At 35.4% G+C, this 72,089-nt stretch overlaps 4 protein-coding genes across 4 annotated transcripts; 2 read left to right on the top strand and 2 right to left on the bottom strand.

Annotated features, from left to right (window-relative positions):
* Positions 1–12,441: 12,441 nt before the first annotated feature.
* Positions 12,442–17,154, top strand: LOC137817400 (uncharacterized). Its single transcript, XM_068620692.1, has 6 exons — positions 12,442–13,437; positions 13,889–14,045; positions 14,868–14,951; positions 15,159–15,902; positions 16,506–16,753; positions 17,140–17,154. Exons 1-6 carry the CDS (start codon positions 12,442–12,444, stop codon positions 17,152–17,154), a joined length of 2,244 nt encoding a protein of 747 aa, XP_068476793.1.
* A 4,753-nt stretch (positions 17,155–21,907) lies between these two features.
* LOC137817401 (uncharacterized) lies at positions 21,908–22,459 on the bottom strand. The gene has a single exon (XM_068620693.1). The coding sequence runs from the start codon at positions 22,457–22,459 to the stop codon at positions 21,908–21,910; it is 552 nt and encodes a 183-aa protein (XP_068476794.1).
* A 13,867-nt stretch (positions 22,460–36,326) lies between these two features.
* Positions 36,327–43,891, top strand: LOC137817405 (carboxyl-terminal-processing peptidase 2, chloroplastic). The gene is made up of 13 exons (XM_068620698.1): positions 36,327–36,499; positions 36,753–37,086; positions 37,219–37,368; positions 38,754–38,836; positions 38,981–39,189; positions 39,592–39,660; positions 39,945–40,063; positions 41,582–41,657; positions 41,730–41,771; positions 42,040–42,148; positions 43,131–43,228; positions 43,312–43,405; positions 43,472–43,891. Exons 1-13 carry the CDS (start codon positions 36,413–36,415, stop codon positions 43,595–43,597), a joined length of 1,596 nt encoding a protein of 531 aa, XP_068476799.1. The 5' UTR covers positions 36,327–36,412; the 3' UTR covers positions 43,598–43,891.
* A 1,406-nt stretch (positions 43,892–45,297) lies between these two features.
* LOC137817406 (polyadenylate-binding protein 1-like) lies at positions 45,298–54,595 on the bottom strand. The gene is made up of 6 exons (XM_068620699.1): positions 54,346–54,595; positions 54,154–54,256; positions 53,983–54,053; positions 46,904–47,095; positions 46,699–46,817; positions 45,298–45,785 (listed from the first exon to the last, which is right to left on the bottom strand). The coding sequence occupies exons 1-6, from the start codon at positions 54,457–54,459 to the stop codon at positions 45,740–45,742; spliced, it is 645 nt and encodes a 214-aa protein (XP_068476800.1). The 5' UTR covers positions 54,460–54,595; the 3' UTR covers positions 45,298–45,739.
* Between the last annotated feature and the right edge of the window lie 17,494 nt (positions 54,596–72,089).

Consider the following 72,089-nt stretch of genomic DNA (forward strand, 5'->3'; position numbering starts at 1 on the left):
TTTGGGCGAAGATTGGAAGGAAGAGAGATCGAAAGGAGCACATCGTAGACAACAAGAGAGGTGTATTGAAATCAATGTTGTACTTAGGCTCATTCAACACTTGTTAGAATATTTTAGCTCCCATTGTGAGGCCCGAGTGAGATTGTGATGAAACCTTAATGGTTGCTACAAGAGGGATGACGAGCATTAAGAGATCGCCAGTAGAAGGAACCAAAGACAATCATACGGATCACACCGTAGCAATGCTGATAGAACTCCGAGAGAAGCTAGAAACTCTGAAAAGAAAGAGAACCTAAGAGATTGACGCTTTAAAAGTAGAGAATGCTTGCGTGAAACAAAAGTTGATAACAAAAGACACAACCCCACTTGATTCAAAGTCCAAGTCAACAGGGTCAAGCCGACCCATCCCTTTGAAGACGCTGGAAATCGATAGTTCTGAAGCAACCAAAAAGCAACGACTGATGACTTCCAAGACCTTTTACGAAGCATGCTCGAGATAACATCCCTTAATTGAGGGAATAATGGAGACATCATGATGGAGGACCATCCAAGCCACCATACAAAGGAATAAAAGACAAATGAACTGTCTGTATAAATACTAGAATAAACCTGTACAGGAAATGTATTTTGGTTTCGCCTCCAATACTTTATAGATGAAACAAACACACACTCGAAACCCTAACTTGTCACACAAGTAAGGGCTTTTAAAGCATCTCAAAGGAGCACACACGACCTCCTTAGGCCATCATACTTACCTTAGTTAAGTCCACTTAACTAGAGTTATGGTAGCTTAAGGAGAAGACTACTTTCATCTATAAAAATCCTAAAACTCAATCATGTATTCAGATTTGCAAATACTAAATGAAGAGTACAAAACTTGAATACTCATTCTCTCCCAAATCTTTCTTGATAGTGATGCTAATTGGCCTAGTGAACCTAAGGAAAGTTGGTCAAACCTATTTCCCTTGCACCTTCTCTCCATTTTGGTGCACCTATTTCACTCTAATTTTGCTATCACTACATTTATTCCATCAGCCATAAGCTTGGATTGCATCAGGTGGATCAGAGCATACCAAAGATCATTCGACCAAGCTAAGTTCTTTTTAAAAAAAAAATATATTCTATCAAATGTTGTTCTTCACGGTTCATGCTTGTTCTTGGTTATTCTTCCCTAATTATTTGATTTCCATTGTTTACAATCATTTTTCATCAATTATAATATGTTTCTATCGTTTAAAAACAATTTTCTACCATTTAATCTCATTCAAACATTCATCAAACACTTCCCCTTGCCAATTGCTGCACAACCTCCATTTTTCTTCACTATGTTGAATGTTCTTGTTGTTTTCTTCCATTTGTTCATTTTTTTCATAATTCTTGCATGTCTCACCGTTTAATATGTTATGTTTTCCATGAAATTGGTTAATCTTGAGTTTTGTACGATTTAATTTCATTCAAAATCCATCAAACACCTTTCGCATCCAAACCTATCAAAATGGTGATTGTTCTAGTTGTTTTCTTTCAATTTCATGTTTCTTGTTGTGTTTGATTCCATTTATGTGTGCATTTAATTGTTAATTCATGTTTCTAATCCTTGCTTGTCAATTTTCACGTTCCAATATTGATTACTTTTGTTAAAATCATTCAAGTGTTGTTGTTGCTATATGCAATGTGTTTGATAAAATGTTCTAGTGCACACAAAGTGTTTGGTCAAAGTTCTCTTGTATGTTTTTTAGTATATGCTTTGGTGCCTTTTCATTTTTACCTATTCTTGTGTCTCTTAACTTTATATTAGTTCATTAGTGAGTTTCTACATACATTTCCAATAGTTATCTTGAAGTTTTGTTCCATTGTTCTTTGATTTCTTTAGGTTTCTGTTCAATTTCCAAAATTGTATTAGTTACACTTAGTTTTGAAAACTTATCTTTACCTCATTTCGTATCCAAATCTTGTGATTTTTTAAAGATCTTAACATGTTGACAAAACTCAATAAAAAAAAAGGTATGTCCTAATCTTAACTACAAAAAAAGTTATAAATTCCAAAATTCATGACATTTTTTTGTTTGAAAAATTATTTCAGTCTCAGTTTTGATCTCGATTTTTAATTTGTTGCATATGTTTTACTTGGTTATTTAGCCTGAAAAGTTTACCATATATTGTTTCATAGTTATCTATATTCAGTTAAAATTTCAAATTAAAATTTGATGTAGAGAAAATACCATAAATCTTACATTTTACTCGGCCAGTGCTAAATCTAGCCTGCCTATTTGCCTTTAATTGCTTGTAGTTTTTGCAAACTTGTTTCATTTAAGATTTCATAAAAATTTAAGATTCAAAAGCTTTGTGAAAAAAATACATATAAATTTTGGAACAATCTCTACTAGTCCCCTTCAGAATTTTTTTTGTTTTTTAATCTTTTCTAGAGCTTTTCTTAGGTCCTTTTAGTTGTGCTTCCTTTTTTGTTTGCTTTATTTTTTATTGTCTTTTCTTGACTTTCCTTTCTTGTTTGTCACACATTATTCTTATAGAGTTTAGCTTTTCAAATTTTTAGCTTTAATTGCTTTGTTCTTTGGCTTTATTTGTTCCACAACTTTGGTGAGTTGGTGGTGCTTGAAGTGGTGCATCGAGAAATGATTTGGATCAATAATATTTGGGTTTTACTTTGGTCTTTAAGAATTTCTATCAAAAGGAAAAAAAAGGGATCAAAGAAAAGCATTTTCAAACTACTTCACTTCAAAGAGAAAATCAAACACTCCTATCAGTGCTTTCACCAAACAACTCATGCTCCTACTTTGTAATTTTTTTTAGTATCATAGAATTTTGTATACTTTACATCTTTCTAAAGTAGATGCTTTTAATTTTAAGTTGTTTGGGAAAATGCTCCAACGACAATCCCAATAGTTTTACGTGCATTAGAGTGATAGTGTGTTAGTGAGCTCTTAGTGTTGATTCCACTATCATAATAAGACTCCTTTAGCATTACATTTGCATTTATTCTTTTGTTGTGTTTCTATATTGTTCTTCCTTTCTTATTTTCCTTGCTTATACGTCTCTTTGATACTTTAGGGTTTTTCATTTTCTTACAATTAGATAACCTTTCTTTGGTTTTTAGATCATTCACATCCATACATATATTTTCCTGTTTTCCAAATTTGTTTTGAAGTTTTCTTTTGGAACCTTTTTTGAGATCTCCTTTAAGTAAGCTTTGGTACTTAATGTTAGAATGGATGGCTTTAAACAAGAGGGGGGTGAATGGTTTAAAGAGGGATTTCGAAAACTTTTAAGCCAAGAATAAAATTATCTCAAGAAACAATTGATAAGGAATCCAGTTTGCCAAAACAATAAGCAAAAACAACAGCACCAGAAAAACAATTGGTTGTTTCGTAGAAACAATCGGTTGTTTATACCAGTTTACAAAAAACAAAACTGAATTTAAAGAGTTGAGGACAGAGAGAATGCACACAGATGTTTATACTGGTTTACTCTAAACCCAGAGCTACATCCAGTCTTCTCATAAACCACTGAGGAATTCCACTAAGCAATCAAACCTAGATCACTTACAACACAACCAAGAAAGTGACCTTGATCCCCTCAAGACACACACTTCTCTTGGCCAACACACCAACACTAAGAATACTGATCTTGATCCCCTCAAGAACACACAACACTTCTCAGCAAACACACAGAAGAAACTTGTTCAACAGATACAAGGATTACACTTGTTACAGAAGTAAATCTGAAATCAATACAAGCAGAAATCCTATCTCACACTCCTTGATCAATCTCAATCTCTAAGCAATCTCAACTTCTTTGAAAATCAGAATCTTGTTGTTCTAAAAAGATTGTTATTTCTCAAATCTGTTTTTCTGAATTTATTCAAAGATGTTTGTTATCAAATCTTAACAAACTTATTTATTGCATTTAAAGATTGGTCAAAGCATTAAAGACTGGAGCGTAAACAGTTAGAACCATTTAAAGCTCAGTCAAAACAAAAACCATTTTTCTGTTATGGTACCAAAACAAACAATCGGTTGTTTCCTCGAATCAATCAGTTGTTTTGGTTTTAACAACTCAACCATTTGAAATAAAGTTTTCAATCTTTTCTAAAAACATCTAAGTATAAAACAATCAGTTGTTTCGACAAAACAATTGGTTGTTTTTCACTTTGTTTGAAAAACACTTTTCTTTTGAAAGATTGAGAATGCCTATGCTTTGGATTCAATCAAGAGTGGATTACAAAACTCAAACTACCCCAGATCCTAACTAAGGCAGCTCAGCAGCAACAAGCACAACCAAGCCTTCGAAATCCTTCAAAGGGTTTGGATTCTTCAAAGCTTGAACAGCACTTCGTTCAACAATCTCCCCCTATTTAATGAAGACAAATCCTTGATGCTTGTGTTGTACCTGATTGAATCTGAAGCAGTTCCTGCAAAGCACAGTTTTAAGCAAAGCATAGAACTTATGATATTTGGTTAGCACAGAAACAAATATAGAAATTCAGAGCATTAAATCAGAGTAATCAACAAACAAATATAGGAGCAAAAACCTATAAGGTTTCACTCATCCAAACTGTTTTGCAGGAAAAAAAACTGAAATCAAACACAACATATATCTCCCCCTATTTGTCTTCATAAATAGACAAAGAGAAGAGATAACACAAGATAATTGTTTTGAATACATCAGAATTAAACAACAAAAGCAGCAAAAAAAAGAAAAACTGATACATCCACCAAAAAAAACAATCGATTTTTTCGATACATCAACCGGTTGTTTTTCTTCATTCATCATCATCAGCATATTGAAGATCAAAGATTTGATTTTGTACAGCCTCGATCTGTTCATCTAGAGTCATGAAGCGTGCATCCATGCTGTCAAACCTATTATCAATCCTCTGGAAATTGCTGACACAGAGACCATGGAGATTCCTTTGGTTCTCCTCAAAGCTATCAAGCCTATTCATCATGAGTCTCTCAAAAGGAGACATGGTTTGCATCCTTTCTTCTTGATTCCCAGCACCAGCACTAGGTCCAGCATCTTGATGTGCTTCAGGTAGATCTTCATGTTGAAAATCCATATCAGCAGGTTCATCTTGTTCATGATCAACAACAACACTAGATGAGGCACCACAATCACCATCTTTGCTAATCCATTTGCCACCTACTTTGGTAAAACCCATTTTGCTGAGTGATCAATTGTTCAACTCTTGAGTTGACTTGACCAACTCAGATGTTTCATCCTCTAGGTTCACTTCAAAATAGAGTATAAATTTAGATACCAAAACAGCATATGGATAGTGATAGTCACTTAACCTCATTGCCTTTTGCATGTGCTCTTTGATGATGTGGATCCAATTGATTTTGATCTTCTTCATGATGTAGAAGATGTACACCAGATCCTCCTCAGTAAGAACAGAATGATTGCTCCCCTTTGGTGTTAGAATCCAAGTCACAATGAGGGCTAGCAACCTTTCATCAAGCTTTAGGCCTCCAACCGAGCAAGTCCTAACTTGAGCATGTTGGTTCTTCAAGCAACTCTTGTAGTATTGGATTTTGTTGAAATCCTCCACTACTCTAAGGTTTCCCTTGTTAATCCTGAGGCCTGAGTACTTTAGACCAGCTACAACAGCCCATACCTTATGGGTTATCTCCATATCTACACCTTTTACATGAGAAACTAGGTTGTTTCCCTCAAACTTGAGATTTGTGTAGAACACCCTTATTAAATCTGGATAGATGTTTCCCTTCATCTCCAGGAACTTTCTGAGAGATTGATCTTTGAGCAGCCTCCTTACATTGTCCAGCTTTTGGCTTTTCAGCCAATCAAAGCACACAACCTTGGGGTTGTTTATCACTTTGGTGCTTGTTTCAAACCTATATCTCTCAATTAGATCATTGTCTCCAGAAAACCATCCTTCTAGCCTTCCTCCAGACCTTACAGCTCTGGTTTTGACTCTCTTTGAGGTGGGAGGAGTTGAGTCCATGATGGCAGAGAAGAAAACAGAGAAAAGCTCACTCACAGATTTTGCAAGAGATGTTGCAAGAGATGTTGCAATTGGTTGTTCTTGTGGAAGAGATTAGCTGCAACAGATTTTATAGCAGTAATAGAATTAAAAAGCATTCAATGACATGAATGGGTACCAAATTTTCAGAGAGAGAGGACTTGACCCTGCCCTGCACAGAAAACGTCAGAAAAAGCTGAAAATCACATGGTCTTCACATGTGGTCTTTGACTAGTCATTAAGGCTCTTGAATTTCCAAGATTTTGGAATATATTCCTTTATGACTGTTGTAACTTCTCTCTGAACGTGATCAGCTTTCAACATAGGTTCATTGACCAAATATTCTCTCTTTAAATTGATCTGCAACGGATAGAAATTCAAAATAGAAATTAAATTGATTTCTTTACAATGCTATCAGGCTCAAAACAATCAGTTGTTTCGAAGAAACAATCGGTTGTTTTTCTGCAGCAGTTAAAACTGATTTTGAATTTTAACCATGAGCAGAAAGTGTTCAAAGCAGATGAAGTTAAGCATTTTAAAGAAGATATTTAAACATGAGAAAGAACTTTAGAAATTAAGAACAGAGAAAGGAAGGTCTTATCCTTTATATTTTTCTTTCAATGAGTCATGTGCTTTCTGATCAAGAAGCCTCTTTTAATTGTTGAGGGCCTTTGGACAGATGCAGAGCATTGATTCAGCTTCAATGTTGGTCTTTTTCTTCCAAAAACTTGATCAGATGACTCAGTCCTTCACACTTCTTTAGAATTCCTGCACAAGCATGAGTTCAAACAACAAGATTTTGTCCCTTCACAAATGTGGGTCCAATTGATTTCTTTTTCTCATTTGGAACCTCACATCCTTTAGGAATCCATTTCATGTAGCCTCTGGGAACAGAGAATTTTCTTATTTTGTAGAATCTAACCGAATGGCCCTTCTTCATTCAATAAAAGCATGTAACAACCGGTTGTTTCGATTTAACAATCGGTTGTTTTACTAGCTTTCTTAAATTTTTTTTTGAAAACTTATCTTGTTGGTTCTGTGGATTGAAACCTAGGCCAGCCTTTCCAAAAACACAGCTTTGAGATGCCAAGACATTCTCAAAGTTAGATTTCCCGTTTGAAAGCTTGTCCACAGTGTCAACAAAATAATGAACCTTTTTCTCAAGATTTTCACAATTTTCGCAAATGAGAGTATCACACTTGCAAGAAGAATTTTTGAAATGATTTTCCAGATTTTTGAAATAATTTTTAGATTTTTCAATCTCATCTTCAAGTGATTTCACTCTCTTTTCCAGCCAGCTGTTAAGTTCTTTCTATCGGTTGTTTGAAAGAACCAATCGATTAGCTTCATCATGAGTTTCTTGAAAAGCTTCAAGTAATTCACTATAATTTTGTTCATTTAAAGAAGCACATGAACTTACCTCACTTGAGCTACATGATTCATCATCTTCTTCATCTATCAAGTATATGTTAGCTTTCTCATCTTCAATTGATGAAGAACTTGATGATGATACCTCATTTTCATCCCAAGCTATGTAGGCTCTCTTTGTCTGGCCTTTCTTTTACTTGTAGCTAGCTTTTTCTCCTTGCTCTTGTTTGGACAATCTGCCTTTATATGACCTTGTTCATCACAGCCAAAACAAGTATAGTTATTGGAATTAAAATCATTTGATTTCTTGTTTCCATACCTATCTTTGTTGTTGTCCTTGTTGTGGTTCCTTTTCAAGAATTTGCTGAACTTTCTTGACAGCAAGCTAAGGTTTTCCTCATCACTATCATCACTGGATTCTTGTTTTCCTTTGTGCTTGGAAAATTTTAAGGCTATGCTCCTTACGTGCTTGTCTTCGCTTTCTTGAACATTGAGTTGATTCATCTCTAACTCATGTTCCCTAAGCTTACCAAACAAAGAAGACATACTCAAGGATGTTAGATCTTTAGATTCGGAAATAGCAGTTACCTTGAGTTGCCATCCTCTATCAAGACATTTCAAGATCTTGATGTTTAGCTCTTCCTTCTCAAAGGTCTTGTCAAGGCTCATGAGATGATTGATGATGTGCCAAGGTGTCCCACATTTCTTTTGATGATTTGCATTGAGATACCCTGAAAAACTCATCAGAATTTAAAGCAGAGGTTATTATATTTTTGGCAATGCAATTGAATTTGGCCTTCTTACTTTCTGAATCAGTCCATTGAGACCAAGGCTTTTCAATGATAGATCCATCTTTTTCAAACTTTGGGACAAAAGGACCATTTTCAATTGCATCCCAAATTCCTTTGTCAAGTGCTTCCATAAAGATTTTCATTCTCACTTTCCAAAATTGGTAGTTCAAACCACAAAACAGAGGTGGTATGTTGATTGAAGCACCTTCCCCAAAAGGTAGTCTATCAGCCATTTAAAAACAGTTTTAGGATCAACTTGAATAACTTTCAAGAACCAAGCTCTTGATGCCAATTGTTAAAATGGATGGCTTTAAACTAGAAGGGGGGGGGGGATGGTTTAAAGAGGGATTTCGAAAACTTTTAAGCCAAGAATGAAATTATCTCAAGAAACAATTGATAAGGAATCCAATTTGCCAAAACAATAAGCAAAAACAACAGCACCAGAAAAACAATCGGTTGTTTCGCAGAAACAATCGGTTGTTTATACCAGTTTATAAAAAACAAAACTGAATTTATACTGGTTCACTTTAAACCCAGAGCTACATCCAGACTTCTCATAAACAACTGAGGAATTCCACTAAGCAATCAAACCTAGATCACTTACAACACAACCAAGAAAGTGACCTTGATCCCCTCAAGACACACACTTCTCTTGGCCAACACACCAACACTAAGAATGCTGATCTTGATCCCCTCAAGAACACACAACATTTCTCAGTAAACACACAGAAGAAACTTGTTCAACAGATACAAGGATTACACTTGTTACAGAAGTAAATCTGAAATCAATACAAGCAGAAATCATATCTCACACTCTTTGATCAATCTCAATCTCTAAGCAATCTCAACTTCTTTGAAAATCAGAATCTTGTTGTTATAAAAATATTGTTATTTCTCAAATCTTTTTTCTGAATTTATTCAAAGATGTTTGTTATCAAATCTTAACAAACTTATTTATTGCATTTAAAGATTGGTCAAAGCATTAAAGACTGGAGCGTAAATAGTTAGAACCATTTAAAGCTCAGTCAAAACAAAAACCTTTTTTCTGTTATGGTACCAAAACAAACAATCGGTTGTTTCCTCGAATCAATCGGTTGTTTTGGTTTTAACAACTCAACCATTTGAAATAAAGTTTTCAATCTTTTCTAAAAACATCTAAGTATAAAACAATCGGTTGTTTCGACAAAACAATCGGTTGTTTTTCACTTAGTTTGAAAAGCACTTTTCTTTTAAAAGATTGAGAATGCCTATGCTTTGGATTCAATCAAGAGTGGATTACAAAACTCAAACTACCCCAGATCCTAACTAAGACAGCTCAGCAACAACAAGCACAGCCAAGCCTTCAACATCCTTCAAAGGGTTTGGATTCTTCAAAGCTTGAACACCACTTGGTCAACACTTAAGAAGTCTTTGTGACTCACCTTGCTTTCCTGGGAGTGAATTTGAACATTTCTCACTCTAGATTCTTTTAATTAACTTCACCAACAAAATATTAAATTCTTTTGATTTGAAAATTGCTGGGACTTACTATAATTGATTTCTTTCAAACAATTGTTAAAATTTTATTTACAATCAACCATGAGTGGACCATTTCATCAATCTAGTGTTCATGGCAATATAGATGATCAAACTCTATGAATTTTCGTGCACGACTAGACCAACATGACATACATTTTTCTGAGATAAAAGAAATGCTTCTAAAATATACCCACTCTCAGGAAAGTAAAACACATAAGTCTTGATGTTAACATAAAGAAAACTTACATAGGCCTAGAACTAGACAAGGTGATGCAAACTTGATTAACAAAGGACCTACTAAGCCAACCCAACCTCCTAGGAGGATTACTAGGAACATGACACAAGACTCAAACCTTGGCCAGGCACATTCCATTATTCCTCAGAGGATCCTCAGGAGAATAGCACCTGAGCATGGATCGGAATATTAATTGTTCTTTCTTTTAGTCTTTTTATAAGACATGATTAAAAGTAATAAATTAGGCTCACATTTGCCCAAGAAAAGTAGCCTTAGGCTTCTAGAAACCCTAGCTAGAGGAACACATGTGGTGACACTTTCCACATTAAGCACATGCTTAAGTGTGAAAAGCATGACCCTCCTAGATCCACTTTTAGTGGCATGGAATTAGGAGCCTAAACATATTTAATTTGAATTTTTAATTTTCCTCCACACACTAAGATCATGGCACCTCATGCTATAAATAAATGACATTGTCTCTTGTAAATCACAACATATTTTGAGTAATGAAGCTCTGCGTGAGTGATTTTTTAAGTGTCTAAAATTCTCTGAGTCTTATCTTGCCAAGATGCTTCAAGTGGCAAATCTCTTTATCACTTATTTTGGAATCCTCCTCCAAGTGGCGTGAGCTCCTCCATTTCTCCACCTTCATGGAAGTCTTCGACCATTTAAGTTTTCCATTCTTCTCTAATTCCATGTTTTCCATTTTCACCAATTCTACTTTCTTTTAAGTTCTTATTCTTCCAAATTCATATTGTCTTTGTGTGAGTCTTTTTCTTTTGTTCTTTGCGGAGAACCTTCACACTTACTTAACCACTTGGTTATGTTCGTGTTTAGTGGCAATCCTCACTCAGTCATCACCATATTTATTAATCCAATTCTTAATCCAAGTGGGATGATGAATGTTCCAAGATAAGTGCAGATTTGCCGCCACTGAATGCTCCCAATGCATCACAAGATAAGACAAGGAAAAGGAGAACTAGTCTCACAATCACTCACAAATGGAGCATAGTAACTTTACTCTATTTTCCAATCTGAATTGTGAAGGACCAAAGCCCTCCTTTTATAGGAGCAAGGGCTGGCCATTTACATAGCTTATTCCCTAAGCTACCCAAAAAGCTCCTAAGATCACACCCCCCTTACTAAGCTCACTCCCCAAGCTTCTAGAATTTTCTAAACTAAAGCCTAAAGATGCTTTTACAAAAGAGGTGTCTAATGTTTCCCTCTAATCACCTTTCTAAACACTATTCTATATTATTTACAATTTAAAAGAAACTATAAAGAGAGATATTTAATTGAAGCCCATTCTTGAAAGCTTGTAGACTTCTTTGGCGTTAGGCTTGATCCTCTCTTTATGTCTTCTTTTAATTTTGAGAAGACTAGAAGGAAGAACTTCAAATGTGAAGGTGAATGACCTCTTCCTTCATTAATAAAAGCCTCCTTTATTTGATTCTCATCACTTACTCATTCTTGTAATAGATATAAGTGTTAGTCACTCTTGATAGGGTTTCTAGGAGTGCAAGGTGTGCTGGAATAGTGTTTTTCAGCATTGTTTGTTGAAGTTCTTGAAGGGTTCAAGAGCTGTTGTGTATGCTGTAATTGATTGTATCTGTGTTAGTGGATTCCACCTTGGAGTAAGGTGAACTGGACGTAGCTCTTGATGAGTGAACCAGTATAAAAACTCTCTTGTCTTTCTCTTCTCATCCCTGCACTTGTTTCTGGTTTTGGCTTAATTCTATCAAGAACGAAATTTGTTCATTTGAAATCAAATCTGTTAATTCTGGATTTAATAAAAACTGTTCTTCTTAATCTGGAAAAATTCTCTAATCATAAACAAAGCTTCTGAATGTAAGTTTGTAATTGAATTAAGAACCAACAGGTTTCTTCATAAAAATCATGTAAAAGATTCATTGTCTATAAAGCCTTGTGTTGAATAAATTGGATTGTTTCTTTTGGCATAGTGTGTGTTCTTCAATACTGTTAAAAGTGAACCAATCTGATTTAGCTATTTTTCACTATCTGATCTTAATCCCAATCTGGTGCAGTTCTGTTTGTGTTAGACTGTTTTGTAAAAATCAATCTGTTCATTCTAAAATCAATCTGTTCTTTTACCCCTGATATACTGAAAATAGTTTGTGGTTGCGAAAATTTTATATGTTCAATTCACCCCTCCCCTCTTGAACTTAGACATTAATAGACCCAACAATTGGTATAAAGAGCTAGGGCTTGTATTTTGCACAAGTGTATGCATGATGTCTGAGTTTAAAATGCCTTTTGCTGAAGGTGTGTCTATTAATATACCTCCTATGTTTGGTGGTGTTAACTTTGCTTTCTGGAAAATTAGGATGAAAATTTTTATGGAATCTATTGATATGGGTATTTGGGATGCAGTGGTCAGTGGACCTTTTATACCTATGCAGGTTGTCGAAGAAGAAACTGTGGAGAAGCCTTGGTCTGAATGGAGTGAAACCGAGAGGAAGAAGGCTCAATATGACTCCTTAGCCAAGAACATCATCACCTCTGCACTGAATATGGATGAATTATTTAGAGTGTCCCAATGCAGCTCAGCTAAAGAGATGTGGGAAGTACTAGAGGTAACCCATGAGGGCACAGATGATGTGAAACGTTCGAGGAAGAATTCACTCATTCAAGAATATGAGTTGTTTAGGATGCAATCAGAAGAAAGCATTGCAGATGTGCAGAAATGGTTTACACATATTGTGAATCATCTCACTGGTATTGGTAAGGTCTTTAACAAGGAAGAGCTCAACATAAAGGTGTTGAAATGCCTTGATAGGAGCTGGCAGCCTAAGGTAACAGCAATCTCTGAATCCAGAGATTTATCCAAGATGTCTACTGCGGCACTCTTTGGAAAATTGATTGAACATGAGTTCGAACTCAAAAGATTGAAAGAACAAGAAACAGTGGAGAAAAGAGCCAAAGGAATTGCTTTAAAGACTACCATGGAACATGATACAAGTGAGGAAGAGAAGAATTCTGAACATGATGAGACCTTGAGTCTGCTCACCAGAAAATTCAGTAGGTTTCTGAAAAGAAAGAACCGAGACAGAACTCAACAAAGAAAAAGGTATTCTAAATCCAATGACTCAAATTCTTCTAGTTATACTTGCTTTGGTTGTGGCAAACCAGGTCATATAAAGGTTGATTGCCCAAACAATCAAAACAAAGAAAAATCAGCAAGCAAGAAGAGTGAAAGAGGCAAAGGAAAGAGAGCTTATATCTCTTGGGAAGAGAATGATGTATCCTCAACAAGTGACTCTTCAACTGGAAGTGAAGAAGCAAATTTGTGCTTCATGGTGAATGATGAAGGATCAGCATCTGATTCAGTAAGTGACTATTCAACTGATTCTGAAAATTATGATCAACTATTAATTGCCTTTAAGGAAACACATGATGAAGCAAATAGATTGGCTGTCATATGTAACAAACTGAATAAAGTAAATAGGGTATTGGAACCTCAGGTTAAGTTTCTTGAAGAAGAATTACACAAAGCTAAAACTGAATTGGTTAGCCTTGAATTAACATGTTTGCATGCATCAATAAAAACCTGTGATAATTATAAGAAGCTGGAAAAACAGGTTGAATATTTGTTAAAAACACTCTCAAATTTCACCAAAGGAAGAGAAAATCTTGAAACTTTATTAGGTTCATAGAATACTGTTTTTAATAAAAATGGTCTAGGATATAATCCTGGAATGAAAAGCAATGTGAAAAAGCTGTCCAATTTTTTTGTTCCTTCCAAAACAGGTTTTTCCTCTTTTAGTTGTTCAAATACAATGCATTCTGCAAATTGTTTTTATTGTATGAAGTCTGGACATATATCTAGAACATCTAAAGCTAGAAGGTACCTTGTTCCTAAAGGGTTGGCCAAATGGCTTCCTAAGGAAAGGTATTAATCATGTTGGACCCTAAACTTAAAAGGGGTACCATATCTGTTAAATCTGTTTTGTTTTGCAGAAAAACAGCAGGAAAAACCAATGGTACTTGGATAGCGGGTGCTCAAAGCACATGACTGGTGATGTTACCCAATTCACAAATCTGAAACTTAAAGTTGAAGGACACGTCACATATGGAGATAATAATAGAGGAAGAATTCTTGGAAGAGGAGATGTTGGTACTGCAGACTCAACCACTATTGAAAATGTATTGTATGTTGAAGGGCTAAAGCATAGTCTTCTAAGCATTAGACAGCTGTGTGACAAGGGATACAAGGTTAATTTCGAAGCCAACAATTGTACAATTTCAAATGAAATTTCTGGTAAGGTGCTTTTCACAGGAAAAAGGGTAAACAACATCTATCTCTTAGATATTATGAATAGCTGTTCTGAATATGAGTGTTTGTTATCTAAAAGTGATGAGTCATGGCTGTGGCATAGGAGGCTAGCTCATATCCATACAAATCATTTGAATAAGCTGAAGTCTAAGGAACTTGTTTCTGGTTTACCAAACATAAAATTTCAAAATAACAGATTGTGTGATGCTTGTGTAAAGGGCAAACAGATAAGAACTTCATTCAAATCTAAAGATGTGGTTTCTACAAATAAAGCCTTGGATGTTTTACATATGGACTTGTTTGAACCATCTAGGACTGCTAGCTTAGCTAGAAATTACTATGCTTTGGTGATTGTTGATGACTTTTCAAGATATACATGGACTTTGTTTCTTGCTTCTAAAAATGATGCATATAAAGCCTTTAAGAAACTAGCTAAGGTTCTGCATAATGAAAATAGAATAAAACAGATTCGTAGTGATCATGGGGGAGAGTTTCAAAATGAAAAATTTGATAGATATTGTGAAAAACATGGGATCACACATAGCTATTCTACTCCTAGGACACCCCAACAAAATGGTGTAGTTGAAAGGAAGAATAGGTCATTAGAGGAGTTAGCTAGGACCATGTTAAATGAATCTGGTTTACCTAAATATTTTTGGGCAGATGCAGTATACACTGCTTCTTATGTGCTTAACAGAACCTTGATTAGACCAATTCTTAATAAAACTCCTTATGAATTGTATAAAGGTAGGAAGCCTAGCATTAGTCATCTTAGGGTTTTTGGCTGCAAATGCTTTGTTCTAAATAATGGTAAAGACAATCTGGGTAAATTTGATCCTAAATCAGATGAAGGAATACATATTGGTTATGCTATAAATGGACATGCTTATAGAGTGTATAACAAAAGATTGCTTGCAGTAGAATAATCTATACATGTTGTATTTGATGAAACAGATTGTTTTGTGCCTAAATCTATTCTGGATGAACCTGGTATGGATGATTTAAGAACCATTCTGCAAAAGAATCAATCTAGTGATATTGATACAACTAATTCAAATGTTGTCAAAGAATCTATTGTGAATGCAGGATTGCCTAAAGAATGGAAGACACCCAGGGATCTCACACTAGACAATGTAATTGGTAAAATTGAGAAAGGAGTCTCAACAAGGAATTCACTTAATAATTTCTTCAGAACAGTGGCCTTTGTTTCACAGATTGAGCCTAAAAGTCTGGAAGAAGCACTACAAGACATCAATTGGATAACAGCAATGCAGGAAGAACTGAACCAGTTTGAATACAATGAAGTGTGGACTTTGGTTCCAAGAAGGCATGAGATGAATATCATAGGAACCAAGTGGGTGTACAGGAACAAGATGGATGAACATGAGGCTATCACTAAAGCAAGGCTGGTTGCTAAAGGCTATAACCAAGAAGAGGGAATTGATTTTGGTGAAACCTATGCACCAGTAGCACGTCTTGAAGCTGTCAGATTACTCCTAGCATTTTCCATCATACAAGGTTTCAAGCTATTTCAAATGGATGTCAAGAGTGCATTCTTAAATGGTTACATTAATGAAGAGGTGTTTGTATCTCAGCCTCCAGGGTTCGAAGATCATAAATATCCAGAGCATGTGTACATGCTCAAGAAGGCTTTATATGGATTGAAGCAGGCACCTAGGAAATGGTATGAGAGACTAAGTGAGTTTATGCTCTCTCAAGGATATAACCGTGGCAATTCTGATAAAACTCTGTTCATAAAGAAGAAAAGAGAAGACATTATACTTGTGCAAGTCTATGTGGATGATATTATCTTTGGATCCACAAATGAAGAGATGTGTGAAGACTTTGTGAAAACAATGAAGAGTGAGTTTGAGATGTCAATGTTAGGGGAAATGAATTTCTTTCTTGGACTACAAGTGAAACAACTCAAGGATGGAATTTTCGTAAGTCAAGAAAAGTACTGCAAGGAGTTTCTTAAGAGGTATGATATGGATCAATGCAAAGCAATCAGCACTCCTATTTCAACAAGCTGCCAGCTGGAACAAGATTGTGCAGGAAAATCAGTGGATCAATCTAAGTACAGGGGTTTAATTGGTTCTTTATTATACTTAACTGCTAGCAGGCCTGACATTATGTTTTTTGTGTGCTTATGTGCTAGATATCAATCTGATCCAAAGGAATCACACTACAATGCAACAAAGAGAATTCTGAAATACTTGCAAGGGTCTAAGGATGTTGGATTATGGTATCCTAACAATGTGTCTTTAAACTTAACTGGTTTTTCAGATTCTGACTTTGCAGGTTGCAAGGTTTATAGGAAAAGCACGAGTGGGACTTATCACATGCTTGGATCAAGTCTAATCTCTTGGCATTGCAAGAAACAGGCTTGTGTTGCTCTCTCTACAGCAGAGGCAGAATACATAGCTGCTGGAAGTTGTTATGCTCAAACCTTATGGCTAAGGCAGCAGCTAAGTGACTTTGGGATTCTATTAAACAAGATACCTATAAATTGTGATAACACTAGTGCTATAAATCTGTCTAAGAATCCTGTCATGCATTCAAGAACTAAACATATTGAAATTAGACATCACTTTCTAAGAGAACATATAGCTAATGGAACTTGTGATATCAAATTCATTGGCACTGAATTTCAATTGGCTGATCTTTTTACTAAACCTCTTGCTAAAGATAGGTTTTATTTTCTTCTAAATGCATTGGGTATCATTAGCTTAAATTGTCCTCTGCAGTAAAAATTTCAATCTGTTATTTTATATTTTAACGTGTTTTCTCTTTGTTTCAGAATCACAGTTGTGACTAGGAAAGAAAAATATTTACTTTTCTCTCTCTCCCTGATCTTTGACTACTTTTACGGTTATTAACCAGCAGGTCTATGACAGTCATATGTGCATATTCTAACTTATTGGATATCTTGTAGGTGAAACAGATTTGATTTGCTAAACAGAAATCTGGTTCCAATATATTCTTGCGTCAATCAACACATGCACTTGTTGTATCACACAAGAATAAAATCTGTAGAAGATCTTATTGAACTTATTTCTTTTAAAACTTGTGATTTTTTAAATCTGATTTAAAGCTCTATATAAATCTGGCACTAATCAATTGTTTTTCACACCTTCTCATTTCTACTACGAGCTGTCCAGGTTCAAACAAATTACTGTGTTTAATTTCTATCTTTAAATGATCATGTGAACTGTTACTAATCCTCCTTCTAGCTGGAAATTTTTTTGGTGAATAGGTGCAGGTAACAACAGATCAAGCATGGCATCCTCATCACACAGAAAGAAGAAACTCAAAGAGCAATTTAACCGCAGCCAAGGCATTCTGGAAAATTGGTTTGCTGGAGATTCTGAAGCTATGACAAGGTTCATACATGAGACAAGCAGAAAGCAAGTCAATGTGCCCAAGGTGCTGGAATTCTCATGGTTGCGGGAAGAAAATCTGACTGAAGCAAAAACTCTGCTCAAGCATCAAAAACTGAAAAGCTTCTTGGAAATGATTGGAAATGTCTATCCAGACCTAGTGAAGGTGTTCTACAGCAACCTCATTCAAGATGGAAAGAACCTTGTTTCCCATGTGAAAGGAGTGAAGCTGAAAATTACAAGGGAAATATGGAGCAATGTGGGAGGAATCAAGTATTTAGGAATGAAGGTTAGCAAAGGGAATACTAATGGAATTAAAGGATTCAACAAGATGCAGTTTTATAGGAGTTGTGTTAGAAATCCTACTGAACCAGTAGCTAGATTTCATGCTGGTAATCTGACCTTAATTCCAAGACTCCTAGCCTACATAATTGCTTGGCAACTTACTCCTAGAGGAAGCAATCATGCTACTCTTCATGAAGAGGATTTGATTCTGCTATACTGTATAATGAATCAACTCAAGGTAAATTGGGTGAGTACAATGGTAGAGCATATGCTCAAATCCACAAGGCTTCCCGATTATCGTTTTCCATATGCAATTTTTGTATCAAAACTAATTGACTATTTTGAAGTTGATACTACAAATGAGATAAATGACACCATTAAGGCAACAAGTGAAATAGACAACTCCACTCTCTTGAAAATGGGATTCCAAAAGGAGGAAGACAGCTGGATTTTTAGAAGGAATTCTACTTTGGTCCTAGCTAATTCCTCAAGTGATCTATTCTTCCTTTCAACTACACCATTTTGCTGGGGTGTCCTAGGAGCAGAATAGCTATGTATGATCCCAAGTTTTTCACAAAACCTATCAAACTTTACATTTTGAAACTCTCCCCCATGATCACTTTGAATCTATTTTATGCTATTATCATTTTCATTCTACAAAACCTTAGCCAGTTTCTTAAAAGCTTTATATGCATAATTTTTAGAAGCAAGAAAGAGAGTCCATGTATATCTTGAGAAATCATCAACAATTACCAAGGCATAGAAATTTCTAGCTAAACTAGCAGTCCTAGAAGGTCCAAACAAATCTATATGCAAAACATCTAAAACCTTATTTGTAGAAATCACATCCTTTGTTTTAAAAGAAGTTCTTGATTGTTTACCCTTCACACATGCATCACACAATCTGTTATCTTGAAACTTTATATTTGGTAAACCAGAAACAAGATCCTTAGAATTCAATTTATTCAAGTGATTTGTATGTGTTGGAGATGGATGAAGCTCATCTCTACCTTGCATTGGTGTGTTTGATGTAGTCTTTAGCTAGTTTGCTTTGAAGGTTGCAATGTGTCTTAGATGATCTTGTATTTTAGGTTTGTGTGTATTCAAGGTTGCCTTTTGCTGCATGACCCATCCTAGATGCCAAATCAAGGTAGTAAGCTCAAGCTCATGATGTGGTTAAATGGTTTTGGAAAAGCTTTTTAAATTTTTCTTAAAAGGTTTGATTCAGTACAAAAATAAATCTGTTTTATTGAGAAACAATCGGTTTATTTCTGCTCTATTAAAGGCTTTTCGAAATTTTGTTAGGGCACCAAAGGTAAAGCTCAGTCTGTTATTTCAGTTAAGATGAGCTGGTAGTTTTGTTAACTTTTAATCTATTGTTTTTAGAATCAATCTGTTGTTTTTAAAACTGCTCTGAAACTGTTTTTTGAAAAGTGGTTAGAAACTATTATCTATAAAATAAAATGCCCTTCTCACGTGAAGGGATGCTGAGCAATCACAGTTTCAACAGAAATAAAACATTCCGTGTGTGAGGAAGTGGATTAAAAAGGTTTGGCAAAGGTTTTTCAAAAGAAATATACATGTGGGCTTGTTCTTGAAGAACCTTGTGCTGGATGAAGGTGTTGGTACTGTCTTGGAGCAAATAGAACAACTGGTTTATGTTCTTGCAACACAATTTCAGGTGTAATCTTTCCCTTACTCATTCTTGTAATAGGTATAAGTGTTAGTCACTCTTGATAGGGTTTCTTGGAGTGTAAGGTGTGCTGGAATAGTGTTTTTCAGCATTGTTTGTTGAAGTTCTTGAAGGGTTCAAGAGTTGATGTGTATGCTGTAATTGATTGTATCTGTGTTAGTGGATTCCACCTTGGAGTAAGGTGAACTGGACGTAGCTCTTGATGAATGAAGCAGTATAAAAACTCTCTTGTCTTTCTCTTCTCATCCCTGCACTTGTTTCTGGTTTTGGCTTAATTCTGTCAAGAACGAAATCTGTTCATTTGAAATCAAATCTGTTAATTCTGGATTTAATAAAAACTGTTCTTCTTAATCTAGAAAAATTCTCTAATCATAAACAAAGCTTCTGAATGTAAGTTTGTAATTGAATTAAGAACCAACAGGTTTCTTCATAAAAATCATGTAAAAGATTCATTGTCTATAAAGCCTTGTGTTGAATAAATTGGATTGTTCTTTTGGCATAGTGTGTGTTCTTCAATACTGTTAAAAGTGAACCAATCTGATTTAGCTATTTTTCACTATCCGATCTTAATCCCAATCTGGTGCAGTTCTGTTTGTGTTAGACTGTTTTGTAAAAATCAATCTGTTCATTCTAAAACCAATTTGTTCTTTTACCCCTGATATACTGAAAACAGTTTGTGGTTGCGAAAATTTGATTTGTTCCATTCAGCCCTCCCCTCTTGAACTTAGACATTAATAGACCCAACAGTATGGATATGAGCTAACCTCTTGTACCACAGCCAAGACTCATCACTCTTTGATAAGAGGCATTCATTTTCAGAGCAATTATTCATGATATCTAAGAGATAGATGTTATTTACCTTTTTACCTGTGAACAACACCTTACCAGAAGTTTCATCTAAAATTGTACAGGTGTTGGCTTCAAAATTAACCTGGTAGCCCTTGTCACATAGTTGGTTAATACTTAGAAGACTATGCTTTAGTCCTTCCACATATAAGACACTCTCAATTGTGGTTGAATTTCTAGTTCCAACATTCTCTCTTCAAAGAATCCTTCCTCTGTTATTATCTTCATATGTGACATGCCATTTAGCTTTATGTTTCAGACTTGTGAACTGAGCCAAATCACCAGTCATATGCTTTGAGCATCCACTATCCAAGTACCACTGGTTTTTCCTGCTATTTTTCTGCAAAACAGAATTGACACATATGGTACCCCTTTTTAGTCTAGGGTCCAGCAGGATTAATACCTTTCCTTAGGAAGTCATTTGGCCAATCCTTTAGGAATAAGGTACTTTCTAGATTTACATGTTCTAGAGATATGTCCAGATTTCATACAGTAAAAGCAAGATACATAATGCATTATTTTTTAACTGCTAAAAGAAGAATAACCTATTTTAGAAGGAACAAAAAAACTGGACAGCTTTTTAACGTTGTTCTTTCTTCCAGGATTATATCCTAGCCTATTTTTATTAAAAACATCATTTTTTGATCCCAACAGTGTTTCAAGATTTTCTCTTTCTTTGGTGAAATTTGATAAGGTTTTCAGCAAATATTCAACTTGTTTTTCCAACTTCTTACAGTTTTCACAGGTTTTTGCAAACATGTCAATTCAAGACTAACAAGATCAGTTTTGCCTTTGTGTAATTCTTCCTCAAGTGACTTAACCTTAGGTTCAAGAACTTTGTTTGCTTTGTTCATTTTGTTACATATGAGAGCCAATATGTTTGCTTCATCATGTGTTTCCTTAAAAATAATTAACACTTGATCATAACTTTCAGAATCAATGAAAAAATCACTCACCGAATCAGAGATTGATCCTTCATCATTCACCATGAAGCACAGATTTGCTTATTCACTTCCAGTTAAGGAGTCACTTGTTAAGGAGACTTCATTTTCTTCCCAAGAGATATATGATTTTTTTCCTCTACCTCTTTCACTCTTCTTGTTGGCTGGTTTTTCTTTATTTTGATTGTTTGGACAATCAATCTTTATGTGACCTGGTTTACCACAGCCAAAGCAGGTATAACTAGAAGAATTTGAATCATTGGATTTAGAGTACCTTTTTCTTTGTTGAGTTCTGTCTCGGTTCTTCCTTTTTAGAAATCTACTGAATTTTTTAGTGAGCAGACTCAAGGTCTCATCATGTTCAAGATTCTCCACTTCCTCACTTGTATCATATTCTATGGTAGTCTTCAAAGCAATTCCTTTGGCTCTTTTCTCCACTGTTTCTTGTTCTTTCAACCTTTTGATTTCTAGCTCATGCTCCATCAATTTTCCAAACAATGCAACAGTGGACATCTTGGATAAATCTCTGGATTCAGAGATTGATGTTACCTTAGGTTGTCAGCTTCTGTCAAGGCATTTCAGGACCTTTATATTGAGCTCTTCCTTGTCAAAGACCTTACCAAGTCTAGTGAGATGATTTACAATATGTGTAAACCGTTTATGCACATCTGCAATGTTTTCTTCTGATTGCCTCCTGAAAAGTTCATATTCTTGAATGAGTGAGTGCTTCCTTGCTCGTTTCACATCATTCGTGCCCTCATGGGTTACTTCTAGTACCTCCCACATCTTCTTAGCAGATTTGCATTGAGATACTCTAAAGAATTCATTCATATTCAATGCAGAGGTGATGATGTTCTTAGCTAGGGAGTCATATTGAACCTTCTTCCTTTCACTTTCACTCCAATCAGACCAAGGCTTATTCACTGTTTCTTCTTTGACAACCTGCATAAGTACAAAAGGTCCATTGACCACTGCATCCCGAATTCTCATGTCAATAGATTCCATTAAGATTTTCATTCTAATTTTCCATAATGCATAATTCACACCACTAAACATAGGAGGTCTATTAATAGACCCACCTTCATCAAAAGGCATTTTAAACTCAGACATAATGCATAAACTTGAGTAAAATACAAGTCTTTAGCTCTTGATACCAATTGTTGGGTGTATTAGTGTCTAAGTTCAAGAGGGGAGGGGTGAATTGAAGTTATAAAATTTTCGCAAACACAAATTGATTTATAGTATTTCAGAAGAAAAAAAAACATATTGATTTTGAAAAGAACAGATTTATTTTTCAATACACTTTAACAAAACCAGAACTTGTTTATATTAGTATTGAGATCAAACAGAGAAATCTCCAGAACATATGAGTTATTTTCACAGCAGCTACAAGAACAAGATTTACACCAATAGATCAAGCACAAGTTCTTTTGATACAATTCTTTTAAAGAAAGTTGATATTTAAAAAAGATATTGTAAAGAAACTGTTTGTCCTTAAACCAGTCAACACTCAGATTCAAAAAGCTTTATTTGTGATTAAAAGATTTTTCCAGAACAAAGAAGAAAACTATGAGCAAGCCCAAAAATAACAGATTCAATTTTAAATGAACAGATTTATTTCCTGACAGATTATCCAATTAATCAGAAAAGAGTGTAGGGATGAGAAGAATGATGCAAGCACAATCTATACCGGTTCACTCATAACGAGCTACATCCAGTTTCACCTCACTCCAAGGAGCAATTCACTAAAAACAGTTCCAATCAAATACAATACCTTGCAGTTCTTGAAACTTACAAGAACAAGGCAACCAAAGCTGAAAAACCCTATTTCAGCACTACTTGCACTTCAAGAAACCCTATCAAGAAGTGACAAACTCAAACACCTTTATACAAGAAGAATTAACGAAGGATAACACCTGAAAGAAGATGCAAGACCTAAAAACCAGTAGCCCAAATTGCAGCACAACAGCACCAACACATTCACCAAGATCAAGGCACACTAAGAACAAGCACTCTTGAAGATCTTTTTGAAAAACCTTTCAAACACTCATTCAAATCCTTCTTCTCACACAGAAAACGTTAGATCCATGTTTAAACCGTGATTGCACAACACCCTTTCATGTGAGAAAAGCCTTTCTTTATATAGAAATCAGTTTCTAACAACTTTTCCAAAATATAGTTAAAAGGCTGTTATAAAAAGAACAAGTTAAATCCAAAACAAACAGATTGTTTTTTTTTAAGGATTGCCACCTCATCTTAACTGAAATAACTGCTGAAACAAACTTTGGTGCGCTAACAAAATTTTTAAAAACATTTCAGCAGTTCAAAAATAAATTTATTGTTTTACAGATAAACAGATTTATTTTTGTGTAGTAACCTGATTTTTTTAGAAAACTTTAAGGAGATTTTTGGAAAACATTGAATCACTTCTTGTGCTTGATCTTACCACCTTGATTAGGCATATAGGATAGGTCATGAAGCAAAAGGCAACCTTAAACTTACTCTAACCTATATACAAGATCACATAATTACATATTACAACCTTCAAAGCAAACTATCTATTTTCTACATCAAACACACACTAAGACTTAGCAGAGAAGAAGCTTTATCCATCTTCAACAACAAGTACAAGAGTAGTGGAAAAGATTGGCTTACCCACTATCTCTCATACAAAGCCCTATAAACTACAATGGATTAGTACCGAAGGAGAAATCATGGTTAATAAACAAGTCCTCATAACTTTTGCTATAGGAAAGTATAAAGATAAGGTTTTATGTGATGTTGTGCCAATGGAAGCAACACATATTCTTTTGGGAAGGCCATGGCAATATGATAGAAAAGTTCTACATGATGGCCTAACCAACAAAATGACTTTTATCTTCCAAGGGCACAAGGTTATCTTAAAACCTCTCTCTCCCACAGAGGTTCATGAGGACCAACTAAAAATGAAAACAAAAAGAGAAAGAAAGAAAAGATAAAGTCAGTTACAACATATCCACCACTAAATCAATCATGTTGACTCGAGCCATGCTACAAATTACACCTCCAATGTGTCCTTCTTCCTTATCTTTTTCATTACCAAAGGTTTCTACCTACACACCATCTTTGTTAAAGAATGTTAGGAATGATTTTCAAACACCTCCTAAAGGTTTCCACCTTCTAAGAGGATTTTCTTCCAAATGATTTGTCATACCCAAACATTCTTTCCAACCATGGTCTGTCCATAGAGGACTTTCTTTTGAACTCCCCAAGCTCAAAGAACATAAGTTTGTTTCACATCCCACACCTTGCACTATCTTATATGTAAACAAACTAACTATGTTATCTGCAGGAGTTCTAAATTCGAGGTCGAGTTCTCTCAAACCTGGGAGGCATGATGCAAACCAAGCCAACAAGGAGGTGACCAAGGATGCTAATAACCATTTACACTCTAAGAAGTCATCTCAACATACAACTGGAGACCTCACCAGAGGGAGAATTGGACAAAGACCAGAGCATCTCAAGCTCTGCTTGTTGGTCTTTTTAAGAATAAAACAAGTTGAAATTAATAGAAGAAGAGTTACTCTGCACAAATTGTGTGAGGTGTTAGTGAGGTTTGAATTCCTCTTAGCATTTAGGTCATATCTTGTGAGTATTGAGAGTTCTCAAGTGGCGGCTATCTTCACTTATCTTGGAGGCCAATCACACTCCAAGTGGCGTGTTCTACTTCTCAAATCCATCACATAAGTTTTCTCCTTCCTTCATCTATTCTTCTATTGTCATTCCAGTTTTACTCTATGTATCGTGTTCTTGTTTGATTTTCCTTGTTTCCATTCAGCAATTCTATTTTGGTTTCTTTTCCTTGTTCTTTAATTTTGCATCTTCTAACATCATTTTCTCCTTATAATTGTCTTTTTCTTTTGCCTTTGTGAAATGAACCTACACATCTACTTAACCACTTGGTTTAGTTAATGTCCAGTGGGGATTTTCCTAAGGTCTTCACTCTTAAATTCCTAAAATCTCAGTCTAATTAAAGTGTCACACCATAAAATGAACAATCCTAAAATCAACTCACATCATGAGGTGATGACCCTATCATCTATATACGCTTGTACGTTCCGCCCAATCATTGGGGTGAGGACCCTATCCATCAGTCTTTGATAGGTGGCACCAGCATTCTTCAGGCCAAAAGGCATGACCTTGTAGCAATAGCTGGAGAGTTCGGTCATGAAGGCGGTCTTGCTCTCATCTCGGGGGTGCATGCGGATCTTATTATACCCCGAGAATGCGTCTAGGAAACTCAGCAATCGACAACCTGAGGCATTATCCACCAAGGAGTCTATGTTGGGCAGCGGATAAGAGTCCTTGGGACAGGCCATATTCAGGTCTGTAAAGTCGACGCACATCCTCCACTTCCCATTGGCCTTTTGTACCAATACCACGTTTGCTTGCTAACCATTCAGGGTATTGAATCTCCCTTATGTGGCCAGACTTCAAGAGCTTCTACATTTCCTCCCTGATGATCAGGCGTCTCTCCTCATTAAACTTCCTTCTTTTTTGCACTACAGGTCTAACCTTCTTGTCCATAGTGAGCCTATGGTACAGGAAGTTTGGGTCTATCCCGGGCATGTTCAAAGATGACCGGGCAAAAGCATTCATATGCCTGGATATTACTCCAACTATCTTGTCTTGTAACTTTCGACCTAGTGACGCACCAAGTTTGAACTTCTTACCTTCAATTTCTTTCTCCTGAACCTCACCAACAGGTCCAGGTCGCCTCTCGCTGGTGCCTTCAGTTTGCATGATCACCTCTGGCTCTCGCGCCTAAATAGTGACCGAACACACTCCCTTCCTACTCTTCAGGCTATTCTCATAGCACTTCCTTGTCGCCTTCTGGTCAGACTTGATGACGATCACCCCTTCCTCAAGGGAGGGCAACTTCATCTTCATTTCATGTTCCTCGTCGAGGTCACTGTGCCTAACCTGTTCAATGAGGGCCTTCCCAAAAGCAGATTATAGGCCGAGACATCATTATTACTATATACCTGATATTGATTGTGCGAGATGAGGCACCATCTGAGAAAGTCATCCTCAGCTCCACATGCCTTCGCACCTCCACGTGATCTCCGGCAAAACCAAGCAAACAATCATCATATGGCCTTAGCTGGTCAGGCGAATATCGTACATTATTAAATGTTACCCAGAACATCACATCAGTTGAGCTCCCCTGATCAATGAGAACTTGGTGTACTCTTCTTCCCATGGTGACAACTGATATGACTACTGGATCATCCTCATGTGGGCCACGTCTCCCAAGTTAGCACTTGTAAAGTAGAGGTCGGGCTCTGCCGGTTGGTCAGACCTCCTTGCCTCTACTACCATCACGTCTCTCGTGTACTTCTTACACTTGGAGGCAGAGCATCCCCCTCTCGATATGGTGTTCAGCTCGCCATGGACTGGTACCTCATGCCCTTGATCTGCTGAAGCAATCTCTTCCTTCGACCCCTCTTGGTTCCCTTCCAGATATTCCTTCAAGAATTCATCCTTCATTAGGCCTGCTAACTGATAGCCCAGTGTTATACAATGCTCTACGTCATGACCAAACCCCTTATGGAACTCGCACCAGGTCTCCTTTCGTGGTCCTAAGTTCCTGTCAGACTTTTGGGGGAATTTCAGTTTATCCACCACTCTCGCATGCTCAACAGTTCCTTGTAAGTTATCCGGAACCTTAGTTGTAAATGGCAGGTCTTCCTTTGCCTTCATCCTAGGCTGGTTCTTTCTAGCTGTGTATGGTGCTCGCCTTGTGTCTGACGTCTTCTCAGCCACGGCTTCGTGGATCCTCAAAGGTCGGGCTCGTCTACTTTCTTTAGGTTTGGCTTGCCCTGGGTATGTGTTGTCGTATTTCATAGATACTGCTTCTTCTGCACCGATGTGAAGGGACAACTCGACGTTGTATCTCCCCAAATGTTCTTGCTGGATTTCTTATTAGTGAGTCGTTGAACAGTCCTACCATGATCCCTTACCCAAAGGTGTGGACCATCAAGGCCTCATTTTGGGTCTGGAACTTCACTGTAAACGTTCCAAACCTGTTCAAAAAATTCTTCAGAGACTCACCTTGCCTATGCTTCACGCCAAAAAGATCGAAGGAGATTGGTGGTGGGGCCTGGTTAACAATTAATTGTTCCCTGAACAACTCAAAAATCTGGTCAAAGGAGATGATGTGGCCATTAGGAAGGCCACTAAACCACTGCATAGTTGTGCCTGTGAACGTACCCATGAAACATCTTGCAATGGATAGCGTATATTCCTTCTGAAATTATCATTTGGGAGTTGAACGTCGTGAGACGGCTCTCAGGGTCTTCTACACCCGTAAAAATAATCTTGGGAGTTATGTAGTTAGTTGGTATGATAGCGTCCATAATCGCTTGCGAGAGTGGCTTGGGTCGGGCTCTTAACTGAGCAATCGGGCCTCACTTCCCTGTAGAGCATTCATCAAGTTGTTATAAGTTCTTGCGTAGTACCTCAATGGCCTTGCGCAACTCCTTACTGCTTGCTCGTGAAACGTCTATCTCCGCCATCAGCTGATCTTTCCTGAGCAGTTACTCAGCTCAAGCCTCTACTATGAGCTTTTCCTGCTCAACTTTAGTTGTTGTCATCGCTTATGCGACTACATCTGCCGTCAGCTTTTCCTGCTCGGTTATGGCCTCTCGTTGGATTCGCTCCTGCTCTCGCTTGTACTGCTCATTGGCTTCTTGGAGAGCCCTCACAGTTTCCATAAGCTGCTATATAGTGGGGGTGTCATTCTGAAGAGATCAAGTAAGAAAGGATTTTACTAATGAAGGAAGAGGCCATCCACCCAAACATTTGAAGTTCTTCCTTCTAGTCTTCTCAAAAATTAAAGAAGAATTAAATAAAGAGAGGACCAAGCCTAAAGCCAAAAGAAGACTACAAGCATTCAAAAATGGGCTCTAATTAATATCTCTCTTTATAGTTTCTTTTGTATAAATTTGTAAATAATATAGAATAGCTTTAGGATGTGCTAAAGAGGGAAACCTTAAACACACCTCTTTTGTATAGCACCTATAGGCGTTAGTTTTAGGAAAAATCTAGAAGGTGCCTTTTCATTCTCCATTTAGGCACTAGAATTGGAAGAGTTAGAAGGCTACCTTGCAAAACTTCTCTTGTAAGCTTCCTTTGTAATAAGTTATCGGTCCTCCTCCCTATATAAGGAAGGCTTGGGTCTTTGAAATAATAGAATTGATTTTGTGAGTAAAGAACCTCTCCCAAATTGGTGAGTGAAATTGAGAGAAACTTGTGTCTTCTTCTCTTCTAGTCTTATCTTGAGTGCATATGCCATAATATGGGTTTCTATGAGTTTGACTTGGTTACTTGTGTTTTGGTGAGTTCTTGAATGATAAGAACATTGATCCAATTCTTAAAAAGTGCCTAATCATATTCCAACTCTTGTTGAATCCATAACATGTTCATATAATATCTCCGTCATGTTATTGTAATCACATCATGTGGTATCATGAGTCTTAGGTTTTTTCTTGTGTGTGTTTGAGTTGTTTTTGCACTTTTAATTCAAGAACTTTACATTCTTGTTGTTACCTTTCTATTTTAGGTTTATTTTTTAGTATTTCTTGTTGTTTTCTTGTTCTTATTACATTGTGTTTGTGTCATTTTGATTTTTGAATCCTTATAAGGTTTGTCAAAGTCATGTTTCTCCAAAAAATGTTATCAATTCTATGGAGTCCTTTTGTTGATAATTTTGGTTTCTTGATTTTGTTTTGAGTACAGTTTTATGTGTTTGTTTTCTTGATCCTTTGGTGTTTTTTCCTTTTAGTTTTGAATTCATACTTGTGTAATAGACCTATACAAGTTCTTAAACATCACTTTTATTATGTCTTTTGAAGTTCTTAATTCTGTTTTTCATTCCAGTTAGGTTTCCTCTGTTTTTCTTGAAAACGTGCTGACTGTTTCGATTTATTGCAATTTATTTGCTTACTGAAATTCTGGATTTGAGTTCTTGAAGGTGTTATAAAAAAAAGTAGAAAAAAGAAGTACATCAAAATTCCAAGTACAAAAAAAATGATAAATGAAATACGTCCAGTGTGTAATTTTGGCACAGAAAATACGGTAATCTGGCAGTGATTTTGCAAAATTTATCACAATTAATTGGCTTACTGTTTTTGTGTAATTCCAGTGCCATGGTTGAGATAAGATCTTGAAATTTCTGTGGTTTAAATTTCATAATCCATTTTGCATTATACAGTTCCAGATAAATCTGTAAAGTCACGCACAGTTTATAAAAAAAAAAAATCCAGTAGTTCTGTTTTTGTTTTCTTCATCTATTCTAGTGTTTTTCTTTAGGTTTCTTTTGTGTGTCATCCTTTTAATTGAGTACCTTAATTTTCTTGATTTTCTTTTCTTCACTATTCTTTGATTTTGTCATATATCTTGTATTCCTTTTGATGTAGCCTTTCTTGTTTACACCTTTTCTTGCTTGTCTTTTATTGTTCTTTAAGTTTTGTGGTGTATTAGCTTTGAGAAAGAGTGTTTTTTTGCTTTGACATATTTCATTTGAGAGTTACCAAGACCTCAAGAGCAGATTGGTTGACAGAAGTATTCTTTCTTGGAGTGACTTGAGTGACTTTTAATTTTCAGTACATCACTATAATTGTTCCATTTGCTAACCTTGGTTTTCTTAATATTGTTTGTTATTGTGTTTGCTGTTTTCTTTGTGCAATGGATACACATTCAAGTGCTGAATTTTCCAAACCACATTCTACTCATAAAGCTTATGTTCTTAATGAGTTAAAAGAGGCAAAATGAGCCCTTGCTCTAAAAGATGAAGTTATGCAAAAGTTGGAAGAAAGATTAGCAATCAAAGATGAAACTATGCAAAAGTTGGAAGAACAATTAGCAAAAGTTGAATTGAAGCAAGAAAGATCCTCACATTCCATCCATGGAAGACATCATTCTCCTAGACATTCTTCCAAAGGTTCTTCCAATGCTCACGGCCATGGAGAAGAACATAGAAGAAGGAGGCATCACCATCATTCTCATGGAGAGAGCTATCACCGTGAACAAAGACATCACCAAGAAGCAAAGCCTCAACTTTCTTTTGTAAAAGTACCTAGCTTTAGTGGTGATAGTGATCCCAACGTGTATTTAGATTGGGAGGCTAAATGTGAACAAATTTTTAAAGCCTGTGAGGTCCATGAAGACCAAAAGGTGAAAATAGCCTCTTTAGAATTCATAGATTATGCCATGAAATGGTGACATAGCATTGTAATGGACATTGGATATAACAAGAGACCTCCCGTGGTTTCTTGGAACGATTTGAAAGAGTGTATGCACCTTAGATTCGTGCCACCACACTTTAGGAAAGACCTATTGTTGAAGCTCCAACGGTTTCAACAAGGCATGCTAAGTGTGGATGCTTACTTTAAGGAGTTAGAAACACTTTTACTCAAAGTAGACATGGATGAAAGTAAGGAAGCTAAGATAGCTAGGTTTGTGAGTGGTCTAAGAAGGGATATTCAAGATGTTGTTGAACTTCAAGAGTATTCATCTTTGGGATCTTTGGTTCACCTTGCAATGAAGGTTGAATCCCAACTTGCAAAGAAATATGCTTTCAAAAACTCTCCCAATGATGGCTACTACAACAACTCTTGGAAAAATAAAAAAGCTTTTTCAAACCTTCCTTCTAAAGATTCTTCTTTCAACCCTAAGGAGTCTAAGCCTTCTACTTCTACTCATATATCACCAATCAAATTGTCTAGTAAAAAATGTTTTAAATGCTTAGGATATGGTCACATAGCTTCTAATTGCCCTTCTAAACGTAATATGTTTATACATGGTGGGGTAGTAGTTAGTGAGCATGATTCTGAAAACTCTAGACATTCCTCACCTTCTAAATTCCCAAGTGAGATTGAGAGTGAAAGTCCTTGTGAAGGTGACTTATTGATGATAAGGCGAATGTTGGGAACAATTCCAAAATCTTTGGATGATGCCCAAAGAGAAAATATTTTTCACACCCGTTGTCTTATCACCAACAAGTTATGTTCCTTGATTATTGATGGGGTAGTTGCACTAATGTGGTTAGTACAAGTGTTGTGGAAAAGTTAGCCTTACCAACTATCTCTCATACCAAGCCTTATAAATTGCAATGGCTTAGTACCGAAGGTGAAATCATGGTTAACAAACAAGTCCTCATTAACTTTGCAATAGAAAAGTATAAAGATGAGGTTTTATGTGATGTTGTGCCCATGGAAGCAACTCATCTTCTTTTAGGAAGGCCTTGGCAATATGATAGACATGTTTTACATGATGGCCTATCCAATACAATATCTTTTTCCTTCCAAGGGCGCAAGGTTATCTTAAAACCCCTTTCTCCCAAAGAGGTTCATGAGGACCAAATAAAAATGAAAACTAAAAGAGAAAATGAGAAAGCAAAAGAAGTAAGTACTAAAACGAGTCACACCACTTTATCCACTAAATCAATCATGTTGACTCGTGCTATGCCTCAAGTTGAACCTCAAAGGTATTCTTCTTCTTTATCTTTTTCATTACCCAAGGTTCCTATTTCAACACCAACTTGGTTAAAGAATGTTAGGGATGATTTTTTCATACCTCCTAATGGTTTTCAGAATTTTTTCCAAAAAAAAAATCATCATTCCCAAACAATTTTTTCCAACTTGGTATGTCTATAGGACCTCCTTTTCTGAACTCCCACTACTTACACATTCTAAGTCATGTTTGCCTTTCTCTTATTCCACTGTTAATCTTGATAGTAAATTGACTTTGTTATATGCAGGGATTCAAAATTCGTGGACAAATTCTCTCCAACTCAGGGAGCATGATAGAGATCAAGTAAGAGAGGATTTTACTAATGGAGTAAGAGGCCATCCATCCAAACATTTGAAGTTCTTCCTTCTAGTCTTCTCAAAAGTTAAAGAAGAATTAAATAAAGAGAGGACCAAGCCTAAAGCCAAAAGAAGACTACAAGCATTCAAAAATGGACTCCAATTAATATCTCTCTTTATAGTTTCTTTTGTATAAATTTGTAAATAATATAGAATGGCTTTAGGATGTGCTAAAGAGGGAAACCTTAAAGACACCTCTTTTGTATAGCACCTATAGGCGTTGGTTTTAGGAAAAATCTAGAAGGTGCCTCTTCATTCTCAATTTAGGCGCTGGAATTGGAAGAGTTAGAAGGCTATCTTGCAAAGCTTCTCTTGTAAGCTTCCTTTGTAATAAGTGATTGGTCCTCCTCCCTGTATAAGGAAGGCTTGGGTCTTTGCAATAATAGAATTGATTTTGTGAGTAAAGAACCTCTCCCAAATTGGTGAGTGAAATTGAGAGAAACTTGTGTCTTCTTCTCTTCTAGTCTTATCTTGAGTGCATTCTTGGACTCTCAAGTGGCGACAACTACACTCATCTTGAAGCCTTTCATCCTTCAAGTGGCGTGCACATCTCCAAGAGCTCCAACCACATAAGTTTCCTAGTTCTTTTCATCTTCTTTATCCATTTCCATTCCAAAACAAACTCTAAAACATGTCTTTGATGTTTCTTGTCTTTTCAATCGGTAGAACTAGTTTGTTTTGTGTTTTTATTCGGTAGTTTCTTCTAGTTTGTTGTTCTTGCGGTTTTGGTTGGGTTTCCTTGTGTTTTAATCGGTTCATTTGTGTTCTTTCTTGTTTTAATCGGTTCATATGCCATAATATGGGTTTCTATATGAGTTTGGCTTGGTTACTTGTGTTTTGGTGAGTTCTTGAATGATAAGAACATTGATCCAATTCTTAAAAAGTGCCTAATCATATTTCAACTCTTGTTGAATCCATAACATGTTCATATAATATCTCCATCATGTTATTGGAATCACATCACGTTCCCATCAGATCCCAACGGACCTTGCCTTGTGTTCCTCATCGTGTCTGAAAACTCAAGCACAACTATGGATGTGATGTGAGTTGAATCAAGCATAGACACTTTTCAGCATATGAGCACAACAATATATGTGAAGAAAGACAACAGTTAAGAGTTGAAAACAAGGACAAACAATTAGGAACAAGTGGAGGAACTTAAGGAATCATCATTGAAGTACAAAGCCTTCTACTAGATGAACCAAAGTCAAGATTGAGTGTCGTTCCACAATGAACAAAAACAACACAAGGAATTGGAGATACAAATACAAAATCAAATTAAGCTACAAGTGCATAATTGAAAGTAGAAACAAGATGAACAAGAATAATCGGTGGAAATTAAAGAACAACACCTAAAAAGACAAATTACTGATTGGAATTGCTAAAAACATGGAAATGGAGATGGAAGGAAGAAGGAACTTAATTGGATGAAGACTTGAAGGAGATTGACACGCCACTTGAAGATGATGATCCAAGATGAGTGCTAGTTGCCGCCACTTGAAGCCCTCCAAAGCTCAGAAGATAAGACTTAGTGAAGGAGATCAAATCTCTCACAATTCTATCTCAATTTGAGTAGAGTTTCCTTTCTTCAATTTCTAAATTCTAATTTTTACAAGAGCATAGCACCTCTTTTTATAGTAGAAGAGGGATGAAAATGAAAAGGCAAAAATTCAAACTAAACTATTCAAATTCGGCGCCAATCTACAAGTCACATGAGAAGTGTGACTTGCTTTCCTATTTTGGCACATCATAAAGCTATATCTACACCTACTCTTTATATCACATGGAAGGTGTGACTTTGTTTTGTACCTTAGCACCCTTTATTTAATATCTACACCTCCCTTTTTAAAGTTCTACTAAAACTACACAAAAGTAATTACAAAAAGAGTCATCAAATGATGTTTATCTCCCAAAGCTTTAGCCTTGCTCCTAGTAATCTTTTGAGGCATGAAGGATGTTGAGCTCATAGGTTGGGCTTGAGACCCCACTTGGGCTTGAGCTTCTTGGGCTTGGGCCTCAGACGCCTCCTTTACTTGGTTTTCATCGTGATGGGATCAGGTTTTACGAGGCCCCACGGTGGGCGCCAAATGTTCTTGTCGATTGGCTTGCTCGTCGGTTACTTCTAGTGACAAGCTCTAGCTCCGTCTGTCCCTTTTCGAATCTGCCCTACGCTCTGCTGCACTGATCGTGGCTTCATTGAGACAGAGGGAGTTCTACCTGTTGATTGCACTCTGACGATCAAGTCAGTAAAGGGCTTACTAAAAATTAAAGGACTATTCAGTTTCGGTCTTAGAAACAACGTCGTCTTTCCCTTGGGTCTCAAGCCCTACTTTATAACTATCATTGTAACAACTTTCGTTCACAAGAATATAATCTCAACTGAAAGCATACTCAACAGGAAAATATTTTGTTTACGGGTACCATCTATCAAGGTGCTACAACAGAAAAGAATCGTATCTCTAAGGAGTGCATAAAATAATAACAGAACAACCACCTATCAGCAGGGCACCAACTTATGCGTCAACATTAGGGGAATATTCTGCTTACGCGGGCACCCTACTCATGGTGCAACGTTATCGATGTGGGTACCCTACTCATGGTGCAACATTATATTTTATCATGCATGCAACTTAGCCCCTATGTGCCCTAGAGCACTCGTAATTAAGCTAAATAAACATTTACTTAACCTAGACACCATATGTGTTATGCGTACCCCTAGGTTCAAAAATACCATTTACTAGTGGCCATGTAAAAGGTTAACTTATGTCACACTGGGTTTACTAAACAAATTGGGCCCAATCACATGCCCCACTACCCTGGCCCAACAGCCGAGCTGACCTGCCTGTGCCATGCACCGAGATCCGACCATCGAGCACTAAGTCCTGAGCACTCTGCCCAGTACATTTATTTTTATTATTAATAATAATAATATTAAATATTTTATAGAAATAAACTTAAGGATAACTTTGAATTTTTAATAATTATAAAATATATATTTAATAATTATTAAAAAAAAATTAATATATATTTAGCTTTAGTTTCCTCACAAATCTTTGCATATTTGCAAAGAAGAATGAAGCCTTTTTACCTTGATTTCTTAATATTAATACTATTTTATTTCTCGATTTTCTCATTTTTTATGTCTTTCTTTCCTTACAAATTTCATGCCCATAAACAAACAAGCCATAAATGATGAAAAAAATGGATTTTTCTAGCAAAATTCTCAAGCACTACAGTCCTTCAAGCATTAGAGCTTGGGGGCCTAGTGTATGCTCTGACATCTTAGATAGTCAGAACCGGTTCAGTTTGATTAAGGGACTAGCCCTTCGGGTTATCAGCCAGATGAACTGGATGAACATCATTAAACTCGTCATCTCGACTTCAAACCATATTAATCACCTATGAGTGAGATAATCAACACATGAACATAATTAAGAGTTTTAATCAAAGATTAACCCATTAAGTAAGTCAAAATCATAGGTTAACAAGGAAAATATATCTGAATAAGATCCCCAGTAGAAATGACCTTCCATGAAACAGTATAAATAAGCAACATAGGGACAAGTAAAGAGAAAGTCCAATAGCATTTATAACTCATTAAATACATCCTACTTACTTTGTTGCAAGAATGTATTTGCAAGTACCTTCCCTTTCATATTTGGTGAAAAAGGATGAGAAATTGAAAAATCAAGAGAAACATATAAGAGAGAACGAAGAACGTGTAAGAATTAATGTTGTAATTGAACTATTTAATTAACTTAAATAAATAGGTTACACTAAGTAATTTTTCAAAATTATTATTTATTTATTTATTAATTTTTTAAAGTAAACATATTCAATAAACACACAAAAAGTTAAAATTTACTTATTTTTATAAGAAAAATAAGTAAAAAACACTGAATTGAAACTCATGCATAAAAGATGTTTCTACATAAATCGCTAGTATGTGTTAGTGATTTTATTATTATTATTATCACCATCTCCATAAATAAAATTTGTAAGATTTTATTAAAAAAAGAGATAATTGTTTTTTTGTTAAAAGGAATAGTTTATTTTTAATATTCTTTAATTTTTTTAAATTTCAAAATGAACGATAATATACGGAAGAAAAAGTGAAGGGCTGAGCCAGAGGTGTGGCACCCTTCTCTCTTCCATGGAGTTCGTTGCAAGCTCTGTGAATGCTTCTTCTTCTCTTCGTTGCTGTCACAATAACCCTTTCCCTGCAATCTCCATTCCCAAGGTTCTCTTTCCATTTCTTACTTCTTTCCTTTATCTTCTCATCACTTTCACCACTTTTTCTAACTCATTTCCCCGTTTCATTCCCACATTCTGTTTAATTTCTGAGAACAAAAAATGGTTTTTTTAACGCTACCCTTTATTTATCTGTCTCTGTAATGAGCCAATTTATAGATATATGATCAATGAGAAGGACATGATTATTTTGATTTGAGTAATATAAGTATTCACTGAACTGTAATTTGCACTATCTGCAGGTGTCACAGTGGAAGTGTTTTTCATCAAGGGTAATACAATCTCGGTTTCCATTTGAACAGAGAAGGAATAAATGTGTTGGTTATAGAAATAGGGATTCTAGAAGAGAATTTTCAGTTGGAGTTGTGTCACGGATAAGCAGCATCTGTTATCCTCAGTGTAGCTATTTTCCATCAAGTTGGGGCTTCTTTTCCAAAAGGACCAATTGCAACAGTCTTCTAAGACTGAAGGATTGTTCAGAAAACATAAGACAGCATGCTTCTATTCTATTTGTGCGGCTGGTTACTGGAGTGATGTTGGCCATGTCTGTTTCTCTGGCTTCCAGTGAACCATCATGTGAGTCACTTTGATTTTGAGCTATGGTTCAAGTTCAAAGCATAACTGGACAGTGAATTTTTTATAGAATTTTTTTAATCTTGTTTTAATTTTGTCTTACCTTGTCTTTTCCTTCTTGGTTCTTTCTTCTAGGGGGGCTGTCTGAAGAGAATCTTCTCTTTCTGGAGGCATGGAGAACAATTGACCGAGCGTATATTGATAAAAGTTTTAATGGACAGAGCTGGTTTAGGTATAGAGAAGATGCACTCCGCAATGAACCAATGAACAATCGAGAAGAAACATGTATAGCTTTCATTCTCAACCTTTTCTTTTTTTTTCTTTTCAACTTGCTGCACAATGACAACATTCTATGATGGTAAATTTTCTGTTTCCAACATAGAAAATCAGCTATGCTAGCCTTTTAGTTTTTGAGGAATGGAATCACATTATTATTTCTTCATCGAATAACTTTGTGTCTACTTTATAAGTAATACGAACTTGGGCTAAATTTTATCTGAGACAGTGAAAATTTGATTGAAAATGTTTACAAGTTAAACAAATTATACTTATCTATAAATATCATGTTTTGGAATGCACTTGATATCTGATGATTTAACCTCCATGTTTTGGAATGCACTTGATATCTGATGATTTAACCTCCTAGTAAACTGCTCTGATTAGTTTTGCACTGGTAGCATCATGAACACAATCACTTTCTTGATTCTTGGTTGTGAAGATAAGTATACTTATTCATGAAAGAAAATAAAAAATATTTAATAAATCAAACTAGTCTATTACAACAGCAATTACAATAAAGTTTTATCTCATTAGGTTAAGGTCAACTACATGGTTCACATGATATCGTTCCTTATAATTAAAGACCAAAGCTTCAAGGATAGTATATACCACGAAATCTCTCTTGTTGACTTCCTCCAATGTCTCCCTTTTTTTTTCTTTCATAGAACTTAATGAGATGTTTATTTGAACTAAACCTAGAATAAAGTAATTGAAGTTTTGTATAACATGGATATTGAGTACATTCATCTGGGATTTTATTCAAGTTCCTTCTTTTCTCTCCTCTGGTAGGTATATTTGTGTGTGTCTACAATGTGTGTCTATGTTTTCTCCCTCAAGTTTTGATTCCTACATTACTAAATTCTGTATGTATTAATTGGTTCCTGCAAAATAGGTTTGTAACTCTAATTTATACACACATATCCAACAAACTAATAGAAAGAGTGGTAGAGTGTTTGACTATTGATTCCAGTAAATGTTTATCTGGACACAGTGATGAGAAGCAATATCACTAAAATTTTCTTGAATGCTGAGAACTAACCGAGGACAAGCCACTTATATATGAATTATGATAAACCACTTCTATTTCGTCCATGTTGTGCTGGAAAACAATATTAGAATAACCCTGATGGACTTAATTTTATTGTAAAATGATGCAATTGGTAACTTATTGGCTTGCCTACACTGTCCAGATGGATCAAGATAACTGGAAATTTTTCTTAACCATCCATCCAATGTTGATTGCTATCTTCAATAATAAGAAGGTTCCACAGTTTCATAATAAGTTGCATGCATGGTTATGAGATATCTGAAATCTAGTAGGATTGCACCATTCCTTGTAGTAGAAAGTACACCAGTTTACCTCAAATTGATGTCATTGCATTTGCACACAGATAAGGCAATAAGAAAGATGCTTGCCACATTGGATGATCCATTCACCAGATTTTTGGAGCCTGAAAAGCTTAGAAGTTTGAGGGTAGAATTCTCTCATTTTAATTTTTCCTTTTACTTATTTGACTTGTTGTCCTGGCTGCATATTGCATGATACGTTTGTCCAATCTAGCAGAATATATGCTTCCCTACACATTAATTCCTAGGACTAATGTTTTATTGAAGGCAGTCTGGAACTCAAGGCGCTTTAACTGGAGTGGGGATATCAATAGGCTACCCTACCAAAGCTGATGTTCAAACTGGTGGACTTGTTGTCATTTCAGCTTCTCCAGGAGGTCCTGCATATAGAGCTGGTGTTTCATCTGGAGATGTTATTCTGGCAATTGATGATACAACCACAGAAAACATGGGGTTGTATGACGCAGCTGAACGCCTACAGTGGGTTTTTCCTACATTTCACTTGTGCCTTCAAATAAATAGTTTTCTCCACAAATGGGAGTGGTGGGGGATAAAAAAGATAAAAATTATTGTCAGTATTGTGCAGAAAGACCAAGAAATAGGACTGCATTTAGTTTTTAAAACTTTTCCAACAAGTTAAAATTGTAGCACTTGATATAACTATAAATATTGTAGTAGTATTCTGTTTCTTTATCTGCTGAGTTCCATGTACCTAGTTTTACAAGATTGTCCTTTATTTATTGCCTGTCATTTTAGTTTTACTATAATATGAGAGTCAGTTGTAAGGTTTTAGTTACTTTGAAACAGAAATGCAAATTCAAGCTTTCATTATTTGCCTTGAACTTATCAATTGACTGCCTTACCTTTTAAAATTAATTGCAGGGGACCGGAAGGAAGCACTATAGCTTTGACTATTCGTAGTGGTTTGGACATAAAACACCTGGATTTAATGTTAGTTTCATTTCCAAACAGAAGTAAATTCGAAGTTTATGCCTTTGAGTATATTTTGTTTTTTGGGATGATTCAGAAGGCTTGTAGTTTGATAATGCTTTATTATGTTTAGCCATATTTACATGGTTAACTCTTTTTTGTTACCGTTGTTAGCCCTCCTAATTTCTTTTTCTGTTTTTGTTGTAGTATTGTACCTGGTGGTAGGCTTAAATAATATTTGCTTCTTCCAAAATTTCAATATTATTTCTAACTAAAATACTAAACCCAGAGTTTCTGCATATCAGGCGAGAGAAAGTTTCTGTGAATCCAGTGAAGTCAAGACTGTGCAAGCTACCTGCTTCAGGAAATGATCCCCCAACAGTTGGTTATATCAAACTAACATCTTTCAACCAAAAGGCTTCAAGTAAGTACTGAGGTTTAAGCAAGATTTGTCTTGCTTCTTCACTGCTATGGAAAAGGATAATTTCTTAACTAATATATGTTTTTTTACTCACGTGACATTTGTTTGAACCTAATGTTTCAAAGCATAGTTCTTACTGTGCTCAGCAGTTTGGTCTGGGCTAGAGTTGCAAAGTGTCTGTAGTGGAACCTTTGTACACCTTCCCTTGTCCAGGAATATGCAGTTTGACCAATTACTTTTTTTTCATAAATAACCATCAATAAGAATTTTCTCTGTTTTCTGGAGTATACTTCAAAGACTGAAGCAAGAAATGTAAAGATATCCAAAACTAGTATTCTTGATCATTCTATGAATGCTTTTCATTGTCATATATGGATTGTCTATGTGTGATATGTTACAAAGCGGCTACTGTAAATCTGCTTTTGGTTGATAATCTGAAGTTCCATATTTCTGTGGCGTTACATTTTACTGTTTTGACAGAAAAGAAAAGGAGAGTAATAATGGCTGCAGTCCCACAACCAATAATGAACACCCCCCCTCCCAAAAAGAAAGAGATATCAATACAAATGTATAATGCTAAAGAAGTTTTAGATAGCTTTACCATGAATTTGTCCAAAATACAGTATTACTAAAGTATCAGTGTAGGTCCTGTAGGCTACCAGCTTGTACTTGCAAAAGAAGCCTCAATACTCAATGAAGGCTCATAACCCGTTGAAGCAATGCTCCAGTAGGAAGCCTCACTTCCTTTCCCTAGGAAACTTTACTTTTAGTGGCCTGCTAGGTACCATGGAGTTGGAATGGTATAGAAGCACCTTATTCCTTTTTGTTGTCATGTTCAGCTCACAATAGCCTGGGACAGTCACTGACCATGTCTGATTAGGAAGCATAACCAGCTCAGCCTTGGCCAGTGGAATTTCACCTAATCATGCATTTGCATAGCAGGACTTTCTTCACAGAAGGGTGTCATAAGGCTTTGCTCCTTGTCTTTCCTGTAAATACCCCCAATTCTAAAGACATCGAAGACAAGGAGAGGAGCAGTGACACTGCACCCCATCATCCATCTAATTCCTTTTTGTTTCTTCCATCTCCTCTTCTATATCTCCCTAGTAAACCTCCTACGCAGACACTATGACACTACGTTATCTGGGTCTGGCTGTATTCATATTCCATGTTATGTTTGTGCTTATTATTTTGTTTCTCTTTGAATTTTACGTTCTTCGTGATCAAGAAAATGATCTCTTGACTACGTTATTTCCTTAAACATTACATTCAATTCATCAACTCATACTATGTTCACATTCCAGTTTCCATTTATATATTATAAATCATTTTACTCATTAAAGGCATCATTGATATGGAATTTCTACTTCACTTTTGATTTAGATTAAGTATGATTTACACTATTGAAAATATTGATACTTGTTTGTCATTTCTATAACTGGTTTTTTGTTTTCTTTGATGATGAAAAAAGTTTATGTATCTGTCTTTTCCTTTCTTTCTGGTGGATGTGCCTCCTTGCAGGTGCTATTAAAGAAGCAATCAATACATTAAGGAGCTATAATGTTAATGCATTTGTTTTGGACCTAAGAGATAATAGGTGATTCAGCAATAAATATTTCCCATTATGTACTTTCAATCACTAGCTTTCTGAAGCTTATATTTGTTGCAGTGGTGGTCTTTTCCCAGAAGGAATTGAGACTGCCAAAATTTGGTAAGATAGGATTATCAACTATTGGCAAATCTACACCTTTTATAATGTTTAATTTTATAGATCAGAAATGTTCAAACAATATTATCAGAAACACTTCGTAATATTTAAAATTATTTACATAACTAAAATAGGTTGTGAAATTCTTTCAACAATCAATAATAAAGAAGACTCCCTGTATTATCTTAAAATTTTCTTTTACGTAACTATCTTGCATTCAGCTTTAAGTTCTAGTGTAAAATGCTAAGTTCTAATGGATGTTATCAACCAGGTTGGACAAAGGAGTAATTGTGTATATTTGTGATAGCCGTGGTGTTCGAGATATACTTGATACAGATGGAAGTAGTGCACTGGCTACATCAGAACCCCTGGCTGTACTGGTACTTTTTGCCTTCCTCTGTTGCATCAGTATCGAGTAAAGAGTAGGCCCAAATGCATAGTAGAGATGTGATAGTCCTTATGGTCTTGTGGGTTTTCGTGGGCAAGTTCCTTAGACATGATTTTACAGACCTTGCGAGTACTGAGGTCTAGCTCTGTTGGGATGAGAAAGAGCTTTCAAGAGAGTCAAGTGGCATTGAACAGAGATGCAGGGCTAATAATTAGTTGAGGGTGTTTGAGAATTCCATTGACTCATTACATCACAGTTAAAATTCTCTCATGTCATTTGTTGATAGGCAATTTTTCAAACCATCTAAGTTGTTTGTATTCTATCATTCACAATATGCATCTATATTTCACACTAGTTTTCCATGCATTTAGGCTTGATTCCTCCATAATTGAGACGTTGGACGGTTCCTACTTGTTTCATAATTACTTAGGAGCTTGTGCTGTACATACATGTGCTTTGTATAAGTTCAGAGTGCATCTTATCAGACTTTAATGTACTAGTCTAGGGCAATTTTGTCTCTTACGTACTGAAATCGGTAAAAAATTTAAAATTACCAAAATTTCTAATTTTTTTAAAAAATTATTCATTTCGATTTTTAAGAGATAAAATTACACCAGAGTAGTAAAAATCCCACTTGTTTAAGAATATTTTTAGAAAAGAATGAGATCTAGATAATGCAGGAATTTTAGGGATGTAAGTGGTTTGAATTTGAGGATGACGAATAGTTGTTAGGATTATTTATAGACTACACTGCGATTGATTATTGTTTTCTAGTCTTGGGAATTCTTAGGGAGTTGTTCTGTCAGATGTCAGCTAGGTTCATAAATGTTATGAAGATGTCAAAGTAGGGAGTAAACTTAATGCAGTTATTAATTTGTTTATTCTGTGTGTATATTTCATTCCTCCAGAATTCCAAGTTGTTATTCACTCATTTATATAGTTAAGGGTAGTTAAATATCTGGAGCCTGTATCAGGTAAACAAGGGAACTGCAAGTGCGAGCGAAATATTAGCTGGTGCATTGAAAGACAATAAACGAGCCATATTGTTTGGAGAGCCAACATATGGAAAAGGGTAAAATTACTTTTGGTTGAGCTCAAACCCAACAAACTAAATTTGATGTCATTTTGCTAATGTGAGCTATACACTACGTGCAGGAAGATCCAATCAGTTTTTGAGCTCTCAGATGGCTCTGGATTAGTTGTGACAGTTGCTCGTTATGAGACACCTGCACATACAGATATTGACAAGGTTTGCTCTTCAATCTCCACCTCTTAAACTGGTTTCCCCCAACTAATACCCACCATTTGCATGTAGGTAGGCGTCATTCCTGACCATCCTCTGCCTACATCATTTCCTAAGGATGAGGATGCATTTTGTAGTTGCCTCCAAGATCCTGCATCTTCTTGCTATGTTAACAGGGTCCAGCTATTTTCAGAATGACTTTTTGAAAGATTGTTGTACATTAATTCTTGTGAAGCTTTACAACATTGTCGCCTCAAATATCAGGACGTATATGAAAACCGAAAACTAGAGATTTTGTTCCTGAAATCAAAGGAAGGGGAAAAACAAACGAGTGTGCCTGAATTAGAATTGCTCACAATGTGAGATGATGTTGTGATTAGATTTGAAGTAAAATATAGATGTTATTAGGGGTGAATAAGACCCATTATTCAAGGGAGTACAAATGTAGTAACAAAATGTATGAAAAGACAAATACCTATATTTGAGTATCAATTAATTTCTTTTTTCTCAAACTCAAATAAAATATTCTTTAAAAAAAATCAAGCAATATAGCATATAGAACCAATTTTAAACCTAACTAACTCGCTTTAATATTGCTGAAAATTTATGAATACTTTTATCCTTCAAACATCAAGTATTAATAGTAAGTATACAATGAATATTTAGGTTTTAATAATCTTCAAACTTCTAAAAGAGGGGTTTTTTAATGGAAAAAGTTTCGATTTGGCACTGTACATTATGGCGTATTCAAAGTATGTAGAATTAGAAGAAGAAAAAATTTATAACAGCTCTTTTACAAGAATAACATAATTAAAAATCTACATGGTTTCAATTCTCAAACATATAAAATCGTCCACCTGGATGACACTTAAACAAGCATAATGGCTGTCACTAATGAAATAAATTAGTAGAAAAACATTTTGAAAACTGTTTCTTCCTTAACCTCCATCATTCACCTCTATAAATTTTTAAATAGAAACAATGTTTTCTACCTACGGGATAAATTTTTAAATAGAAACAATGTTTTCTACCTGCGGGATTACGTAATTCGAAAATTAGGGATTACATAATTTGGAAATAAAAAATTACAGAGATTTCAGATTACATAATTCAAAAGTAAATTATTATATCTATATTATTTAATCCAAAACCTATTTAACAACTCACAATACCGAATTAATAATTTAAAAAATAAATCTACTAATCTCTGAAAGTAAAAAATTATCATTTTCAAATTACATAATTCATAACCTATTTGATAAATAAATTATTTAAAAAAATAGATTGTGAATTACATAATCTGAAAGTAATAATTTTTAACTTTTTAATTACGTAATCTGTATGCTTATTTTTTTAAATAAGTTTCAAATTACATAATCTTGTGAGTTGTTAAATAGATTTCAGATTAATTCGAGAGAAATAATTTTTGACTTCTGAATTACATAAACATTACTTCTACTTTTATCATTTTAGTGAAGGATAATTTTAGAAATTTCAAAATTTATGAAGGTGGTTGAAGAAGTGGAGGTGCAGGAAGAAGCAATCCATTTTGAAACACTTATTTCAGACTGATTTGAAACAACAGGTGTAAAAAGAAATACTAAATGATTAAACATATCAAGTCAGTATTATTTTCAGTAAAAAGAAATACTCGTTTAATGCATACAAAATAACTTATTTTCTAAACAAAATTAAACTATCTTAAGATCAATTTTGTGCAATTATCCCAAAGACATCCTTAGTTTCTCAAGAAAAAAAATGTTGACTTACAAAATTATGGTTAAAGAGATTTTGATCGCTAATATTCTCATACGAAGATCGTTATAAATCTTAAAATAGGCATCACAAAAGAGACCATCACGACAGTAACCAAACACACTACAAGAACACAGCCTATGGAAGTTCACAAACAATATCATTCTCTAGTAAACTCAATTTCATGATTAGGATATTTGACGCAACAGTACACATACTTCAAGCTAGCTAATAACCAGTTCCAACACAGTTAACATCAAGTCTTCAAAAAACCCAACACATTACACTAAATCTAATTTTGATGTTCAATCTAAAAAACTACTGAAATTTTCCCGGCATAGTTGCCTCCACTGTATAAGTGAAAACCTTGAGTGCCAAGTTCTAGGAACATTCAACATGGGTAATCAAGTGATCAAACTATCCGCATAATACATTCTACAGCGTTAACTGGCGAGGGCATCCAACTTTTGTGAAAATGAAGCTTTATGTTCTTGCTTCACCAACGAAAATTATTACAATGGCAAATTAACAACGCCTTGTCTCATCATAAATAAATGTGATCACCTATCAAACTGTGAATGTGCACTAGTATGGCCTGTATCGTGTGGGTCTTCTATACCTTGGAACCCTTCTGCAGGTAAAAAAATAATAATTATAGAAGGTTAGGTTCGGGAAACAAGTAATAACATTTTATCAAAATCAGGAAGAATGACAAAACATATCGTGCTAAAACATAGTTTCCATCCATTGTCATTAAATTAAACATTTTCACATTATCGTGTTCATATCAAGTGATAACTGTTCTCACTTGATGACATGATTTATTTTCCTCCAAATGTGAGAACAGATTTTATTCAATAACGAGCTGCATGCGTGCATCTATGGTCTTCGTTTTTTCTATGTGGGCAGTTCGGTGTTCTTTCACAAGGTATGCTAAATCTTTTGGGTGAAGAGTTAGTCCCCACTTAACATCTGATCTGATGGATGACCCCGGCCAAAGTGCTGTCGGCAGTATTCATACTCTAGAACTGAGTACTAAAGCTCAATAATATGGAACCATATGGTTTTAAATTGGATTTACACAACTTAATGACTTCCTTTGTGTCTTTCTCTGTATAATGAGAAATATAAAGTTTTTTACCAATTCGAGAGGATCACTTTTTTTTTCTAACAAAAACATTTTAAAAGATATTCAATGTCTCCATAAACTAATAAAAAAGTTGAAAAAAAATTGTATTACTTTCTTATTATGTTTGTGTACGTGTGTGCCCATATGAATTAAAACAAATAAATTTACGAAGCATTGTTTTGTTGTTATGTGCTCATGGTAATAGGATTTGCATATTGAACATGAGGTTCCTCCAGCTTAACATGCGTTTACAAGGTTGTAAAGAAAACGGCACTATCATTAGATGTATAACAGACATACAAGCAAATATATTTGTTCCTTTGAAATGCCAGACGTAAAGCACCATTTCACAAAATATAGGGAAAGCATAAACGAATCCAAGATAAATTTTATCCAATTTCTAATAATGGCTTACCCATAACTATACGGTGGAAAGAATGGAGCAGGCATGAAAGGCCTCCTAGATCGGAAACCAGTTGGTCTTCTTCCATAATACTGCTTCATTCCAGGAACATTTGTCCGTTTGGCAGACACCTGAAGAGAAAACCAGATTTCAAGTATAGCCAAAGGAACACAGAGTGATTAATTTGAATTTACAAAGATTAATAGACGGTGAAGACCTTCAGTTGTCGACCATGCAATTCTGATTCATTTAGCAGGAGAGCATTCTGAACAGCATCAATCTCCACAAACTCTACATAAGCAAACCCTTTTGGTTGACCAAATTTGTCTGTCAGTATGGTCACCCTGTTCACAGTTCCACAGGACTGAAAATGCTGCTGGACTTCTTCAGGCGTACATGCATAGTCAACCTAAAACATAATTTTGAAACTAATCAAACAAATTAAAGCATTATTGAAGCTATATAAGATTATAATTAAAATAAAAGCATCCAACTGAAAAATTGAACATGGGGTAGACAAGTGATCGTAAGAGGCACTAGATCCTATCATATTCAGGTCACCAAATGCATTAATGTTATTTTCCGGAAAGTAGCAAATGGATTATGTTTGTAAGATGGGCACATGAAGTCAGTGAGGTTGATCTGAATAAATCAATAATAGGTCCCGTTATAATTCATAAGATTTCCTTAAGAATTGCAAATGAAAGGTCTTGCAGCCTTAAGAAGATGCATAAATTTGAATATTTTTAATTTACATTAATATTTCAGTAAATATAGACAACATAGGTTTCGGCAAATCTTGCCGCCTTAAAATTTTCTAGCAATGGGTCTAACTTTTCGAAGATGTCTAGGGTTATCACATTTCATCTACGAGGCACATAAGCATAGAATTATAAACTCTGAATAGTAGCTGACTTCAAAAAACACTGTAACAACAAAGCTGATATGGCTGCTATACTGAAGATAATGAAATATATATATATATATATATATATATATTAAATTTATACTACTCACATGCATTATACTTGTTTCTGAAATTGACAATCTTATTGCTGTTTGAAAAGGCATATATTGTAAGACCCAGTAATATTTTAATATTAGATTTTAAAATGAACTAGATATGATGTCTATAAATAGAAGTTCAACATTTATTTCTTAGTTCATTCTATAAAATCTAAGTTTTCTAAAACTCCTCGCTTTACATTATCTCTATGTTAGAGAATTCATGTGAAATCTGGATTTGAGTTGCTCTCGAATTGAGTATTACTTGAGGGAAGTGTTGTCGCTCAAGCAAGGCCAAGCAGTACGCACTAATAGCCTTAAGTCACTTAAGCAACATGGCATGTCCTCTAGACGCACATCACTCAAACATTATGTTGGATGCTCAAGCAATGTGGCTTATATCTCAAGTCAAGCGTTGGTTGGATGCTCAAGCATTGTAAAATGGTGGATGAGCCTTCTAGAACTAGTTGGATTAGCTACAAAACTCAAGCTGGGACCATCAAGCGACAAGAAGATCGTCACTCAAGCATTAGCTACAAAACTCAAGCTGGGACCATCAAGCGACAAGATCGTCAGCGCGAGAACTCTGAGAGGGTGTTGCTTTCAAGTTGCATTTGGCTCGTCACTCAAGCGAAATGGTTAATGCATTGTGTGTGTTGTTAAGGTCCTCAAGCGACAATATATTGAGATGATGACCATGATGTCATGTCATGCTTGATGCTTTCATATATGTTGTATGTTTTTTATCCATGTTTTATTGATGGTATGATGCATAAAAGGTGAGATTAATAATATATTCTCTAGATATATGATTAATGTTGAGATGCATAATATATTTCCTTTTTGGGTGGCTCTTTGTGGGTGGTGGATCCTAGATAAATCACTTATATACATGTATATGTGTTGGTATATATGTATATAATGTTTGGCCTTGGATGGGTGTCCTTGATTGGGTGGTTTTTGCATGACCATAATGAGTGATGTACAGATACCCAAGGTGGTATTGTGTCTTGTCTGACGATGATAATCACGAAACTCACATTAATAGATATATCTCAACTTCACTGTTATCTAGTCATGTAGATAGGACTTCAGGTATTGATAAGTTGAGCAAAGCTTACATTTGACTTGGTAGCATATGCTTTATGTTGTTTATACTAGTTTTTGGAGTCTTCCAAAGGACACCTCGTACTTACTCATGATATGATATGGCTAAATGTTAATTCATTTGCATTCATATGCATGAGTCAATATATGTATAATATTATATTATGTTACGTGTTGATTTCATTAGTTCACCTGATGCTTGTTGTATGTATTTTTATGATCATACTTAGTACGGGGAACAAATTCTTTTGCAAGTGACACTAGAAGCAAGTAGGTTTTCAAAAGATGATAGTATAGGAGTTTTTATTTTGTGATGTATTTTGTATATCTTTTTGGTGAGGACTTCTGCAGTCCTAATGATGTATACATGAATGCAATATATTTCTATAGTATATGCAAATATATGTGTGTGTATTATGCCCAACTAGTATGTTAGTTATAGCTTTGGCAAGACAATACATATGTTCCACCTATAACCTTTACCCACTATACTAACCTAAGTTATCATTGTCTTTCCTTCATACATTATACTTGTTTGTCCTCATTTATCTTTTGCCTCAATTCCAATGTCCCCAAGTGAAGCCTTTAAGTCACCCAAAGTGGTGACAAATTTGATTGATGAGATCAATGGTACTTAGGAGTAGGTTTCTCTACCAGCTATCACAATTGTTGAGTTTCAATAGTTATACACTAGTTCATGTCAATGGGAACCCTGATTATTATAAGGCTCATTACAATTGTCAAAGGACAAACACAAATCTATCGACAAGATTACACTGAAGATTCTCTTATGTTGCCAAAAGGACATTTATCTGTCACCAGTAGACTTTTTTTGAATTTGATATCAAGAATGCATTTCCTCATGGAGATCTTGATGACAAAGTCTATATGGAGCAACCTTATGGAATTGTTGCTTAGGAGTTGTATGGTAAAGCATGTAATCTTTGTAGGTACCTTTATTGCCTTAAATAACCACCTCGTGTATGGATTGACATTTTTGGATTATCTTCAGAAAGATATGGAATGAAGTTAATCTTTCATTATTTTACCGTCATTTTCACCAGGAATGTTTATTATATATGTTGATGACATTGTTATCAAAGGAAAGGAAGGTATTGTCCATCTAAAACAATATTTTACTCATCAATTCCAAAAAAAAAAAGACCTTGGTCAGATATAGTATATCCTTCGTATCAAAGTTGCTAAGTCTAAGGTGGTTTGGTCATATCACAAAGGAAATATGCCAAGGCATTTCAAAAGAAACAAGGGTCTTATTATGCACACCAATAAATACAAGTATCAAACTTGTACAAGACAAAGGAAATTGGTATTTAGTTTTGGGAGATACAAACAATTAGCTCGCATGCTAAAGTATCGTATTGACTTGTCTTGACATCACCACTGCAGTGAGTGTGGTAAGTCAAAAGATATATCAAGAATGCCCCTGAAAAAGGCCTTAATTATGAAGAGAAAGGGAATACTCAATTTGTTGGGTATTTTGATGTTGATTGGGCAAACTCACCTAGTGAATAACACTCTGTTTCGAGGTATTGTGTTCTTGTTATGGGTATATCTTAAGGCAAAAATAAATGTTGTAGCAAGATAAGTGAAGAAGCATAATACAAGGCAACAACTTTAGTCACCTGTGAGCTCATATGGCTAAAACAACTTCTCAAACATCTTAAATTTGAAGAAAATTCTCATATACATCTTATATGACAACCAAGTAGGGTTACACATTTTCTCCAACTCTATCTTTAATGAAAAAAACAAACATTGAGATAGATTGTTATTTCATAAGAGAAAAAATGAAGTTTGGAGATATCACTACTAGAAATGTCAACTCTAGTAAGCAATTGGCAGACATATTCACTAAATCTCTAAAAGGATGAAGGATCAATCACATTAGAAGCATGTTGAACACACATGACTTATATGCTCTAGCTTGAGGAGAAGTGTTATAATTATAGAAAAAAGGATAATATCTTTATAACAAGAAATATCAAGATCATATATTTATTATTTAGAGAATATCAAATAATATTTATTGTATTCATTTCTTTTTGTCAATATAAATAAGCCACCTCATGTTGTCACAAGGTTTCAGTTCAATGCTTCTCATTATCTTTGTAGTTTGATATGAATCATGGAAGAGATGAAGGGGGGAAGCACATGCATGTATAAACTATGAATAGATACTAGGAGAAGGAGTAGAATTGACAAAGTTAAGGGTCTCCAGAATGGAAAAGCAAAGGCTTTGCTGGAAAATGAGACATCTATTAGAGACAAGTGGTGAGGAAACAGTGCAGTGACCTACTGTGTCATTCTTTGAATACTAAAGGCTTTTATGAAACCACTTTTCAATATGGTATAGAAAAAACTATGAAATCAAAGAAACTTGGAAGTATGATCAAACAAAATGATGGCAGAACAAATATTTATGAACTAAGAGTCTGCAAGAAGGGGAAAACATCATTCAGTTAAGGGTCTTCCAAAAGTGAAAATCAAAAGCTTTCCTGGAGAATAAGTCATCAGCCAAAGAGAAGTAGTTCAAGGAACAAAGTGGTGACCTATTGAAAAGACTGAAGGGTTTTGAATCCATTCACTCTTATGTAGGAAAATGTACGAAATTTCAAAAAGTTCCAAAGAAATATTAAGTATGATCAAACAATATGATGGATGAAGAAGTATCTTTTAGTTGTTTCCACATTATATGAAGAAATATTAACCAGTTTTACCAATAATTAATCTCTGCCCAAAAATCTAATTAACCAGCTTTAACGTAATAACTCCTTCCAACCATGCATTGGAGGACTCAAACCCAAAACTTCACTTACAAATTTCAGGTCCAGTTCCACTCCACCAACAAATTTGTAATGTTGGTAGCAAAGCAAGGATTAATGATTTGGTAACCATAGTGGCTGCATGGTCATGATTTTCCATTACATGCACACAATTCAGGCACCTATTGCTGCTCAACAAAAACGCTATGCACTTCATTCATGGAAAGACTGCGCTTCATGACTCTACATTATAGCACACTATTAACTACTCTAGTATGGTTATTATCAACTTGATCATGTCTTATGCACACTATTTTTTGTTAGTGTTGAAGATTACACATATATCAAAGATATTAAGACTCCATTTTTTCTTGCCTGTCAATAACTCAAACTCCCAGAATTTTAGTCTAATTCATTTTCATCAAAATTTCCAAAAAATAAAGCCAATAATGACCTAATTATACCAATTATTTTGCTAGTTAGTATAATGTGATATCACTTAAAATATTAGGTCCGGTATGACTGGAATTTTGATGAAATCAATTCCATCAATTCAGCTGGCATTGGCATGAAAGCCAATCAATCCAAATTATAAACAGTGAACACCTGCACTCAAAACATTATATTTCTACAAAGTAGCATTCAAAAAAACTATTTCTTATTTAAAGATTTGACAGAATGTCTACAGAACAAAGAGATGGTATAAATTATAAATACTATTACAAATTCAAAATACTATGGTTTAACCAACCAGAAAACAAAATTAATAGAGTTGTTATCATAACAGAGAATAGAGAAAACTCAGTAGAGACAGAGCATAACATGACACATTGGTAACAGAGAACACAAAATTATGAAGGGAGATTAATGGACTCGCTGAATAGATTCATTGAATCAAGCTTTGGAAACAGAAATTAACAGAGTCTTGGAAATTATAATAGATGAACCCTACTGCATTTGAAAGAGCAAACTTCACATAACCAAAAAGAGAACAATGTGATCAATCATGCCTTCAAACCAAGAATAAATAAGATGCAATGTAAATTGAGTAAGTGTTTATTGAAAATTCAGAGGAAAGTGAATTTGACTGATATTAACTCTGGGATCAAAATATTCATATTAAAATAAAGTGCATAAAAGATGGCATCATATTAACTAAAGAGTTCAGTAGGCCGAGAACTCGCCCTGCAGATGACAAAAGGATGCAAGGTGCATGCTGCAACCATGTCATGCATAGCAGCTGCAACAGCAGACTGAATTACAATCATTGATCTGAGAAATTATACAACACAATAGCACTATAGCAGCTATTTAACAACAATGAAGCAGATAACCCTGTCTTTAAACATTCACATTCAGTTTTACTCATTCCTCAAAATAGCTACGGAAGATGGTCATTTGGTGAGCCTTGATGGACTTGCACAATTGGTCTCCAACTTGCACCTTGTGCAAACCAATACAATCCACATGAGTTTACTCATGCTTGCTTGAAAATGATTTCACATCTGTTTTAGCTCGATTTGGGGGAGTGAGGTCGTAAATTAGTGCTAGTTTACAAATCAAAACTCAAGTTTGACAACCATTATCACAATGGTTCTCTATTAGTGGGGACTGTTCAGAGAGAGAGAAAGGAGAGGCAGGTGATGAACCCGTGTCTTAATATACTGCAGAGCAAATACCATTGAAGCTACCGTTGTAATTTAAATATGAAGATTATAAGTATACTATTTATTAAAATTACAAGATTATGCTAAGCTTATATACAAAGAATGCGCTATTTACACACCTTGCAAAAGCGACACTTAATATCCAGGAATGGATACCCTGCATTTCGAGAAGAAGAAAAAACAGCACAACGTGCAGTTACTGCTGGTCTCGGCTTACCATTCTCTTTCCTTTATTACAGACTAAGATTACATTAAAAACCGAGATCCCAAGCAAATTTTTTTAAACTATAGGTGATAAATTTCACTTAATATCCAGATACATTGATATGTCTCCCGTGACTTCTGTCATAGGTTAAAACGACCCCATGAATCTGCCATCATTTGACAACAATCTGTGCAAACTTTTATCAGCATATGGCAGGAAAGCCGCTACAACTTAAGCAACATTTATCCTCACCATACCCCGCAGATCCAAATTTCATAATTCCTCGCCAACATGACAAATGTCAAAGAACTTGATCAACAAGGAGAATTTGTCGGCAAAAAAACTCAAAAGCCCCTAAAACCCTAAAGTTATCAAAGCACTGGAACAAAGGATTAACAACTACCAATCATCATCATGGTTAAGCACAGACCAACACACTGCCAAATCAACCAACTAATACAGTGAACAGAGTTATAAAGCAGCATAGAAATTAAAAAGCAGAAGAACATCAAAGATAAGCAACCCTCACATTACCAACATAGATTGACCGAGCATCCACTTCTTCCTTTTCAGCTTGAGTTGCAGATGGACCCGACGAATCTTTAAACATGATAACACAAAAATACAAAAATTGAAGTCGAGACACAAAAATAGAGCCAAATAACAGAGAGATCTGACGGAATAAAACAAACAAACCTACCTTGAACAGCTCCCATCTCTTTCTCAACCTTGGCCTGCATTTCGCGAAGGGCGCTAGCTTCTTCCTCGATCTCCTTCAGCCTCTTCTTCATGTCCTCCAATTCCTGAAAATTTGACGAAAGTAGTTGATGTCACGTATTAGAGAGAGAGAAAGAAGAAAAGCAGCGTAACCTATCTGCGAACCCTAACTAACCTTGGTTGTGTGATTGGAGGGAAGTTGGTCGTCTTGTTGTTCGGCGTCGGCGTCCATGTCAACTTCCTCATCGGGAATGTCTGCACCGTATACTTCGTGCTCTTCCTGCTCCATTCCCTCTTCTGTTCTGCTCTCTATCACGCCAACTGATTTTTGTTTTCGTTTCTCCTACACCCTAACTCTCATCTCATTCAAACATTCTATCCTATCGCCTCTTATAGGAATGCAGTGAAAAAAATATTTCTTTTCTAAGAAAATATTTACAACTTTCAAACATAAACCTAAAATAATAAAATTAGTATAGACCTAAACATAAACCCTAAATCATTAGAAATATTTAATATAGAATAAAATAATAAAATCACATATATAAATAAAATTTGTATATTAGGATTAGAATATATTATTATTGTTATGTGGTTTTAATTTTAAATTTTTAAAAAGTAATTATTTTTTCTTAAAAAGTTTTAGTATTTTATCTAATTTTTAATTTATACTTTTCTTAATTTGATTGTTATTAAAAAATCGTTACGGAGTTTCGAGTTCCAAAAGTTACAATACTTCGAATGTAGTGATTGACTATAGTGATGTTATTTTAATGGACTTGAGGTTGAAATATTGGTGTTGTTTATGGGAATTGAAAGGGGATTCCATAGGCGAACCACTATTTTTTTAGTCTTAACTAGGGGGATTTAAGATTTAGGGTTTAGAGTGTAGGGTTTAGGGTTTAGGATTTAGGGTTTCCCTTACATCTCGATTGATGGGCTTTTTCCAATATGCTCAATGGTCTCACATCATTTATAAGTCGAGGTCAATGACAATTTAAATACACATTCATCCCTTAACCCTCTAAGATGCCTTTTAAGGACAAAATCTTGACGGAGCTCCAAGCTCCAAAGCGAATAATACCTCAAATGTGGTGATGCTCTCTTCATATGATTCCAATAGCAAGATATAGATGATTCTTTGACATTTTATGGAATCAACTTGAGTTGGAGATTGAATAGGCACTTTTATAGAAATGGATCAATGTTCTATGTTTCAAGAACTCACCAAAACTTGCGCCAAACACCAAAGCTCACATGGAAGTTCCATTTCTTGCCAATTGAACCGATTAAAAGATACAAGAGTTCAAATGAACCGATTAAAAAGCCTTAAAAGTGAAATGAACCGAACAAATTAAGCTAGAATGAAGGTGAACCGTTTAAACTCAGCAAGGAAGAAGATGAACCGAACAAAATGTGAAATAAAGGCAAAGCACCGAATAGAATTGCAAGAAAAGGCCTAAGACATGTTTTATGAGTTCATATGGACATGGAAATGGAAGAAATAGATGGAGAAAAGAGAAGACTTATGTGGTTGTAGTTCTTGGTTGATGAACACGCCACTTGAAGTGTGAAAGCTCCAAGATAAGTGTGAATTGCCGCCACTTGAGGGAACCAAGGCTCTCAATATGAGACTAGGAAGAGGAGAAGGCAAGTTCTCACTACACTCAATCACCAATTTGGGAGAGTTTTGTTACTTCAAATATCAATTCTATTATTTGAAGGACCCAAGCCCTCCTTTTATAGGAGCAAGGGTCGGTTATGATGCTACAAAGCTTGTACCACAAGCTACCCAAAAGTCTCCTAAGCTAACGCCTATAGTGACTCATGAAGAGTCACCTTCTAGAAAATTCTAAACTAAAGCCTAAAGATGCTTTACAAAAGAGGTATCTAATGTTTCCCTCTAAGCACCTTCTTAAAAGCTATGTATTAAAACATTCTACTTTTTATACAAAAGACACTATAAAAAGAGAAAACAATTTATCACTACTTCCTAATTCCTTAAACTTGCTCCTTGTAAGCCTTTGAGGTAGGTTAATGACTTCTTGAGCTTCTTCAACTTCGGCCTCTACCTCCTTTTGTCCTTGATCTTTGGTCGTTATCTCTTCTTGATCTTGATCTTGATCTCCATCATACTCCCCGAGTTGGAGAGAATTCGACCACGAATTCTGGAGACCTACAGAAAAAGGAGTTAGATCACTGATATTAAATGTATGACTACCAAGGTATGTATCAGGCACATCTAACTCATAAGCATTGTCATTAATCCTCTTTAGGACTTGGAAAGGTCCATCACCACAAGGCATTAGTTTGGGCTTCCTTTGAGTAGGAAAACGATCTTTCCTCAAGTGAAGCCAAACCCAATCACCTTCATCAAATAACAATGTTTTTCTCCTTTTATTGGCAAGTTCAGCATACTTGCCAACCTTCTTCTCAATTCTCAACTTGATGTCTTTATGCAAATTTTTCACAAAAGAAGCCTTTTCATCACCATCTTTGCATAATACATCATCAAATATGGGAATAGGAAGAAGATCAAGAGGTGTTAAGGGATTAAACCCATAGACAACCTCAAAAGGAGAATGTGAGGTGGTAGAATTTACTACACGATTATAAGCAAATTCAACATGTGGTAGTAAATTCTCCCAAACTCTAGGATTCCCGAAAATAAAGCATCTCAACATTTGTCCCAAAGTTCTATTTACCACTTCGGTTTGACCATCGGTTTGTGGGTGACAAGTGGTAGAAAATAAAAGTTTAGTATCAAGCTTTCCCCACAAGGTCTTCCAAAAGTGACTCAAGAACTTGGAATCTCTATCAGACACAATAGTTCTAGGAATCCCATGTAAACGAACCACTTCTTGAAAGAAGAGGTTTGCAATATGACATGCATCATCCACTTTGTGGCAAGGAATAAAGTGAGCCATCTTTGAAAAATGATCCACTACCACAAAAATGGAATCCTTTCCCTTTGATGTCTTGGGTAATCCTAAGATGAAATCCATAGAAATGTCAACCCAAGGCATTGAAGGGATAGGAAGAGGAGTATATAAATCATGGGAATGCAATCTAGACTTAGCTTTTCGGCAAGCTATACATTTTTCACACAAACTATGAACATGTTTATGCATATGAGGCCAAAAGAAATGCTCATGTAACACATCCAAAGTTTTTGCAACCCCAAAGTGATCCATTAATCCTCCCTCATGTGCTTCTCTAACAAGAGATAATCTAATGGAGCTTTGAGGAACACAAAGACGTTTTCCTTTAAAAAGAAAGCCATCTTGTATAAAAAAATCTTTGTGTCCTCTTTTGATACACTCTTGATAGATAAGAGAAAAATCAAAGTCATCATGATAAAGATCCTTAATGTGATCAAAGCCAAGAAATTGAGAACCCAAAAGATTTAGCAAGGCATAAAGTCTAGAAAGTGCATCGGCCACAACATTATTTTTGCCTTACTTATGCTTGATCACATAAGGAAATTGCTCAAGGAATTCCACCCACTTAGCATGCCTCTTGTTGAGTTTGTTTTGGCTTTTCAAATATTTAAGAGATTCATGATCACTATGAATCACAAACTCTTTAGGAAAAAGATAATGTTGCCAAGTAAACAAAGCTCTAACAAGTGTATACAATTCCTTATCATAAGTGGAATAGTTGAGATGGCTTCCTTTCAATTTCTCAGTAAAATAAGCTATGGGGTGGCCCTCTTGAAGGAGAACAGCCCCAATGCCTATACTTGAAGCATCACATTCAATCTCAAATGTTTTAGCAAAATTAGGAAGGGCTAAGATGGGAGCTTTAGTCAATTTTTCTTTTAAAACATCAAAAGCATTTTGTTGTGCTTCTCCCCATTTAAAAACCACATCCTTTTTCACTATATCATTGAGAGGTGCAACTATGGTACCGAAGTTAGGTACAAATCTTCTATAAAAAGAAGCAAGACCAAGGAAACTTTGGACTTCATTCACATTTGTAGGCGTTGGCCAATTTTGAATGGCCAATAGCTTAGCTTGATCCACATGGACCCCTTTGCTACTCACAACAAACCCTAGGAATTTTATATGATCAAGTGCAAACATACATTTAGCAAGGTTAGCATACAAATGTTCCTTCCTAAGGGTTTCCAAGACTTGTCTAACATGCATCCTATGGTCACACAAAGACAAGCTATAAATGAGAATATCATCAAAATAAACAACAACAAACTTGCCAATGAATGGTCTTAAAACATGATGCATGAGGCGCATGAAAGTACTTGGAGCATTAGTTAAGCCAAATGGCATAACCAACCACTCATATAACCAAAGTTGGTCTTAAAGGCCGTCTTCCATTTATCACCCGGTTTTATACGGATTTGATTGTAGCCGCTTTTAAGATCAATCTTTGTAAAAAAATTTGAACCATGCAATTCATCCAACAAATCATCAAGCCTAGGTATGGGATGCCTATACTTAATTGTAATGTTATTTATAGCCCTACAATCCGAACACATCCTCCATGAGCCATCTTTCTTAGGGACAAGGATAATAGGCATAGCACAAAGGCTCATGCTATCTTGAACCCAACCTTTAGCAATTAATTCCTCAATTTGTTGGCGAATTTCCTTGGTCTCACTTGGATTGGTCCTATAGGTCGGACGATTGGGTAAAGAAGATCCCGGAATTAAATCAATTTGGTTCTCAATCCCTCTCAAAGGTGGAAGGCCTTTTGGAGGATCTTGAAACACATCTTGAAACTCTTTTACCAAATTATCCAAACAATGAGGACTATCTACAAGTGATTCTATCTTAAGAGGTCTAGGAATAGCTAAGAAGATAGGATTGTGAGCCACTATATCCCTTTGGACCTCATGCCTAGAAATAAGAAGCGTATGCTTATGAATCTTTTCTTTTTCACTCTCCCTCTTTTTCTTCATAAGAATTTGGTCCTCATGGACTTCTCTTGGAGAGAGAGATTTTAAAATGACTTTGTGACCATGGAAATCAAAAGAGAGTTTATTGGTAAAGCCATCATGAAAAACTTTTCTATCATATTGCCAAGGCCTTCCCAAAAGAACATGGGTTGCTTCCATGGGCACAACATCACATAATACCTCATCCTTGTATTTTCCAATAGAGAAATGAATGAGGACTTGCTTATTCACAATGATTTCGCCTACTTCACTAAGCCATTGAATTTGTAGGGCTTTGTATGAGAGATAGTAGGCAATCCAAGCTTATCTACTACTCTTGTTCTAGCCACATTAGCACAACTACCACCATCCACTATTAAAGAACAAATGTTGTTTTGAATAAGACATCTTGTATGAAAAATATTGTCCCTTTCACTTTCATCAAAAGGTTGTAAAACTTGTCCAAGAAGTCTTCTCACAACCAACAAATCTCCTTCAAGTGGACTCTCACTCTCATGCTCACTAGATGATCTAGAATATGAAGAATGCTTAGGTGAATCTGAATCATGCTCACTCATCACAATGCCATTATGCACAAACATATTCCTCTTAGAAGGACAATTAGCCGCAATGTGACCATAACCCATACACTTAAAGCATTTCTTACTAGACGATTTAATTGGAGATTTAGGGGTAGAAGTCGAAGGCCTAGATTCCTTAGGTTTGAAAGAAGATTCTTTAGAAGGATTTTTGGAAAAAGATTTTCTAGTTTGCCAAGAGTTGTTGTAGTAACCATCATTGGGAGAATTTTTAAAAGCATTTCTTTTAGCAATTTGGGCCTCAACCTTCATTGCAAGATGAACCAAAGATCCCAAAGATGAATACTCTTGAAGCTCAACAACATCTTGAATATCCCTCCTTAGACCACTTACAAACCTAGCTCTCAAGGCTTCCTCACTCTCTCTCAAATCAACCTTAAGCAAAAGCGTTTCCAATTCTTTGAAATATGCATCCACACTTAGCGTGCCTTGTTGAAACCGTTGGAGATTCAACATGAGGTCTTTCCTAAAGTGTGGTGGTACAAACCTAAAGCGCATACACTCAACCAAATTGTTCCAAGAGACCACGAGAGGTCTCTTGTGATAGATAATGTATGTTACATAACTATGCCACCATTTCATGGCATAATCAACAAATTCTAGGGTGGCTAGTTTCACCTTTTGATCCTCCTCAAACTCATAGGTGTTAAAGATTTGTTCACATTTCATGATACCACATGATATGATTCCAATAGCAAGATATATATGATTCTTTGACATTTTATGGAATCAACTTGAGTTGGAGATTGAATAGGCACTTTTATAGAAATGGATCAATGTTCTATGTTTCAAGAACTCACCAAAACTTGCGCCAAACACCAAAGCTCACATGGAAGTTCCATTTCTTGCCAATTGAACCGATTAAAAGATACAAGAGTTCAAATGAACCGATTAAAAAGCCTTAAAAGTGAAATGAACCGAACAAATCAAGCTAGAATGAAGATGAACCGTTTAAACTCAGCAAGGAAGAAGATGAACCGAACAAAATGTGAAATAAAGGCAAAGCACCGAATAGAATTGCAAGAAAAGGCCTAAGACATGTTTTATGAGTTCATATGGACATGGAAATGGAAGAAATAGTTGAAGAAAAGAGAATACTTATGTGGTTGTAGTTCTTGGTTGATGAACACGCCACTTGAAGTGTGAAAGCTCCAAGATAAGTGTGAATTGCCGCCACTTGAGGGAACCAAGGCTCTCAAGATGAGACTAGGAAGAGGAGAAGGCAAGTTCTCACTACACTCAATCACCAATTTGGGAGAGTTTTGTTACTTCAAATATAAATTCTATTATTTGAAGGACCCAAGCCCTCCTTTTATAGGAGCAAGGGCCGATTATGATGCTACAAAGCTTGTACCACAAGCTACCCAAAAGTCTCCTAAGCTAACGCCTATAGTGACTCATGAAGAGTCACCTTCTAGAAAATTCTAAACTAAAGCCCAAAGATGCTTTACAAAAGAGGTATCTAATGTTTCCCTCTAAGCACCTTCCTAAAAGCTATGTATTAAAACATTCTACTTTTTATACAAAAGACACTATAAAAAGAGAAAACAATCTACCACTACTTCCTAATTCCTTAAACTTGCTCCTTGTAAGCCTTTGAGGTAGGTTAATGACTTCTTGAGCTTCTTCAACTTCGGCCTCTACCTCCTTTTGTCCTTGATCTTTGGCCTCTATCTCTTCTTGATCTTGATCTCCATCATCTCTCAATGGGTTTTATTGGAACCAAAGTGACCTTTCATTTTTTTTGGGTGAGAGGACATGTCGCCTTAGAAACATGTCATGTTTTTGCAAGAAGGTTCTTCAACACTCTTTTCACTTTCAAAGGATTTTGTGAAGCGATTTGACTAACTTATATAAAAGAGATTTTCCCTTTCATTTTTACCTTTCACTTCCATTTGCTTTTGAGATCTCTGGTGTTTGTGGTGTTGCTTTTCCTTTTGTGTCTTGCTTCCCTTCCATTTTCTTTCGCATAAAAGGTTCTTGGGCTTCTATTCTTTAGGTACGTATCAATGTCTTCCCCTTCTTCTTCATCCTTTGTATCTTTTTTTTCAAGTGGGAATAGCCCTCTGGTAAATAAGAATGTTGATTCTGTAGGTTTAAATTCCTTGCCAAGTCATTTTGACTCATTTTTTTGTCCAAAATGACTCCTTAGGAGTTGAAGTAAATCACTATGCTTTAGTGTTTACTTCTAAAGCGAAAGTTGGAGATTTCATCTCCTCCTTCCATATCTGCTTTGACTCCTTGGCCGACTTTGTTTCAACCAAACCTTGTTCTTCCTCGGATCGAGTCTTCATGAAACCTCCCTGTGACGATGAGGATTTCACCTTTGTTTACAAACATTTTTTCAAAGAGCTTTATATTTCTTTTCCCTTATCTGCCTTTGAGAGTTGTATGTTCATAGTAATGAAAGTGGCGCCTAGCCAACTTCATCTGAAAAACTATACATTTTTAAGAGTCTTTCAAGTTTTATGTCACCATTTTCACATTAAACTAACTACCAACACCTTTGTGTATTTTTACCAATTAAAACATGGGGCAGAAGTTGGTTGGGTGTGAAAGTTAATTGATAATTATTTATCTTCGTTGGTTCAAAGTTAACCAAATTTAATGAGTTCAGTTGGTTCAAAGTTAGCTGATTACAATCACTTACCTGGTTCAAAGCTAACCGATTACAATCATTTACTTGGTTCAAAGTTCATCGATTACAATTTATTTAATTAGGCTCGAAGTCAGTTGATTATATTTTTCATGACTTTTTAAAGTGCAAAGAAATAATTACTATAATTTCGATGAAGAACGGAATCCAATTTCGTTAAAAGAATTCAATGACTAAAAATATATTTAACCCTTATTAATTTAATTATTTATTAGTTCTTTTAAATAACAAGTCATGTCTCTCTCACATAAGACATTGACATTTGAAAGTGTACCTACCCTGTATAGAGAAAATATACATTATCGATTTGTTACGACACAATCAACTTAGTAAGCAAGTACTTAATATGATTATCAAGCAATGAATACTTTTTATTGAGCTTAACGAAAATTAATGGCTATAATAGCCCTTTTAATATTTTAACAACGACATGATCATCAAAGATCTATATAAACAAGCATTTCTCAGGGAGTATGCACTGAATTATTCATACTCTGTTCTTTATACCATTGCATTCATACTTGAGCATTATTACTAACTTAAGCATCTGACAGTCTTTTGCAGGTGAATCTTCCTCTTTTCTTTGTCACCGATCAAAACAACAATGCTCAAAGGAAATCATCCATTTTCCACCTCAGAACTCCTTTGGCCCATTTTCGATAAGAACATTTAGTGCTCACTATGGGGTCTGAGTAAAACTTTTCCCATTACCACCACACCCCTAAACACATTGCACCAACATGAACTCTTTACTAAACAACACAACGATTTCCCAACTCAAAGCTCTACTTCGGAGAAATGAGGAGAATATGCAGAAATCGAAGGAAAAGTGATGGAACACTGAAAGATAGTGCCACGATTGAGCTAGCCCAACCTTCCAGAAGGATGACCAAGAGCATGATACAGAACCTAGGGCTATCTCAATCGTGGCGGTCAGGATCAGTCCACAGTCAGTGCATCAAAGTCTATCATTCCTTAAAGGATTAGCAGGAGCAAATCCCACATGATTGGAGCTTAGCATCAACGAGTTTCGTTGTTTTTAATTTCAGTAGATTAGGGGGTACTTAGCATAAATTGGGCTTGAGTCAAGCCCAACTCTCCCTAGCTTTGACCGCCCCTTTGCTCACTCTTTTTACCTAAATTCTAGAAGTTTTTCCTTAGCTTGGGCGACACACTAGGTTAACCTAGTTTCTAGAAGGCTTCTTGCCTTTTCCGCCCCTCCTTTTACTCTTGCCCACCAAAGCACCCACTCCTATAAATAGGGTGTCTTGACTCATCTATTGACACATTGAATTTTGAAAGTAAAGAAACTCTGCTTGAGTGAAATTGTGAGTGCTCTCATATTTTGGGTCTTATCTTGAGTAGAGGATACTTCAAGTGGCAACTCCTCACCACTCATATTGGAATTCCCTCACCTTCTAAGTGGCGTGATCATCCAATTCATTCCCCATAAGCTCCCTTATCTATTCTCTTTTCCTTTTCTTTATTACTCCTTCATCTTTATATTCTTGTTGTCTTCTTTTATCGTTTGGTTTTTACTTCATTCCTTGTTTCATTTTGTTCATTTAATTTTGCAAGTCATCATCATCGTCACTCTATAATTGTGTTTTATCTTTTTCTCTCTAGAAGAGAACCTTCACATTTACTTAACCACTTTGTTAAGTTCATGTTCAGTGGAAATATTCTTTGAGCTTATCACCATATCTGCTAATACAAAATCCATAAACAAAAGTGCAACCCCTAAAATGTGCAATCCTAAAATTAACTTACATCATGTAGTAATCAAACATGGTTTAATTGTGCTTATCTTTTCTGAGTTGATTTTATGCTTTACAATTCCATCACATTTCAATTATATCTTTATCTTTCAACAATTTCAATTCCGCTTTACAATTCAGAACATGTTTTCCATTTTTCTTCTTCCTCTTATTGTCCATCTTTCTCTCATGTTAATTTTGTTGATTTTACAGGGACACTTTTAACCCTAGAAAAAAAAATCTGCATTCTTTTAACCCCAAACAGGTTCAAGAGGATACAAAACTTGGTCCCGACAATCTTCAACCTCACACAAAATAAATCATATACCCATTTTACCTTGACATAGACAATATTTTGCATGTCTATGTCCCCTAATCGAGGTAATTCTTCGTCCTCTTATAGTTCTTCTTCTTATACATTGTTTTCTCCATTTCCCTTGGTGTTCCATTTACCAACTTTAGGTAATAAGACCCATCATAAAGGTACCATACATAATCATTTGTTTGTTTTCGGTTTCTACATCCATCAACTTCTATTCTTCTACATTTTTCTTATGTTTACTGTATTTTTCAAGTGGATTCATGAACCCGGAGAAACTTCAAGCCATTTTCCGCACATAAGGTGGCACTTTAAGCTGGATTTGAGGACATATCCTTTTTTAAGGGAGGGAGCTTGATGGGGGACCATCCAAAGTCACCATACACAAGAATAAAAGACAAATGAACTGTTTGTATCAATAATACAAATAACTTGTATAAGATTTATATCTACTTTTATCTAGAGTATTTTATAAATGAAATAAGGATACTCTAGAAACCCTAACTTGTCACACAAGTAAGGGCTTCTAGAGCACCTTAAAATAACACATACAGTTCCTTAAGCCACCATACTCACTATACTTAAGTTTACTTAACTAGAGTTATGGTAACTTAAGGAGCAAGCTACCTTCATCTATAAATACTCTCAAATTCACTCATGTATTCAAATTTGCAATTAATTGAATGAAGTATTCTGAAATGAAATTCATTCTCTCCCAAATCTCTCTTTGCTAGTGAGCCTTTTTTGGCCTAGTGAGCCTCTTTTGGCCTAGTGAACCTTGGAAAGTTGGCCATCCCTCTTTCCCCTTCATTGCACCTTCAACCACCGAACCCTAACACCTTTATTACCATTCAGTGCTCCTATCTTCAAATCCTTATGCTACCTTGCTCCATTCAACTCCACAATCAAGAACTTGGATTGCAACACTTGTCATTTACAATTCCGCTTTTTATTCATTAAGTAGTTTAAATTATGCTTTTGAATTTTTTGTGTCAATTTTTTTTCTTTCCTTACCTATTCTGCTTGAGTATTTTTTTTCTTAGTGTTTTAGGATTCTTTCATCTATTTTACTTATGTTAACTCTAATTGTGAAGAACTAAAAATAATTAGACTTTGTTTAAGTGGTAGTTGATTTAGTTCCAAACAAATAAATCAAGTGATCATATGAATTAAATCCCAACCATTTTCAAAAATTGAAAGTGAATTAAAAATATGCATGCCTAGAATATGAGCATTTTGAATCCATGAAACCAAAAACAAAGACAAAAACAGTTTGAGGCAATTCACATTTCAAGTTTAAACTGCTAAAGAGGATTCTTTTTGTGTGGCAAATTGTTTTCATATTTGTGGAATTTTACCATTCTTGCTTTTACAATTTCTAAGAAAATTAAAACTCTATAGTTAAGAGTCTAAGTTTCTTGGAGTCTTAAAAGTTCTTTTCTTGATTGTCTTGTTTAAGTTTTGTCATCATCTTTATTCCATTTTGGTTTAGCTTTCTTTCTTTCGCCTTTTCTTGATTGTCTAAAAAAATTTCTTTCAAGTTTTGTGGAATCCTTGTTTGGGTGGGTGAAAAGAGTTTTGACCTCTTTCACTTGAAGTGTTGTTGCTGAGTATAGACCCTTTGACAAACATTGAAAACCTTCCTTGGGTGAATTTAAATTTTTCCATCCGTTTTACAAAAAAAAAAAAAAAAAAAAAAAAAAAACTGAGTGATACAAGTGAGTGGGTGCAATAATTGTTGTTTTAAACTAATTGTTTGAATTTTCTTGTGCAACATTATGGCTCATTTATCTTCAGAAGAATCTTCCAAACCACCTCCTCCTTAAAAGGCACACCTTTTGGTGGAACTTGAAGAGACCAAGAGAAATTTGGCACAAAAGGAAGAAGTCATGAGACAATTAGTAGAGAGGATGCAAAGATTAGAAGATACCTAAGAAAGACAAGCCCAAGAAAGGAGCTGGGAGCCTAGAAGAGCTACAAGGTATCATGCACTATGAAAGTCAAGAAGAATAAGAAGAAGAATATTGCAGAGTGCAACATTTTGAAGCTAGGCGACATCAACTCCCACATCAACACCCAAAGAAGACCATTCCCTTTGTAAAATTACATAGTTTAAATGGGGCTAGTGACCCAAATGTGTATCTAGGATGGGAAGCTAAAGTATAACAAATATTTAATGTGTATGAGTTCGAAGAGGACCAAAAGGTTAAGTTAGCTTCCCTAAAATTTTAAGAGTATAGATGAATACTTCAAGAATTTATAAACTATTTTGACCAAAATTAATATGCATGATAGTGAGGAATCAAATATAGTTAGGTTTGTGAGTGGTTTAAGGAGAGAAATTCAAGATATTGTAGAATTATATGAGTATTCTTCTTTATAAAAATTGGTTCACCTAGCCATAAAGGTGGAATCACAAAAGAAAACATCTTTCAAAAATGCTCATAATGATGGCTTCTATAATTCTTCTTAGAATGACAAAAACAAACATTCAACTAAGACTTTTCCTTCCAATTTCTCAAAAGAAACCACTTCCCAACATAGAGTTTCTAAGGAACATCCTTCCACCTTTACCCCTAAGTCACCCACCAAAACCTCAAGTAGAAAATGTTTCAAATGTTTAGGTTTTGGGCACATAGCTACCAATTGTAATAAGTGAGCATAGTTCCCAATCTTCAAGGTCTAGCTCTCCTACCTCTTCAAAAAGCCAAAGTGAGGAAGAATATGAGATACCTTGCGAAGGTGATTTGTTAGTAGTAAGACGCATGTTGGGACAACTTCAAAAACCTTTTGATGAAAGTCAAAGGCAAAATTATGATCCTTAATAATAGATGGGGTAGTTGCACAAATGTGGCAAGTACAAGAGTGGTGGACAAACTTGGATTACCCACAATCTCTCATACAAAGCCCTACAAATTACTATGGCTTAGTGAAGAGGGAGAACTGGTTGTTAATAAACAAGTTCTCATAGCTTTCTCCATTCGAAAATATAAGGATGAGGTCTTATGTGATAGTGTGCCAATGGAACCAACCCATATTCTATTAGGAAGGCAATGGCAATATGATAGAAAAGTTGTACATGATGGCCTTACTAATAAAATCTCTTTCAACTTCCAAGGGCATAAGGTCATATTAAAATCTCTCTCTCCAAAAGAGGTGAATGAAGACCAAATAAAAATGAAAGAGAAGAGAGAAAATGAAAAGAAAAACAAAAATAAGAGTGTAAAAACAAGTTTTCTCATCTTCTCCAAAGAGGTTAAAAAGGTAATGTTAGCTCGCAAGACAATTTTTATAGCTTATCCTAAGAAATGCCTAAAAATAGAGTTGGGTCTAGATAGTTCTAAATGCTTGTAACCTTTGTTAAAGAAATTCCAAGATGTGTTCCAAGAGCCTCCCAAAGTTCTTCTTTCATCATCTCTTCCATTTATCCATTTCCATTCCATTATATAACATGTTCTTAGTTTTGCTTCTTTGAATTTCAATTCGGTCTTCTCTTTGTTCCTTTATGTTTGTTCAATTTCGCACCATATTTGTCATCATTCTCACCATATAATTGTGTTTTCCTTTTGCTTTTGTGAAATGAACCTTCACATCTACTTAACCACTTGGTAAAGTTAATGTCTAGTGGGTATTTTCCTTAGGTTTTCACTCTTTAATTGTCTTAAAACCTCAATCATAAATATTAAAGTGTCACCTAATGATCAATCCTAAAATCAACTCACATCATGTGGTTATCAGAGCTTAGGTTCTTATGCTTAATTTGCTTGAGTTGATTTGGCACTTTACAATTTCTTTACATTCTAGCACCTTTACTTTTTGTCTTTAAATTCAAGTATCTTTACTTTCTTGTCTTTAAATTCAAGTACCTTTAAATTATTGTCATTATTTTCTTGCTTTTTATTTTCCAGCACCTTATTTCTTGCAGAATTTTTTTCGGCCTTTCTTTATGTTCATAGCATTTTCGTTTTGAATATGTTGCTTGTTAAATTGATCTTGCCTTTTACTTTGAGTCTTATGTTCATTAGTGTTCTAGGTGTCCTTTTTTGCTTCTACTATCTTGCTTTTAATTGTGGAGTTTACAAATTAATTAGAAACTTGTTTTAGTAGAAATTGATTTAAAGTTCCAAACACATGATTTCAAGTGTTCAATTATATTGAATCCAACCAAAAAAAATATTTTGTGAAAATTGAAAGTTCTTGCAAATTTTCATGATGCAAGCTATGTTCATTCTTTTCCATATGACACATTAGTATAAAAAAAAAACAGCAAGCAAAACAGTAGCGTCAAAAGCCAAAACAGCAAAGAAATTTCAAAGACATTTTTGGTTATCACTTTGTAAAGAAAATCATTTTTCAAAAATATGGATTCAATTTGATTGGCAAATTGTTTTCAACTTTGTGGAATTTTTTATCCTTTTGCTTTAGCATATTTTTAATAACAAAAGTTTCATAGTTAAAAGTTTAGTGAGTTTCTTAGAGTCTTCTTTTTTGTTTTTCTTGCTTGTCATCTTTTTCAAAGTTTTGTCATATCTCTTAATTCAAATTTGGTTTAGCCTTTTCTTGTTTAAGTTTTTCTTGTTTGTCTTTTCTTTCTTTCTTCAAGTTTTGTGGTGAATTACCTTGAGCAAGTGTTGAGGCTTTGACCTTTTTCACTTAAGATTTTTCAACCACATGCAAGACCTTGGTTAAGGGAAGAAAATTGTTCTTTGAGTGGTTGAGTGTTTTTGTTCCAATTGCTGCAAGCTTTACCTTCTTCCTAACTTCTTTTCTTTAATTGTTTGTTACTTGTGTTTCTTTTTTGTTTTTTGTTATGGCTCATATTTCAAGTGGAGAATCATCTAAGCCCTAATCTTCCCAAAAAGAAATTCTTATGGGAGAATTGGCGGCGGCCAAAAGAACTATAGCCCAAAAAGATGAAGAGATGAGGCAAACGGAGGAAAGACTCCAAAGGCTAGAACTGGCCTATGAATGACCCCAAAGAGGAAGACGACATCATCAAATGCATGATTCAAGAAGCTATCAAAATTATGGTGGCCATAAAGAAGAAGACGAATGGAAAAGGCATCCTTTTGAAGATAGACGCCAAAATGTGGCAAGGCCTTTTTTACCATATGTAAAATTGCCTAGTTTTAGTGAAGAAAGTGATCCCAATGTTTATTTAGGATGGAAGACTAAGGTAGAACAAATTTTTAATGTGCATGAGGTCCAAGATGACCAAAAGGTTAAACTAGCCTCCTTAGAATTTTTGGACTATGCCATGCAATGGTGGCACAAACTTGTAATGGACATTGGTTTAAACAATAGGTCAGTCGTGGTCTCTTGGGAGGATTTGAAAGAATGCATGTGCGCTAGATTTGTGCCTCCACACTATAGGAAAGTTCTCTTGTTGAAGCTCCAACGACTTCAACAAGGAACACAAAGTGTGGATGCTTATTTTAAGGAACTTGAAACAACCTTAACAAAAGTTGACATGCATGAAAGTGAGGAATCAAAGATGGCTAGATTTCTAAGTCGCCTAAGAAGGGATATCCAAGATATGGTAGAACTCTATGAGTATACCTCTTTAGAAAAGTTGGTTCACCTTGCCATCAAGGTAGAATCACAAATTTCAAAGAAAAACTCTTTTCAAAAATCTCATAATGATGGCTTTTACCACTCTTCTTGAAAAAACAAAAACAAAACTTTTTCAACTTTATCCTCCAATTTCAAAGAGTCCACTTACAAACCTAGAGATTCTAGACCTTCACCTTCCACTCCTAAATCCCCAACTAAAACCTCAAGTAGAAAATGCTTTAAATGTTTAGGTTTTGGTCACATTGCTTCAAATTGTCCCTCTAAACGTAATATGATGGTGCATGAAGGGGTAGTTCTAAGTGACCATAGTTCACAAAGATATAGGTCTCCCAATCCCTCTAGATCCCCAAGTGAAGAAGAGAGTGAGAGTCCATGTGAAGGCGACTTATTAGTAGTGAGGCAAATGCTAGGCCAAGTTTTGAAACCCTTTGATGAAAGTCAAAGAGAAAATATTTTCCATACTAGATGTCTCATTAATAATAAGTTGTGTTCTTTAATAGTGGATGGGGGGAGTTGTGCGAATGTGGCTAGCACAAGAGTAGTAGATAAACTTGGCTTGTCTACTATTTCTCATGCCAAGCCTTATAAGCTTCAATGATTAAGTAAAGAAGGGGAGATCATAGTTAATAAGCAAGTCCTCATAGCCTTTTCTATTGGCAAATACAAGGATGAGGTCTTGTGTGATGTTGTACCTATGGAAGCTACTCATATTCTTTTAGGTAGGCCATGACATTATGATAGAAAAACTCTTCATGACGGTCTTACCAACAAAATTTCTTTTAACTGCCATGGGCATAAGGTCACACTAAAATCTCTCTCGCCAAAGGAATTCCGTGAGGACCAACTTAAAATGAAAGAAAAGAGAGAGAAAGAAAAAGAAAAAAAGAATTCTAAGAGAAGCCTTCTCATTTAAAGATGTTTTTCAAGACCCCCCAAAAGGATTACCTTCTCTAAGGGGCATTGAACACCAAATAGATTTCATACCTGGTGCTTCTTTACCAAATAGACCTGCATATAGGATCAATCCAACCGAGGCCAAAGAAATTCAACAAGTAGATGAATTAATAGCTAAGGGGTAGGTGCAAGATAGCATGAGTCCATGTGCTATGCATGTGATTCTTGTCCCTAAAAAGGATGGGAGTTGGAGGATGTTTACGAATTGTTGCGCAATAAACAACATAACCATCAAGTATAGGCATCCCATTCTTAGATTAGACGACTTGTTGGATGAATTACATGGGTCTAAAATATTTACCAAAATTGATCTTAAGAGTGGTTATAACCAAATCCGGATTAAACCGGGATGAATGGAAAACCGCCTTTAAGACCAAATTTGGTTTATAGGAGTGGTTAGTCATGCCTTTTGGTTTGACTAATGCTTCAAGTACCTTCATGCGACTCATGCACCATGTTTTAAGGCCTTTCATTGGCAAGTTTGTAATGGTCTATTTTGATGACATTCTTATTTATAGTTTGTCTTTAGAGGATCATGAGGAGCATGTTAGGCAAGTGTTAAAAACCCTTAGGAATGAGAGTTTGTATGCTAATCATGCTAAGTGTATGTTTGCACTAAATCATATAGACTTCCTAGGGTTTGTTGTGAGTTCCAAAGGGGTGCATGTAGACAAGGAAAAGGTTGCAACAATTCAACATTAGCCAACACCCACCAATGTTAGTGAGGTACGAAGTTTCCATGGACTTGCTAGTTTCTATAGACAGTTTGTGAAAGACTTTAGTACCATTTTCGCACCTCTAAATGTCATAGTAAAGAAAGATGTGGTGTTTAAATGGGGACAAGACCAAATTCAAGCTTTTGAAACTTTGAAAGAAAAATTGACTAAGGCCCCTATTTTAGCCCTTCCTAACTTTGCTAAGACATTTGAAATTGAATTTGATTCCTCCAACATAGGCATTGGGGTTGTCCTTCTTCAAGAGGGCCACCCCATAGCTTATTTTAGAGATAAACTCAAGGGGAGTCATTTAAACTACTCCACCTATGATAAGGAACTGTATGCTCTTGTTAGAGTCTTGCAAAATTGGCAACACTACCTTTTTTCCAAAGGAGTTTGTGATACATAGTGATCATGAATCCCTTAAATATTTGAAAGGCCAAAGCA

This window comes from Phaseolus vulgaris, unplaced genomic scaffold (assembly GCF_000499845.2).
Source record: "Phaseolus vulgaris cultivar G19833 unplaced genomic scaffold, P. vulgaris v2.0 scaffold_44, whole genome shotgun sequence".
Taxonomy (NCBI): domain Eukaryota; kingdom Viridiplantae; phylum Streptophyta; class Magnoliopsida; order Fabales; family Fabaceae; genus Phaseolus; species Phaseolus vulgaris.

What these genes read in the sequence shown, in the direction of transcription:
- LOC137817405 (XM_068620698.1), top strand. Translation starts at nt 36,413, where the DNA reads ATGGAGTTCGTTGCAAGCTCTGTGAATGCTTCTTCTTCTCTTCGTTGC. An exon ending in CTGCAATCTCCATTCCCAAG is followed by an intron (nt 36,500 to 36,752) that starts GTTCTCTTTCCA and finishes CACTATCTGCAG; the next exon opens with GTGTCACAGTGGAAGTGTTT. An exon ending in TTTCAACCAAAAGGCTTCAA is followed by an intron (nt 40,064 to 41,581) that starts GTAAGTACTGAG and finishes GCCTCCTTGCAG; the next exon opens with GTGCTATTAAAGAAGCAATC.
- LOC137817401 (XM_068620693.1), bottom strand. Translation starts at nt 22,459, where the DNA reads ATGTCTGAGTTTAAAATGCCTTTTGATGAAGGTGGGTCTATTAATAGA.
- LOC137817400 (XM_068620692.1), top strand. Translation starts at nt 12,442, where the DNA reads ATGGATGAATTATTTAGAGTGTCCCAATGCAGCTCAGCTAAAGAGATG. An exon ending in ACAAAGCTAAAACTGAATTG is followed by an intron (nt 13,438 to 13,888) that starts GTTAGCCTTGAA and finishes TTTGTTTTGCAG; the next exon opens with AAAAACAGCAGGAAAAACCA. An exon ending in TCTTGGAAGAGGAGATGTTG is followed by an intron (nt 14,046 to 14,867) that starts GTACTGCAGACT and finishes ATTTTTGGGCAG; the next exon opens with ATGCAGTATACACTGCTTCT.
- LOC137817406 (XM_068620699.1), bottom strand. Translation starts at nt 54,459, where the DNA reads ATGGAGCAGGAAGAGCACGAAGTATACGGTGCAGACATTCCCGATGAG. An exon ending in CCTCCAATCACACAACCAAG is followed by an intron (nt 54,257 to 54,345) that starts GTTAGTTAGGGT and finishes TCAAATTTTCAG; the next exon opens with GAATTGGAGGACATGAAGAA. An exon ending in AGAGATGGGAGCTGTTCAAG is followed by an intron (nt 54,054 to 54,153) that starts GTAGGTTTGTTT and finishes TCATGTTTAAAG; the next exon opens with ATTCGTCGGGTCCATCTGCA.